The 71,630-nt window shown below is 46.7% G+C and overlaps 1 protein-coding gene across 2 annotated transcripts; it reads right to left on the bottom strand.

The window, feature by feature from the left end:
* Positions 1–46,504: 46,504 nt before the first annotated feature.
* CHAF1B (chromatin assembly factor 1 subunit B) lies at positions 46,505–71,228 on the bottom strand. Of its 2 annotated transcripts, XM_047796234.1 has the most exons (15): positions 71,150–71,228; positions 70,265–70,459; positions 69,427–69,559; positions 67,034–67,151; positions 66,565–66,668; positions 63,727–63,823; positions 61,434–61,518; positions 58,826–58,919; positions 54,556–54,625; positions 54,369–54,460; positions 51,193–51,340; positions 49,729–50,154; positions 49,211–49,333; positions 47,724–47,818; positions 46,505–47,213 (listed from the first exon to the last, which is right to left on the bottom strand). In XM_047796234.1, the coding sequence occupies exons 2-15, from the start codon at positions 70,388–70,390 to the stop codon at positions 47,122–47,124; spliced, it is 1,803 nt and encodes a 600-aa protein (XP_047652190.1). In that variant the 5' UTR covers positions 70,391–70,459; positions 71,150–71,228; the 3' UTR covers positions 46,505–47,121. The 2 variants fall into 2 exon arrangements, with proteins under 2 accessions (XP_047652190.1, XP_047652198.1); XM_047796242.1 differs by lacking the exons at positions 49,211–49,333; positions 71,150–71,228.
* Between the last annotated feature and the right edge of the window lie 402 nt (positions 71,229–71,630).

Genomic DNA, 71,630 nt, shown 5'->3' with positions numbered 1-71,630 from the left:
CGGGGGCAGGACAGTGAAGAGGTTGTGGGAAGGGGGAGACCCTGTGCTGCACTTGGGAGCCCTTGAGCCAGGACAGGACCCCATTCCCAGCCCTCTCCCAGACACCCTTTTAGCAGGAGGAGCAGCCTCTTTTCTAGCCATAGCTCTGATAGGGATGGAGTAGGCACAGGTCATTGAGAGGTCCCCATAAAGGACCATAGATAAAGGGGTAAACGCAGGGGACCTTGGGAGATCACTGTAAATTAACAACTGCTCAAAAAAGCCATCAGCACAAGGCAGGCTTGCTTGAGGGTGGAGGTGCGAGAATTGCCTCAGGTCATTGGCTGGGGGATGGGATGAGGCCCGCATTCAGATTCAGAACCAGGGCAGGAGTTTGAGGACCACCCTTCAGCTGATTTGAATACACACCTTACCCAATACCAAGGAGGAGCTGCTACTCCCAGAAAGGAAGAGGCGGGCCTTTCCAGCCCCTACTCCCCTTGGATGATACAACTGTAGCCCACACAGGATCCTCTGGCAGAGCTTCCATGTCTCACGAGCATCCTATCCTAATGAGCCTGTTTCTTGCCTATCACTTTGTCTCTCACTGAATTCCTTCTTCGAGGAGGCATGAAGAACCTGACCCTCAGTGAGTCCAGACACTGGGTGAGTGATTCTCATTTAAAACCATGGGTTTAAATCCCAATCTGGATTTAGTCTGGGTTTGAGTCCCAATCTGGGTTTAGGTTGCGTTCAAGTCCCAGAGTGTGTTCTGGCTAGGTTCAACCATTACTATTATCAGTTTCAGCTCCATATTTTTGCTAGCAAACTCATCCTTCATCTTTGTAGGCAATATAAATTGCTCCATCATATGCCCGAGCCTAAGGATGTCACCTGCCATGGTTTTGCTAAAATCAAATCTGGTTCTGATGATAACCACGATGAGACGTGAACACAGCATTGTAAATCCACTACCATAAAATAAAAATTTTGAAAAACCACAAGGAGATACCACAATACGCCCACGCGAAGGGCTAAAATTTGGATCGACAGCATTAAATGTTGGCAAGGATATGAAGGAGCTGTGACTGACATTCTTGGGAGGTGGAATGTAAGTGGATATCAGTACTTTGGTAATTGGGAAGGGGCCCTTGGAGGGCTGCTGGGTGCTGGTAACTTTTGCCCTCAACCTGGGTGGTAGTTACACAGCTGAACTCATTCTGTGACCATTTATCCTGATGGACACTTACAATTGAGGTATTTTGTTTCTCTTTCTGTTCTTTACACTTCATTCTCTGCTTGTCTCTACGTCCTGTTCTAGTCACCTTTTTATTCCTATGATTGTTTACATTGTATTTCCTCAACAAGTGATTTGTGATTAAATGCATGGCTTTGGGCTTTACAAAAGAACGCCACTATTAGAATTCCTGTTGTGGCTCAGTGGTAACGAACCCAGACTAGTATCCATGAGGACAAGGGTTTGATCCCTGGCCTAGCTCAGCGGGCTAAGGATCTGGCGTTGCCATGAACCGTGATGGAGGTTGCAGACACAGCTTGGATCTCCAATTCAACTCCAGTTCAACCCCTAGCCCGGAAACTTCCATATGCCATGCGTATGGCCCAGAAAAAAATAAATAAATAAAAGACAAAAAATTAAAAAAGAATGCCACCATTGAATCCCTTTAGACATGCAACTCCTCTTATGTATTTTACCTATGACTTGTTTATTTTAAAAATCCATTAGCACAGGGAGTTCCCGTCATGGAGCAGCAGAAACAAATCCAACTAGGAACCATGAGGTTGCAGGTTCAATCCCTGGCCTTGCTCAGTGGGTTAAGGATCCGGTGTTGCCGTGAGCTGTGGGATAGGTTGCAGATGTGCCTCGGATCTGGCGTTGCTGTGGCAAAGGCCAGCTGCTATAGCTCCAATTTGACCCCTAACCTGGAACCTCCATATGCCAAAAGTGCAATCCTGAAAAGACAAAAGACAAGAAAATTAAAAAAATAAAAATCCGTTTGCACAGAACTTCCCCATGTTTTGGGGAAAACAAGGCTTCCTGGCACCATGGGCTACTCCACTATTGGAAACTCTACATCAGGGCAAGGCACATGACTAAAACTGAAAAGCAGCAGAAAAAGCAGGGTGATACACTTGTGCGGTGCCCAAGAACCCAGCCCTCTGCCCAAGTTGAGGTTGAACCTCATCTCACCAGGAGAGTCAAGAGTGGAAAGCAGAGACAGACATATTCTCCTACCACACCAAATGTGATCAGGGTTAGATCAGAGTCTTTGGGGAGAAGCTCCGAAGCATGATTCTAAAGCATCTGTGCTTGGAGTTCCCACTGTGGTGTAGCAGGAAGCTGACGAGCATCCATGAGGATGGGGGGTTCCATCTCTGGCCTCGCTCGGTGGGTCAGGGATCTGGCATTGCCGTGAGCTGTGGTGTAGTTCTCAGATGCGGCTCCGATCCTGCATTGCTGTGGCTGTGGTGTGGGCCAGCAGCTGCAGCTCTGATTCGACCCCCAGCCTGGAAACGTCCGTATGCCATGGCTGTGGCCCTGAAAAGCAAAAAATAAAAAATATAAAATAAGACATCCACACATCTGTCCTCTGTGCACAAAGTTATTCTCATGAAAGTAAAGCCTTTCCATTCATATTTAAAGAAGAGGTTTTCAGCTCTCCCCGTTTATCATCTCCAGTCTTAAGACTTACTTATGCCTATGTCCATTTCCTGCTTCCGTTCTGCTCCCCTCCTTCTCAAAAGCCTTCTTTACACAAACTGAGGTCCCCAGCCCTCCAGACTTCTCCAGACTGCCTCCTTCACTATTTCTCTCTGTCCAGGGCTGTTCAAATGTTTCAAATCCTTCCTGATTTTCTATTTGTTCTATCAGTTATTGAGACAGGAGTATGACTACATACTCCTGAGGATCTGTCTATTTTTCCTTGCGCTTCTATTAAGTTTTTGCTTCATGGATTTTAAGCTCTGTTATTAGGTGCATAAACTACGAATCGTGTCCCCTTGATGTAAACTCTACCATATCAATAATCACATTAAATGTAAACAGTCTACCTCAATCAAAAAATAGAAATTGTCAAATAGGATAAAAAAGCAAGACTCACCTCTGCGATGCCTACATAGAAATTTACCCTGTTTTTTAATTTAATTTTTATTTTATAGTATAGTTGATTTACAATGTCGTATTAGTTTCAGGTATACAGCAGAGTGATTCAGTATACACACACACACACACACACACATTTTTTTTTCATATTCTTTTCCTGTATAGGTTATTACAGAATGTTAAGTAGAGTTCCCTGTGCTATATAATAGGTCCTTGTTGATTATCTATTTTATGTATAGTACTGTGCACATTTTTATCCCAAACTCCTAATTTATCCCTCTCCCCTACCTTTCTCCTTTGGTAACCCTAAGTTTGACTTCAACATCTTTAGGTCTGTTTCTGCTCTGCAAATAAATAAGTTCATTTGTATCACTTTTTTAGATTCCATGTATGTGATATTAGGCACTGTTTGTCTTTCTCTGCCTGACTTGTTTCACTTAGCATGAAAATCTCTAGGTCCATCCATGTTGCTACAAATGGCATTATTTCATGCTTTTTTATGGCTAAGTAATATTCCGTTGTTTATATGTACCACATCTTGTTTATCCATTCCTCTGTAGCTGGACACTTAGGTTGCTTCCATGCTCAGCTATTATAAATAGTGCTTCTATGAACATTGGAGTGCATGTATCTTTTCAAATTATCTTTGGATATATGCCCAGGTATGGAATTGTTGGATTGTATGGTAGTTCTGTTTTTAGTTTTTTAAGGAATGTGCACACTGTTCTCCATAGTGGTTGTACCAATTTACATCCCCCCCAACAGTGTAGGAGGGTTCCCTTTTCTCCACACCCTCTCCAGCATTTACTGTTTGTACATTTTCTTGATGATGGCCATTCTGACTGGTGTGCGGTGATACTTCATCATAGTTTTGATGTGCATTTCTTTAACAATTAGTGATGTTGAGCACCTTTTCATGTGCGTTTGGCCATCTGTATGTCTTCTTTGGAAAAACATCTATTTAGACATTCTGCCCATGTTTTTGGTTGGGTTGTGTGTTTTTTGATACGGAGCTGCATGTACTGTTTGTATATTTTGGAGGTTACTCCCTTGACAGTCACTTCCTCTGCAAATGTTTTCTCCCATTCTGTGGGCTGTCTTTTCCTTTGCTGTGCAAAACTTTGAAGTTTAATTAGGTCACATTTATTTTTGCTTTTATTTTTATTATGCTAGAGAAATCCGCTTTTAAAATAAAGGCAAATAATTTAAATGTAAAAAGATGGGGAAAATATACATTGTTAACACTAATATAAAAAATATGTAGTGACCATATTAATATCAGACAAAGTAGATTTTAGAGCAGAGAATTAAGAGAGATTTTTTTTTTTTAAGTTCACTTTATAATGATGAAGAGGTTGTAACAATTCTGGATACTATCTACTCTTTTAATTACTTCTTATAAAACAGTGAAAATAATCTCTTTTTTTTTTTTTTTTTTTCGGTCATGCCCATGGCATGTGGAAGTTCCCTGGGCCAGGGATTGAGCCTTCACCACAGCAGTAACTACTTCAGGTCCTCAAACCACTGAGCCACCAGGGAACTTCCAAGTAATCTTTTACAGTTGGAAGCTACAATTCAAAATAGCAGACTAAGTTCATATCTCTCCCTTGACCCCGTGAAAATAATAATAATAAGAGAACAAAACATAATAGCAAAGAGAATGGGAGAAGGGCCATCTCCCCCCCCCTTTTTTTTTCCTAATTCTTGAAGATAGGAAGCTGATGTGAAAAATATAAGTATTGAATCAGGGTGGCAGGAGACACAGCTGAGGGTATAAGTGGAGCCTCTGCCATTCAGAGGGCAGACCTGACCTAGGGCAGACCCTAGGGATGTTCAAAATGAAGACTGAGAAAGAGCAAAAGAGGAGGGGGTGAGTGGAGCTGAAAATGCAAAATGCCAAGGGGCTACTTGTTCATTGCACCCCCCACCTCCATTCCCACCACACGCATACAGACATTTTCCCTTAAGTGAGTGAACAAACTGGGGAGAGACTCGCTTTCTGGGAAGAGGCAGGTAGTGCAGGCACCCCACCAGGAAGCCCTCTACTTCAGGCATTTGACAAGCCCTTGGTGTAAAACCAGCTTCCTGCTCCCTCTGGCTAAGGAGAAGCCTTCCTTTTGACCAGTCCCGCTTATATAAATAACACTCTGCCAGCTTCTGTATCACTTCATGTTTCAGAGACACTTCAGACTTTTGAAGAGAGCCTGGAGTATGAATGAGAGAGAAAGAATAAACAAAGAGAAAAACTGACATCAGAGGAAATAAATAGTTCAGGGGAGAGAAGAGAAGGTTTTTAAATCTCTAGTCTATGCAATCAGAGGAATTCAAGATCTTATTTCATCCATAACAATAGAATGCCCTGGAAAAGATTTTTAAAAAATGGCAAAGATTCTTTTTTTTTTGTCCTTTTGTCCTTCTACAGCCCCAAACGCAGCACATGGAGGTTACCAGGCTAGGAGTCGAATCGGAGCTATAGCCTCCGGCCTATACTACAGCCACAGCAATCTGGGATCCGAGCCGCATCTGCGACCTGCACTACAGCTCACAGCAACGCCAGATCCTTAACCCACTGAACAAGGCCAGGGATCAAATCCACAATCTCATGGTTCCTAGTCAGATTCGTTTCCACTGCACCATGACGGGAACTCCTGGAAACGGTTCTTAAGTTTAAAAAAAAATTTTTTTCTTTTCCTTTTTTGGCCATTCCTTGGCATATGGAGTTCCCAGGCCAGGGATCAGGTCTAAGCCACAGCTGCAACCTACATCACAGCTGCAGCAGTGCTGGATTCTTAACCCGCTGTGCACGGCTGGGGATCAAACCTCCATCCCAGGGTTCCAGAGACACTGCCAATCCTGTTGCACCACAATGGGAACTCCTAAAATTTTTAATAGAATACATTTTAAAAAATTAAGTAGAGGAGTTCCTGTCGTGGCGCAGTGGTTAAACGAATCCGACTAGGAACCATGAGGTTGCGGGTTCTGTCCCTGCCCTTGCTTAGTGGGTTAACGATCTGGCATTGCCGTGAGCTGTGGTGTAGGTTGCAGATGCGGCTCGGATCCCGCGTTGCTGTGGCTCTGGCGTAGGCTGGTGGCTACAGCTCCGATTCGACCCCTAGCCTGGGAACCTCCATATGCTGCGGGAGCAGCCCGAGAAATGGCAAAAAGACAAAAAAATAAAATAAAATAAAATAAAATAAAAATAAAAAATTAAGTAGAAGGATTAGAACATAAAGTTGGGAAATTATTCTAGAGCATAACAAAGATTAAAATACAAACAAATGGGAACTATGAACCAGAAAACATCATATGAAACAAATGACAGACAGAGTATCATGGTAGGAAGTCAAATATGTGACAAATAGGAGTTCCTGAAAGCAGTAAAGAAAATGGCTCAGTGGAAACGAGTCTGACTAGCATCTGTGAGGACACAGGTTCGATCCCTGGACTCACTCAGTGGGTAAAGGAGTCAGTGTTTCCATGAGCTGTGGTGTAGGTCGCAGACACAGCTTGGATCTGGCATTGCTGTGGTTAAATCTCTGATTTGACCCCTAGCCTGGGAACCTCCATATGCTGCAGGTGCAGCCCTAAAAATAAAAGAAAATGGATGAGTGGAAATTACCTTTAAAAATGATGAAAAGAATTTCCTGGAACTGAAGGGAGACAAAAATTTCCAAATGTGAAAGGGCTTAACTAGTGTCAAATAGAATGAATAAACAAAAATGTACACTAATAAATAAGATACAGCTCCATAAATTTTCAACATCAGAGAAAAAGAAGAAGAGATCTTTTAAAAACTCCCAGAGAGGAAAAAAAAAAAAAAATCCAGGTTTTACAGAAAGAATAACTGGCTCCTTCTCATCCAAAGCAGCCCCCTCATCCCTGTTAGTTTCCTTATTCCCACACTGGCTGCTCCCTTCACAGGCCTTCTGAGAATGTATGTTGTTTTATTAATTTGCACAGACACCTTTTTTTCTGACTCCCACATTAAACTCCAGGTTCTTCTGGGCAGATTTTGTCCATGTCCTTCACTGTTGCATGTGTGAGACCTAGCACAACCTTAAGCTGCAAATAGGTCTGTGTTTTAATTGGAGGGGAATAGGGAAGGCAGAGGCATGAATCCCTCCTTGGAAAGTTAGCAAACCAGCGCTGACTCACACTATGGTGTAAATGATTGCTACCTCAGCAAATATAAGTGCCTCAGGCTGGAGGGGAGAGGGCACCAAGATTTACTTGGGTCCTACACCACTTGGCAGCCAACCCAACTAAAGAAGATTCTTGGGAGAGGCCTCAGCCCAGAAGCTGCCTTTGGAGCTTAAGTTAAATTCATTCAGTCTCTGGCCTGCCCTTCCACGTTGCCCAAGCCACACTGGCAGAGCAATCTTCCTCCTTTATGTACTTTTTCCATTCCGGCCACCTGAAATACCAAACTACAAAGCCAAAGCAGTGTTTGAGGGCCCAGGTATTATAGGATTAAGAAACCCTACCAGCACATACACTTAGAGTCCATGACTAGTTTTCTATCAGCACATTTTAAATAGGTGAGACTAGAGAAAGTGTGAACTGATGAATGGGAATCCCAAGGAAAGCCACAGGAAATTGTCACCAATCCATTCAGAAGAGAAGAGAATCCTTTTAATTAAAATGTAATAATGACCCAGCAATTCCACTCCTATGTATGCACACAAAATAATTGAAAACTGATACTCAAACAGATCCTTGTATATAAATGTTCATAGCAACATTATTCACAGTGTCCAAAAGGTGGAAATAATCTAAATGTCCCTTAACAGATGAGTGGATTAACAAAAAAATGGTATGTTCATTCAATGAAGTATCACTCAGCCCCAAAAAGGAATAAGGTACAAATACATGCTTAAATGTGGATGAACCTCAAAGAAATCATGCTAAGTAAAAGAATCCAGACACAGAAGAACACATATTGCGTAACTGCATTTATATGAAATTGCATAATATCTTCAAGACTCATCCATGTTGGGCATGTATCCGAACTTCTTCCCTTTTTATGGCTGAGTAATATTTCATCTCATAGATAGACCACATGTGCTATGTGTGTTCTCTGCTGGACCAGCCCATTCAGACTGGAGATTGCCAGGGATTGTGAGAGAGAAGAATGGGAGTGACTATTTAGGGGTGGGGGTTTTCTTTTGGGGTGATTAAAATATTTTGTGAACTCTATTTAGTCACTTGGGATGGAACATGATGGAGGATAATGTGAGGGAAAAAATGTATGTATATATATATATATATATTTATGCTATGTATTTATATATATGACTAAGTCACTTTGCTGTACAGCAGAAATTGACAGAACAATGTAAGTCAACTATAACAGAAAATATAACAACCTAAAAAAAGATACTTTGGAACTAGATAGAAGTAGTGGGTGCACAACATTCTCAATGTACTAAAGAAATTCCTGCTGTGGAGCAACAGGATCAGCGGTGTCTCTGAAGTACCAGGACACAGGTTCAATCCCAAGCCCAGGAGAGTGGGTTAAAGAATCCAGTGCTGGAGTTCCCGTCATGGCTCAGCCATTACCGAATCTGACTAGCATTCATGAGGATGCAGCTTCCATCCCTGGCTTCACTCAGTGGGTTAAGGATGCAGCGTTGCCTCCAGCTATGGTGTAGGTTGCAGGCGTGGCTCAAATCCTGCGTTGCTGTGGCTGTGGTGTTGGCCGGCAGCTATAGCTACAATGCAAACCGTAGCCTGGGAATCTCCATATGCTGAGAGTGCGGCTCTAAAAAAAAAAAGAGAGAGAGAGAGAATCTGGCACTGCGTAGGTTGGATCTGATCCCTGGCCTGGAAACTCCATATGCTGTGGGGTGGCCAAAAATGCAAAAAAAAAAAAAAATTTTTTTTTAATTTTTAAAAATGTACTAAAGAATACTGAATTACGATGGGAACTAATCAAACTAACAAGCTTTTGCACAGCAAAGGAAACCAAAAAGACAACTTACAGAATGGGAGAAAATACTTTCAAATGATGCAACTGACAAGGTCTTAAATCTCTACGATATACAAACAACTTGTACAACTCAACAGGAAAAGAGCCAACAACCCAATGCAAAAATGGTCACAAGACCTGAATAGACCTTTCTCCAAGGAAGACATACATGTGTCCAACAAGCACTTGACACAATGCTCAACATCCTTGATTATTAGAGAAATGCACATCAACACTACTATGAGATACCACCTCACATCAGTCAGAATGGCCACCATTAATAAGTCCACAAATAACAAATGCTGGAGGGGGTGTGGGAAAAAGGGAACCCTCCTGCACTTTTGGTGGGAATGTAAGCTGCTACAACCACTATGGAGAACAGTATGGAGGTACCTTAGAAAGCTATACACAGAACAACCGTATGACCCAGCAATCCCACTCTTGGGCATATATCCAGACAAAACTCCCCTTTAAAAACATACATGCACCCACACATTCATTGCAGCACTATTCACAATAGCTGAGACATGGAATCAACCCAAATGTCCACTGACAGATGATTGGATTAGTAAGATGTGGTATATATGCACAATGGAATACTACTCAGCCATCAGAAAGAACAAAATAATGCCAATTGCAGCAACACGGATGGAACTAGAGACTCTCATCCTGAGTGAAGTAAGTCAGAAAAAGAACGACAAATACCATATGATATCACTTATATCTGGAATCTAATATAAGGCACAAAGGAACCTTTCCACAGAATAGAAAACCATGGACTTGGAGAACAGACTTGTGGTTGCCAGGCGGGGAGGGGATAGAGTGGGAGGGACTGGGAGCTTGGGGTAAATAGATGCAGGATGTTGCCTTCGGGATGGATTAGCAATGGAATCCTGCTGTGTAGCACTGGGAACTCTATCTAGTCACTTATGATGGAACATGTAATATGAGAAAAAAGAATGTATACATGTAAGTATAACCGAGTCACCATTCGGTACAGTAGAAAAAAATATACACATAAATAAAAGACAAAAAAAAAAACTGAATTATATGCTTTAAAATGGTTGATTTTATTTTACCATAACTTTTAAATGGTTACTTTCATGTTATAAAATTTTCACCTCAATTTTTTAAAAATGTAATAGGAGATGATTCTTCATGTTTGTAACCGGCGGGAAAAGGGTGTTCACAGCCTAAGGCTGCAGCTGGACAAGGCGGCAATGACATTGGCAACCCCACCGCTCCACTCTTTTTTTTTGCCATTTTCTTGGGCCGCTCCCGCCGGCATATGGAGGTTCCCAGGCTGGGGGTCTAGTAGGAGCTGTAGCTGCTGGCCTACGCCACAGCCATAGCAACTCAGGGTCTGAGCCGCGTCTGTGACCTACACCACAGCAAATGGCAACGCCGGATCCTTAACCCACTGAGTGAGCCCAGGGATCGAACCTGCAACCTCATGGTTCTTAGTTGGGTTCGTTTCCACTGCACCTTTACTATCACACTTTAAGGACCATTGGCCAGATGTGAGTGAGAAAGGACATATCAGGATTGTACTCACAAATGCCCAGCTCACAGGCAGGGTGAATGTTATCAAATCAGCGAAGACTCTGAAAGCATCTCCCCCTCCCTCAAACACTCCCTGTTTCTTGAAAGAGCTGAAGGCATGGGTGGGCTGGGGAAGGACAGGAAAGCCCTTACTTAGAACTGTTCAGCTGCAGATCAGCAGCGAGACTTGAAGAAAAGGACCTCAACTAAAGCAGCATGGAGCTTTTTCCCAGCTCTGGGCTTCTTTAGCCGCTGTTCCTCTTACCTGGAATACTCTCTGCCTAAGTCTTCAAATGGCTTCTTCCTCGCCTTCATTCACGCTCCTGCTCAAATGTCAACTCCTCAGGCCCTCCTTTCCTAACTGGGAAGATCTGGATGCTACAGACAAGGGGCAACTGTCAGAAACAGACTCACAGACATGGAGAACAGACTTGTGGCTGAGAAGGGGGCGGAGGAGGGAGTGGGATGGACTGGGAGTTTGGGGTTAGTAGATGCAAATTACTCCATTTAGAATGGAGAAGCAATGAGGTCCTACTGTGCAGCACAGGGAACTATATCAAGTCTCTTGGGATGGGACATGATAGAAGAAAATATGAGAAAAAGAATGTGTATGTGTGTATGACTGGGTCACTTTGCTGTACAGCAGAAATTGATACAACATTGTAAGTCAACTACTCTAATTTATTTTATTTTATTTTATTTTTGTCTTTTCTAGGGCCACTCCTGTGGCATATGGAGGTTCCCAGGCTAGGGGTCTAATTGGAGCTGTAGCTGCCAGCCTATGCCACAGGCACAGCAACACCAGATCCGAGCCGGGTCTGCAACCTACACCACAGCTCACGGCAATGCTGGATCATCAGCCCGCTGAGCAAGGCCAGGGATCGAACCCACAACCTCATGATTCGTTAACTACTCAGATTCGTTAACCACTGTGCCACGTTGGGAACTCCCAACTACTCTAATTTAAAATAAGTTTTAGGAGTTCCCATCGTGGCGCAGCAGAAACCAATCTGACTAGGAACCATGAGGTTGCAGGTTCAATCCCTGGCCTCACTTAGTGGGTTAAGGATCCGGTGTTGCCATGAGCTGTGGTGTAGGTCACAGACTCGGCTCGGATCTGGCATTGCTGTGATTGTGGTGTAGGCTGGCAGCTACAGCTCTGATTCGACCCCTAGCCTGGAAACCTCCATATGCCTCTGGTGCAGCCCTAAAAAGACAAAAAAAAAGTTTTAAAGAGATGGTTCAAGGAGTTCCCTTTGGCTCAGCAGGTTAAGAAACTGACAGTGTTTGTGAGGATGTGGGTTCAATCCCTGGCCTCCCTCAGTGGATCAAGGATCTGGCATTACCATAAGCTGCAGCATGGGTTGCACATGCAGCTCAGATCTGGCATTGCTGTGGCTGTGGTGTGGGCCTCAGCTAGAGCCCCAATTTGACCACTGGCCCAGGAACTTCCATATGCTGCAGGTGTGGCCACAAAAAGAGAAGAAAGAGAGAGAGAGATGGTTCAAGAATCTAGATACAGAAATTGAAATCCTGGGTCCTGAATTCCAATACATCTGTCACCACTGATGGGAGTAGAATAGTAAGGAAAGAGGTCAGAAACAGGAGGGACTACAAAATATTGGGAGGGCACGTAAACTTTGTCAATTTGCTCTCAAAAAGGTATGGTAGCTTCACCTCTCAATAAAAGCTCTAAATAGTAATGATGGTTATCATTGCAAGTGAAACTTGGCATTGTAACTCCTTTGAGTTATTTCATGTTGTTCAGTAGATATGCAGTTAAACAGCATTTTTTAAATGTTAGCTTGGATTTAAATCTTAGCTTGGATGGTACTATCATATCAAAGCTTGGACCAAAGAAGCACCAATATATTTTATTAGGAAGAAAATGCCTCATGAATAAACAGAAGACACCAAACTTAAAAAAAAATAAAATAAAACATGCTAATAGAAGAAAAATTTACAAACCAGATCCAAGACATCACCCCAACTCAAAGTCTCACACCAATACAGAGGGATATGCTGAAATCCAAGGGAAACACTGCAGGCACTGATAGGATAAGACATCAATCTAATTTCCAGTGGAGTCAACACATTCAGAGTGAAACCACAAGGCCAGAGTTTCCAGAACTTCCAAACCCTCAAGCAACTGAAGATCACCCAGGGAATAGGAATGATTAGCATCCCACCTTCTAGAATAAATGCTAAGGGGAGGGTTAAAACAATGCTGAGGAAGGCAGGAAAGGGAAATCCCACCTATACTGTTTTTTAGCAACCAAGATAATTGTTCCATCATCATCCCCAAAAGTTTAGTCACGCCCCTTTGCAAGCTATCCCTCTTTTTATACTCATCCCCAGGTAACTACTGTATGGTTCCATTTCCAGAAAACTCTAACCAGATCTTAATGTTCTCACCACACACTCACACAAAAATAATTATGTGGCATGATAGAGTATTAGCTAAAGCTAAGGTGATAATCATATTGCAATATATAAAGGTATCAAATCAACACAGTGTACATATTATACAATATGTAAATTATATCTCAGTTTTTTTAAAAAGCCTCTAGAAAATATAAACAAGGATAATTATACACTGTCACTTCTTATCGTTATGCCTTTTATGCTCTTTTCTTGCCTTATTGCAAAGTCTGTAACCTCCAGAAAAATGTTGAATAGACGTGTCAAAAGGGAGTATCCTTGTCTTATTCCCAGTCTCAGGGAAGGCAACTGTCTTTCACCATTTGATATGCTGTTAGCTTCAGTCAAGTATATTTCAGAGAAGACTGTATGAATGATATAATTCACAGATTCTTGACCATTTATAACACCATTCTGTTGCCTTGTCATATGAATGGTAGCTTGACTGGGTATGGAAAATTGGGTCATACACAACCTCTCAAACTCTCCCTGCATCAGACATTGTCCGATTTTCCTCTCTCGTTGAAAATTGCTAAGGAGAAATTGGAAGTTAGACTAATTTTCTCTTAGGATAGCTTTATTCCTGCCATATTCCCTTTAACCTTGCCTTCCAATAATTTCACTCAGACTTTGTAGTTCTTTATTATTTTTGTTCTAAATAATGAAAGAGTCTTTTGATGTACATATGTATGTCTTCTTTCATTTCCGGAAATTCTGCTTTTTATTATACCTTAGTTGTTTATCTACTCAATTTGTTGTATTATATTTCTTAGGTCTACAAAGTTAACTGTATCTTGGATATTGGGGTTGTTGGTCCTCCATATTGAACATTGCTTTTTCTCAGATGGAAATGCTTATTATCTTGATCAAGCGATCATTTCATAGATGTGAGCATGTGCATAGATCAATCAAACCATATACTTTAGATATGGGCACTTCAATTGGTGTACTTCAATTACACCTCAATAACATTAAACATTTTTACTTAAACATGTTATCTGAGAATTAAAATTTAAAAAGTGCATAAGTCATAGAATGAAATATCAGCTTGGAGTCTTGAATCTATCAAATGTAAATTACATCTTTGAGTCTTGAATCCATTACATAAATTATAATAAGGCAGAAATTCTTATTATAAGAATATGATTGTTTTAATTCCTGGAATAGAGGAAACTATTTAATTTTTTTTTAAATGTCTTTTCTAAGGCTGCACCCTCAGCATATGGAGGTTCCCAGGCTAAGGGTAGAATCACAGCCGCAGCCGCCGCCCTACACCACAGCCACTGCAACGCAGGATCCAAGCCACATCTGCGACCTACACCACAGCTCACGGGCAATGCTGAATCCTTAAGCCACTGAGCGAGGCCAGGGATCAAACTCACAACTCGTGGTTCCTAGTCGGATTCGTTGACCACTGAGCCAGGACGGGAACTCCTATTTAATTATTTTTAATTGATAATGACATAAAGTAGAACAAAATCTCCAGAACAAGGAAATAAAATTGGGAAAGAAGAAAATAGGTGGTCCAAGCGTACTATTTTCTAATCTTTTATATGAGAAAATGAAGAAGGATGACTGTTATTGAAATTGATATATTGTGAAAAAATAGGCTTGAGTCTAGTATTTAAAGTTATAAAGGTAAATACTAGAACCCAAACAGAATACATGCCTTTAGATTCAAAGGAGAAAAAAAATGTCCATGTAGCAAATAGTGAGAAACAGAAAACATAGAGAGGAAATATTAAAAATACACATGCACATATATATTTTCAGTTAAATATAATCATTTATAATACACTTAGACAAATTTACTAAAGGTAAAAATTCTCATACTGAACTTAAAAAAAACCAAGTATATGCCCATTTATTAAAACAAAATGACTTAGAGAAGCAGAAAGTAATATTACAAGCAAAATAACTAGATGATGAGTAAAATGATGGCAAAAAAAGAAAGTAGGAGAAGGTGTATGCTACTACTACCAGAGAAATGTGAATTCAAGGAAAACTCACTAAGTTATACATAAAGCTCACTTCATCATGATGAATTTTATAATCCACAATGAAAAGATCTCTCTCATGACCTGGAAAAAACTGGCAGAAACACATTAATAACAAGATATTTTGGAGTTCCTGTCCCGACTCAGTGGTGATGCACCCCGACTAGTATCCATGAGGACGCAGGTTCGATCCCTGGCCTCACTCAGTGGGTTAAGGATCTGGCGTTGCTGTGAGCTGTGGTGTAGGTTGCAGAGGTGGCTTGGATCCCACGTTGCTGTGACGACTGTGGTGTAGGCCGGCCACTGTAGCTCTGATTCGACTCCTAGCCTGGGAACGTCCATATACCACAAGTGCGGTCCTAAAAAGACAAAAAACAAAAAAACAAGCCCTCACTGTCATCAGACTAAACAAAACAAAACAACTCCCCCCAGACATAGACAGTCTGAATAATAGGATGAACAGGGTTTTTTTTATTATTATTATTTTTTTTTTGTCTTTTGTCTTGTCTTTTTAGGCCTCACCTGTGGCACATGGAGGTTCCCAGGCTAGGGGTCGAATCAGAGCTACTGCTGCCAGCCCGCACTACAGCTGCAGCAACACCAGAGCCAAGCCTCGTCTGTGACCTACACCACAGCTCCAGGCAAGGCCAGATCCTGAACCCACTGATCGAGGCCAGGGATCAAACCCGAAATCTCATGGTTCCTAGTCGGATTCATTTCTGCTGCACCACAAAGGGAACTCCAAAGTTAATCTTATATGTGCAGTTCTCATTCTGCATCCTGAAAAGAAAGAAAATACAGCACACTATCTTTTTAAAAATAATAGCGGACTTACATGATTTTACAATATACTAGACCACAAAACCTCAACAATTTCCAAGAAGTGAAATGGAAACCACGTTCTAAAGCTATAATAAAACTAAAAATAATAAAGTTGAAGCAAAAAAATATTAATACCCAGGCTGTCGGAAATGTAAAAAAAAAAAAAAATCTGTTTTTCCTTATTTCAAAGAGGAAATCAAACTAGAACTGCAGCCTATCTAGGAAATTACAATAATGAGGATATTATATATCAAACCCCAGGGGAGCAGGTCAAAACTGAAGGCAAAGTAATAACCATATCCCTAAACACTTCATGCAAAAAATGAATCAAGCATTTGAGTCGGGGCGGGACTAGAAAAATTAATACAAAACTTAATGAAAACATAGAAGGGAAAAAAAACACAGAAGAATTGATAATGAATTCAAGATTTAGGGGTTTTGAAAAGCAAAGTAAAAAGACCCCAGCTAGCATGATCTCTTTTTAAAAAAAGACAAGGGTGGGAGAGCACAAATACATAAAATGGGGATTAAGTAAGGGAAATAATTCTAAAACAATACATTTGCCAACTCTTGCCAGTTAACAGTCTTCTGGGAAAGGACACCTTCTTAAAACCGGATGGAAGAAAAAGTGGAAAGGCTAACTCCGTAATTTGGGTAAAAATTGGAAAAGCTGTCCATGAACTATTCCCCCACAAAAGCCTCATGCTCAGATGGTTTGACGGTAATTCTTTCACATTTAAATGCTTCAAGGGCCTGAGTGGATGGTGGTACCTGCCACTAAAGCCAGTTGTGGAAGTGGAAGCTAAGTGGAGGCAGAGCTTCCACCGAAACTCATGAGCACGTTTGAATTTGGAAATGCCTTTTCAGCTACGCGTTCTGATCTCAGAGGAACCATAGGAGCCAGAGACACAGCTTTGGTGATGAGAGCCTACAAGCTGTGGAGATGCCTTAGGTGGGTGATCTACACCATTGAGAAACAGGGAAGAGACACACCAACACATAAGGGTTAGTGGAAGGAAAATAGCCCAAGAAAGGAATCGAGAAGGACGAACCAGAGATTTAGGTAGTTTGTGACTTGACCCATGTCAATGAAAGACAGACCCAGGGAAAGGGACCAACCCATCAAATGCTGTAAGGACATGAACTTGGTGCAGGCTGTTCGGTAGAGAGACTGGGGCAATGGTGAGAACACAACCAACAAGTCCCAAATGGAAAATATTCCTTTCACAAGTAATTACTGAACACCTACAGGAGAAAAGGCACAGAGGAAAAAGAAAAGGATGTAAATTTTATGTCCCTTAACATTAATGGAGAAAAAAGCAATCCACGGAGTTCCCTTGTGGTCTAGTGGTTAGAATTCGGTGCTTTTACCGCTGCCGCCTGGGTTCAGTCCCTGGTGTGGGAATTGAGATCCTACATCAAGCTGTGGCCAAGAAAATGAAAGAAAGAAAAACATTTCAATCTATTAATTAGGAGTTCCTGTTGTGACTCAGCAGGTTAAGAACCCATCTAGTACCCATGAGTATGTTGGGGCAATCCCTGGCCTCACTCAGTGGGTTAAGGATCCAGCATTGCCATGAGCTGCAGTGTAGGTCTCAGATGCAGTTTGGATCCTGAGTTGCTGTGGCGTAGGCCGGCAGCTGCAGCTCCAATTCGACCCCTAGCCCAGGAACTTCCATATGCTGCAGGTGCAGCCCTTAAAAGAAAAAATATATATAAATTAATTTTAAAAAACTATTCAAGGGCGTGGAGAAAAAGGGAAAGCCTCTGGGTTCCTTCAGGTGCTAACTATTTACCTACTATTCCTCAAATCTAAAACTATCCTTCAGGGCTTGGCTAAAAACAGAATCCTTTGCCCTTCAGATTCCAGCAGGAGGCGCTAGAGGGGGAATGTCAGTATCTGCCCTGGTTCTGAGTCCAAGTCCCTGGGCTCACCTCTAGGAGCCTCACTGCCCCTCTTCAGAGTGACAGGGCAGCCAAGTAGGGCCCCTCCTCAGAGGTCTAAGCTCTGGTTCCAAGAGGGCTCTCCACGCCCTACAGGGGCAAGCTGCCTCCTGAACTCTGGGTTAACCGTGGTAGCTCCTCTTTCTTTCAGCCCATCAATACCTGGATAACAACCCTCTGTGTTAAATCCCTCTGCTTGGCTCATCTAGTGTGGTTTCTGTTTTGATGGCGGGACCCTAACATATACAAACACTGATAGCAAAGCCAGAGAAAAATATCACACACACACACAAACACACCAGGCCAAGCTCAGTATCTCAATAATAAATATCGATACAGGTGCTTAATACAATATTAGCAAACAGGTTCCATAAAGATAAATATACACAAAAAATAAAGTGCATTTATTCTAAATAGATTTCAGAGGCCTCAATAGATCAAAGAAAAAAGACCACCACAAGTAGAGTCATTAAGACATTTGATAGACTTTCAGAGCCTTTTCTGTTCTTTTATTCAGTGTAGTTCCTCTTTTATTGATTTTAATAAGACATTGATTTACAGTGTTGTGTTAGTTTCAGGTATACAGCAAAATGATTTCATATATATAGTTATAGAGTTATACATATAGATATGTCCTTTTCCAGATTCTTTTCCACTACAGGTTATTATGAGATATAAAATATAGAATTTTCTGTTGTGGCACAGGGGAAATGAATCTGACTAGGAACCATGAGGTTTCGGGTTTGATCCCCGGCCTTGTTCAGTGGGTTAAGGATCCAGCCTTACCGTGAGCTGTGGTGTAGGTTGCAGACGCGGCTCAGATCCCGCGTTGCTGTGGCTGTGGTGTAGGCTGGCAGCAACGGCTCCGATTCCACCCCTAGCCTGGGAACCTCCATATGCTGCGGATGTGGCCCTAAAAGGACAAAAGACAAAAAAAAAAAGATATAAAATACAGTTCCCTGTGCTGTACAATGGGTCCTTCTTGTTTATTTTATATGTAGTAGTGTGACTCTGTTAATCCCAAATTCCTAATTTATCCCTCCCCTGCTTTCCACAGCCTCTTCTAATTTCAGGAGGAAGAAGAAAACAAAGTTAGAAAAAAAGTTCTTTATGTTTGTATTTGCATAAAATATCTCTGAAAGGACACTTGAGAAACTGATAACTTTAGTTCTTCTGGGGAAGGGGTGCAGAGGACGGGGGGGGGGGATTTTTTTTCTTATACCTTCTTATTATAGCTTTTCTTTTTTTATTTTTTTGTTTCTTTTTAGTGCCACACCCAAGGCATATGGAGGTTCCCAGGCTAGGGGCTGAATCAGAGCTACAGCTGCCAGCCTACACCACAGCCACAGCAATGTGGGATCCAAGCCCAGTCTGCAACCTACATACACCACAGCTCAAGGCAATGCTGGATCCCTGACCCACTGAACAAGGCTGGGGATTGAACCCAAATCCTCATGGATCCTAGTGGGGTTTATTATCCACTGAGCCATGAAGGGAACTCCTTATTATAGCTTTTTTTTAACTTTTTTTGGTTTGTTTGTTTTTTAGGGCTGCACCCAAAGCATATGGAAGTTCTCAGGCTAGGCATTGAATCAGAGCTACAGCTGCTGGCCTGCACCACAGCCACAGCAACCCGAGATCCAAGCCGCATCTTCAACCTACACCACAGCTCAAGGCAACGCTGGATCCCTGACCCACTGAACAAGGCCAGGGATCGAACCTGCATCCTCACAGATACTAGTTGGAATCATTTCTGCTGCGCCACAACAGGAATTCCCTGTGTCTTTTGAACTTTGAACCATGAGAATGTATTAAATGTTCAAAAATGAATAAACAGATTTAATGTTAAATAAAAAAAATTTAAACATGAAAAATAGCAAAATAGGATTACATTAGTATTTCTTTTATGCATGTGTGGGCACAGACATACATTATAGGTGTAAAACAAGGGGCCTTGACTGTTGTTGAACATTATTCTGAAAGCATTGAATGATACTATTGATCAAGAAGGGGCTCCATAAGAGAAATAAATGGTTGAAATTAGGAGGGAAAGTTATATGTGTTCGCTGAAAATATGGTTGAATGCCTAGAAAATCTAATTCAATAAGATGGCTGGTTAAAGAACCAACAGATTGGTGATAGGTGGGTAGGTAGATAGAAGATAGGTAGTTAGGTAGATAGGTGATAGATGGGGATTAAAAACTTTCCTAGAACAAGCAATAACCCTCGTATTAAGATCAGGCAGGATCCAGTTAAGAATACAGAAACTGAAATTCTTACGGTGGCTTAGCAGTAAGCCGACTAGTATCCATGAGGATGCGCGTTTGATCCCTCACTTTGCTCAATGGGTTAAGGATCTGGTGTTGCCCTGAGCTGTAGTGTAGGTCACAGCCAGCAGCTGGGATCCCACGCTGCTGTGGTGTAGGCGGGCAGCTGTAGCTCTGATTTGACCCCTCGCCTGGGAACTTCCATATGCCTTGGGTGTGGCTCTAAAAAGCAAAAGAAAAAAGAATGCAGAAACCGCACCAGTTGTTATGAGAGAGGGAAGTTAGTATAAGGAATTCGGGAGTTCCCGTCGTGGCTCTGGAGTTCCCCATCGTGGCTCAGTGGTTAACGAATCCGACTAGGAACCATGAGGTTGTGGGTTCGATCCCTGGCCTTGCTCAGTGGGTTAAGGATCTGGCGTTGCCGTGAGCTGTGGTGTAGGTTGCAGACGCGGCTGGGATCCCGCGTGGCTGTGGCTCTGGCGTAAGTCGGCGGCTACAGCTCCGATGGAACCCCTAGCCTGGGAACCTCCATATGCCGCAGGTGCGAGCCTCAAAAGACAAAAATTAAATAATTAAATTAGTCAAGCAGGTACTGGAGGATGGAAAAAGTGAAAAGGGGACTGCAGCAGGTGAAAGAAAGTCCCCCAAAGATGTCCTCATTGTAATACCCAGAACCTGTAGACACGGAAGGTTTCAAGGCAAGAGGAAATTGAAGTGGCAGGTGGAGTTGGGGTTGCTAATCAGCTGATGGGAAGTAGGGAGAGGGGCCCGGAGGACCCAGGTGGGCCCAGTGTAGTCACAGGGGCTTTATACCTGGAGGCGGGCGCGGGGCGGGGCAGAGGGGGCGTTACACGGATGTGGCAGCGAGGGAAGGACTTGGCACGGCATTGCTGCTGGCTTTGGAGTTGGACAAGGGGCCATGCGCCTGGGAATGCAGGCAGCCCCTAGACACTGGCAAAGGCAAGGAAATGGATTCTCCCGCAGAGCGTCCAGGAGGAACCAGCTCTGCCAACACCCGGATTTCAGCCCAGGGGGAGCAGCATTGGACCCCTAACCTCCAGAACCGTAAGATGAGAACCCCGTGTTGTTTTGAGCCACTAAGTTTGTGATCATTTGTTATAGCAGCCACAGGAAACCGACGCGGGGACCCTGAACTCATACAGAGCAAGGAATGGCAGGACGCAGCTGTCCCCTGTAGGGTGGGGAAGCGCGGGCAGAGCTGCGAGGTTTGGAAGCTCAGAGAACGGGTCTGCAGAGCTGGGGCCCAGAACTTTGGGGGCTGAGCTGTTACTCTGGGACCGCTGAGGGCCCCGAGGGGGCTGGCTCGCGGAATATGGGCTGACATCAACCACCCGGTGCAGGCGAGTGCCCTGCAAGGCTGCGCGACGGTAGAGCAAGCGGAGGAAGCTGCAATTTCGCCCCTCTACAGCCTCGAAGCTTCCCTCTGCACGCTGGTGGCAAGACCTACACACAGTCAGCTTTCAAAGGAAAAACGTAAGAGTGGGTATCCTGTCTCGTTCCTGATCTTAGAGGAAAAGCTTTCGATTTTTCTCCATCGAGAAATGTTCACCGTGGGTTTGTTGTACACAGCCTTTATTAGGTTTCTTCTATGCTCCATCTGCCAAGGGTTTTTATAATGAAAAGATGTTGTGTTTTGTGTCAGATGCTTTTCCTGCACCTATTGAGATGATCATGTGATTTTTATTTTTCATTTTATCACTGTGATGTGTTACGTTTATTGATCTGCCTATGTTGCGTCCCCCAGGTGAATCCCATCTGGTCATGGTGTATAATCCTTTCTCATGTTCTTGAGTTTGGTTTGCTAATATTGCGTGGAGAATTTTTACATCTCTATTCATCAGGGTTATGGGTCTATACTTTTTTTCTTGTGATGTCTTTATCTGGCTCTGGTATTGGGGTAATGCTGGCCTCACAGAAGGAGTTGAGAGGTATTCTCTCCTCAATTTTATGGAACAGTTTGAGAAGAATGGGTGTTAACTCGTTGATGTTCAGTTGAATTTGCCCGTGAAACAGTCTGGTCTTGGGGTTCTCTGGGAGGTTTTTGATTTCTGGTTTAATCTCTATGCTCACTTGATCTCATCACTCTTACTCCATACAGTGTTGGAAATCCTAGCTCGAGCCATTAGGCAAGACAAAGGGAAAAAAAGACATCCAAACTGGGAAGGTAGAAGTAAAACCATTGCTATTTGCAGATGATATGATTCTGTATAGAGAAAATCCCAAGACTTAACCCCCCCAAAAAAACCCACGTTAGAATTCATAATTTCAGTAAAGTTGCAGCATATCAAGCTATTACATTTAGAATGGATAAGCAATGAGGTTCTAGTATATTATATAATATGTACATGTATGTGTGTGTATATATGTATATAGATAGACAGATGGCACAAGGAACTGTATCCAATCTCTTAGGATAAAACATGATGGAAGATAATGTAAGAAAAGGGAAAAGGAGTGTGTGTGTGTGTGTGTGTGTGTGTGTGTGAGAATGACTGCGTCACTTTGCTATGCGGCAGAAATTGGCACAACATTGTAAATTATACTTTAATAATTTGCATCATGCAAAAATAAACATGAAGAAATCAGTTTAAGATGGATTTTTCCATCACTGGCAACAGAAACACACCCTAACAGATACATAAAAGTACAGTTATTAAAACACTATGGTACTGGCCCCACAGTAGACAAATTCATTGATAGATTTATGGGACCAAAGAGAATAGAGGAAGCGATTCATCAACATATAGAAATGTATCAAATAATGTGATTTTTTTTTTTTTTTTTTGCTTTTTAGGCTTGCACCCACTACATGTGGAAGTTCCCAGGCTAGGGGTTGAGCCAGAGCTACAGCTGCTGGCCTACACCACAGCCACAGCAACATCAAATCCAAGCCGCAACTGCGATCTACACCACAGCTCATGGCAATGCCAGATCCTTAACCCACGGAGTGAGGCCAGGGATCAAACTCGTGTCCTCATGCATACTAGTTCGTTAACTGCTGAATCACTAAGGGAACTCCAATAAATGTGACTTTAAGTTAATTAGAAAAAGATAAAGTACTCAAGAAAGGGTGTTGAAGCAGCTACCCAACTATTTGGAGAATAAAGCTTGGCCTTCAACTTCACTTCTGACACCAAAATAAAATAAATCTCACAGAGGTCAAAGATTCACTCTTAAAAAGAAATGATCAAACCTAGAAGAAAATGAGTAAATAATTTTATCTTCCTGGGGTGACAAAGGCCTTTCTAAGCAGAAAGGAAAAACAAGAAGAAATTTAACTATATATATGTAGAATTTAAAGTTAGCAAAAATAACACTTGAAAAAATCAAGACAGGAGTTCCCGTCGTGGCTCAGCAGAAACGAATCTGACTAGGATCCATGAGGACACAGGTTTAATCCCTGGCTTCACTCAGTGGGTTAAGGATCTGGCATTGTCATGAACTGTGGTGTAGGTTGTAGATGTGGCTGAGATCTGGTATTTCGTGACTGTGGTGTAGGCCAGCGGCTACAGCTCCGATTTGGCCCCTAGCCTGTGAACCTCCCTATGCCTCTGGTTCGGCCCTAAAAAGACCAAAAAAAAAAAAAAAATCAAGACATAAACAGGGAAAATTACAATAAGTATATAAAGAAGCTCTGATAAATTTTCAAGAAAAAGACTGAAAAGAAAAATGGGGAAAAGATAGGAATACAAATGGCCAATTAAAAAAAAAGAAATTAATGCAATTCCAAATGAAAACAGGGCATTTTTCAACTAACAGCTTACCAAAGATTTCGCTTTATGATAAACTGACACATAACACTCTTAGTGAAAGTATATGTCGGTATAACCACTTAGGAACATTTGACAATATGGATTACAATTTGACATATCTTTTGACTCAGTGTTTTCCTGGCCTTATCTAGAAGGAATACTTTCCATGGTAGCAAAAGTATATGCACAAGATATTTCTTTCATTAGCAAAAAAGAAAAAGAATAAAGAGAGGGAAAGTGATTCAGTGGTGTATAACTTGGGGAATGATTAAGGAAATCATGCTAAGTCCACTAGGCTACTATTACAAACCCTTCCCAGTGTCACCAATGGCCTCTACACTGCCAGCACCACTGGGCAGTTTTCTGTCCTCCTCTCACTGTCTCAGCAGCCACGTCACATGTGGACCACTCCCTCCTCCTGAAAGCCTCTTCCTTAGGCATAAGGACACTCCGGTCCCCTGGCCTTCCTCCCACTCACTGTTTGTTCTAGAGCAGTCTTTTTCCTCGTTTTCCCTTCCAGACCCAGATCTCTGCCCTTGACTTTTTTTCTGATCTTGCCTGATTTCACCCAATCCATGATTTTAGAATTTCATTCATGTGCTGTTCTTTCTCACATCAGTATTTCCCCAGAGCACCAGGTATGCATATTCCACAGCCTCCTTGATTTCTCTGCTCAGAAGTCTCCTAGCATCTCAAACAATGTGGTTGAAAGAGAAGTGTTGATTCCCAAACCCCAAGGTTCCCCCATCTCAGGCCATGGCATCATTGGCCTCTCAGTCCCTCAGTTCTAGAACATAGTGTCATTCTTACTTCTGTCTTCTTACAACAATTAGGCAGTAAGACACTGGGAAGATACTATTTGTTGTGGACCTGTTATCCTAGCTACCATTTTCTCTTATTAAGGGACAGAGCTCTAGTTTCGTTTGGGGGTAGAAATGTACCCAGATAAACACATTTATATTTCCTAACCTCCCTCACATCTAGATTTGGGACAATTAAATATCAGTGGAAGTTACTAAGGCTTCTGGGGAGTCCTTTTAGCAGCTTTGTATCGATTCCTGGAACACAGATGTGACACAGGAGCTGTGCAGCCACTTCGTGACTGCAAGGAAGCATACATACAATATAGTTGGTTTTTATGTTTAAATCCTTCAACCATCTGATAGTGAAATATATAAAGTGCCCTTTTTTTAAAACCACAATTTGAAGTTTTCTCAATTAGTCACCATTTGTCCAGAAGACCAGTATTAGTGATCCTCATGTTCCTGCCTTCCAGGTCTGGCTTCTGGCTCCTTCTAAATGGGAAATTAGCTGCAAACAGACTTAGCAATGTCTGCAAGGCTCAACGAACCATGGGATCCTCTCCTGTTCCCTTCATCTCCCCGAATCCTGGTCTGCCACAGAGTGATTTTTTTTTTTAAGGGAAAAAAAAGGAAATTCATAAATCTGAGAGCTCTCCAACCCGGCAACTGTTGACACCATCTCTGATCCCCAAGTTGGAAAATAGGGAGCCGATAACAGACATGTGCAGGAGGAACCCGGGCTGTAACTGGTTATGAAGCTCATAAATATGCATCTCCAGGCACTGGGTGAGGCGGCCGCAGGATTCCGTGTTTCAGAATGTCATTGCAAATGGGGCCCACTTGTAAAAACACTTTTTCCACTGAGCATTAGCACCACCGAGAGGGAGGTCAACCCCTTGGACTTGTTACAAGGGAACAAAAAAAGAACCTTTCAACTAGGAATTTTATTGACTTTTAACACGTGCCGGTCACCGCCTTTGGGTTTTTTGCATTTCCACAGCAATTTCCTCTCTTTGCCCCACTTTTTATCTCTAAAGGTAGCTTTTTTTTTTTTTTTTTTTGTAAATGGACTAAATAAATATGTCTGTGAAAGGTTGAATCCATAGCAGGATATGGGGGACATGCTGGCCGCGAGGCAGGAAATGTACTTGCCGGGGAATCGATAAAGCAGTCCCTCTCTGGAGGTGTGCTTTTGATTTGGGGAAACAGCCTGAGTTTGTCTGGCCAGAGGAATAACATTCAGCAGCCCCAGCCCCCTGCAGGATGCTGCGATGCATGTGCAGGTCTCAGCAGGATAGCCTAGAAGGTGTTAGTGATACGCTGAGAGGCTGCAGGCAGGAGAGCCCGCCTTATATATTACTCTGTTACTGGGACTTGTCTGGCCCTTCAACCATTTGGCTAATTCTTGGAAACCTCTCTCTCCTGAACCAGGGCTCTGGCTTCCGTTTGATTTGGACTCTTCCAGAAAGAGCTATCTAGGGATAAGATATGCCAGTGGTGAACTGGAGTTGGGCACTTAATTAGATTAGATTAGAACATGAGCTACTGCAGCTGCCAACCCACAGCACCCCCTGAGTGGAGCTCAGCGTGGAAACCAGGAGGGAGGCCCTCTGTGCTCTGGGGAAACTGGAAGAGCAGATCTTCAGATAGTTAGTTGTTTTTAGGAGATGATTTTATGAGCCCACTTCTTGTATCTTCTCCTCTCTAGAAAAACACAAAACCCTTCATGGTGAGATCTGTTCCTGGTGACTAGTAGTAAACTTTGTAAAAAGTTTGTGCATGGGAGCTCCTATTGTGGCGCAGCAGAAACAAATCCGACTAGGATCCATGAGGATGCCGGTTCAGTCCCTGGCCCCGCTCAGTAGGTCTGGGGATGCTGTGAACTGTAGTGTAGGTCACGGATGGGGCTCGGATCTGGCATTGCTGTGGCTGTGGTATAGGCTGGCAGCTGCAGCTCCAATTCAACCCCTAGCCTGGGAATGTCCATATGCTGTGGGTGTGGCCCTAAAAAGCAAAAAAAAAAAAAAAAATTGTGCATGGCTGCAGGCACCTCCCCCTTCACCTGTATCACATACATCCTGATATTCCCCCTTTCCTCTTTGGAGCGGTTTTCTCGGGGCTACCTGAGATGCTACCTCCCAGGCTTAAGTCCTAATTTTGCCCCAAATAAAACCTAACTCTCAACTTTCAGGCTGTGAAGTTGTCTTTTTTTTTTTTTAAGTCTACACAGTGCAAGTTTAAACCCTAGATGGCATCACTGTGACTAATTCAACAGACATTGTCCTCCTTGTGTTTCAGACAAAACTGTTTGCTTTCGCTCCCAGCTGCAGGGCATGTATGTAGGTGCTGGCTCTGGTGGGTGTGTGGTGTGAGGGGTGGGGAGGCCCTACAGGCAGCAGATTCATGTCTCCTCCGAGGCTGTGCTTCTGCCTGGCACCCCCCCCACACACACACCCAACAACCACTGCGTCTCAGGCCAAATACTAGTAATGGTAGCTCCTGGCTCAGGTAGACGTTAAAACGCTAGGGTTCAGGTTTCTCCTCTGTAAATGGGGCGCCAACCGAGCAGCTCTGAAGGCTTGGCCAACTCTCTACATTCTATGGCTGCGAACACATCCTATTTCATTCTCAGAGGGAGGGAGAAAAGTAAGAATGATGAGGGTGCAGAGAGCAGCTTCAGGGAACCCTTAAGATGCCTTGCATCTCGCTCTGTGGGTGGGAGATCATCAAGCCCAGAATCCCCAGGTCCAGACAGACAGATCCATGGGCTGACTTTTGGAATAACCATACCTGCAGCTGGGCCTGAGCCTTCCTACAGCCCCCAAATCGGCGAGGTCTGGAGGGAAGCTTCCGAAGTCTGCTCATTGTTTTGAATGCAAGCAACCTTCATCTTAGGGTGTCTGGAATGGGTAAATCACTGTTCCTGCTGGCAATGTTCAGAGCCAGTAGGGGGCGCATAAACAAGCCCAAGGCCCCGAGGACAGAGACCTGGGTAGGTTGGTCGTAAGGGAATGGCTCACAGAAGGTAAGAGGTAGATGAGTGGGGCGGTGGGGGGGGGTGGTTATATGGCAGATGACGCACAGATGGATGGATGTTGGATGGATAAATGGATATTGGTTGGAATGGTGGTTGCATCATGATGGGTGGATGTTGGATGGGTAAATGGATGTTGGTTGAAATGGTGGCTACATCATGGTAGGTGGAAGGGTGGGTGGGTAGGTGGATGAGGGAGCGGCTACAACAAAGGGACCATTCTCATAATAGCTTTTAGAGAGAAGTAGCCAGTGTTTACAATGATTCCAGTGAATCCTCTAGCTAGAGAGCAGCTTGAGAGCCAAATGTTCCTCATTGGTTTAATATTTTCCACCTTGTGGGTTTGCTCTTCACTGAACCTGGCTCTTCGGCCGAGTTTTTATTATTTCCCAGCTGTCATTTGTATAGTCACACAGCAGTGCCTTTCTTGCCTTAATGGATCATTCATTCATTCATTCATTCAACAGCTATTTATTCATTGTCAAGCTTTGGTCAGGCACCAAGCAACATGCTGGGTCTATTATTTTTCTCAATAAAAGGGAAACGCTGACAGTCTAGAGTAAGCAGACAAAAAGCATACAAGCAGGAAGTCCCACTGTGGTGACGTAGTTTAATGATCCAGCCTGTCTCTGACGTCGCTGGTTTGATTCCTCCACCGAGCACAGTAGGTTAAAGGATCCTGCGTTGCCACAGCTGCGACGCGGTTTCAGACACTGGCCCAGGAACTTCAGTATGCCACAAGTATGACCGTTTAAAAAAATAAGCATACAAGCAAATGAATGTATAATCATACCATGTTATTGATGCTGTGAGGAAAATGAGCATGAAGTAATGAAAGAGAATGACATGGGACTTCCCATTGTGGCTCAGCAGTAATGAAACTGAATAACATCCATAAGAATGAGGTTCGATCCCTGGCCCTGCTCAGTGGGTTAGGGATCCAGCATTGCTGTGAGCTGTGGTGTAGCTTGCAAACGAGCCTCCGATTGGGCGTGGCTGTGGCTGTGGTGTAGGCTGGCAGCTGCAGCTCCAATTTGACCCCTTGCCTGGGAACTTCCATATGCCCAGGTTCGGCCCTAAAAAGAAAAAAATAAAAGAGAATGATGGGTAGGTCTCAGCCAGAGAGAGGTCAACAGGGACTTTTGAAACTTGAACATGACCGAGGCCAAGGGAGAAATACATTTGGTTCATAAGCAGAAGTGTGAGCAGCTGTCAAAGTTATTACCATATAGACCTGGTCCAGCATCTTGGGTCAGCCGTCCTCTTCGGATGTCACCATCTTCTTGTCCCAGTCTGGCAGTGCTGGTCGTAGTCGAAGGTGTGTGTCAGAAATGGGAGCTGCCATACTCCTAATCAGGCCAGATATGGTCCCTTCCAACATGGCAGGAAAGTGTCCTTTATCTGATGTCTTTCCATTATGCTTAATTTCCTGGTTGCAGGTCATGGAACTTCTGATCTTCATCCAAAGATTGCTATAATAAGCTTCAGGGGAAAAAAAACTTATTAGCATGTCTTTCAAAAATTAAACGTTAACAATGATATAGCCACAAGGAGCTATCTGGGATGTGAGTTTCAGTAACAAAAGCAGAATTTAAAAAAATTTTTTTACAAATCTAACATGACAATCTTTATCAATAAATTTAAGCATTTTAATTTGAGTTCTATGATTCTTAAAGTGGAAGTGTAATTCACAATATTGTGTTTCAAGTGTATAGCAAACAGCATAGCAATTCTTTTTTTTTTTTTTTCAGATTATATTCCATTATAGGTTATGATAAGATCTTGGATATACTGGATATAATCCCCTGTGCAATACAGTAAATTCCTATTGCTTGTCTATTTTATGTGTAGTGGTTTGTGTCTATTAACCCCATACTCCTAATTAATTTGTCCCTCCCCCTCACTCTCCCTATTGGTAACCATAAGTTTTTTGATAGCTGTTACTCTGTTTCTGTTTTGTAAATACATTGTTTGTATTTTAGATTCCACATAAAAGTGATATTGTATTTCTTTCTCTGACTTAGTTCACAAAGCATATTCTCTAGGTCCGTCTATATTGCTACAAATGACATTCCATCCTTTTTTATGGCTGAGTAATATTCCTGTGTGTGTGTGCGCGCGTGTGTGTGCGCACGTGCACATCTTCTTAGGCCCCACCTGTTGATGGGGACTTGACTTGTTTCCGTGTCTATTATAAACAGTGCTGCTATGAACATAGGGTGTAAGTGTCTTTTTGAATTAGAGTCTTAGTTTTTTCAGGTAGTTTAACCAGGAGTGGAATTGCTGGATCATGTGGTAGCTCTAGTTTTTTAAGGAACCTCCATACTGTTTTCCATAATGGCTGCACCAATTTACATTCTCACCAGTAGCAGGAAAAGGCATGCCCCTTTCTCCACATTCTCTCCACCATGTATTATTTGTAGACTTTTTGATGACAGCCTTTCTGACCAAGGGGAGATGAGACCTCACTGTTGTTTTGATGTGCATTTCTCTAATAATTAGTGATGTTGAGAATCTTTTCATGTTCCTTATGGCCATCTGTATATCTTCTTTGGGAAAATGTCTATTTAGGTCTTCGGCCCATTTTTTGATTGGGTTGTTTTTTGATATTGAATTGTCTGAACTATTTTTGTATTTTGGAGATGAATCCCTTATTGGTCACATCCAAACTAGCATTCAATATCTACTGAAACAATTTTTTTCTCTCTCTCAAATCACCCTATTTTCTACCAAATATAGCCAAAATAAGACTAATTTGTTTGCAAGATAAGTCTGGTTAATTGATCACGTAGCTCTTTTAAATTGGCTATGTGGGAACTGTTCATAAGGAATCTCAGATGGAGTCTTTCAAAGGTCAGAAAAAGCAGGTCACAGATCTACCTGCAATATCTATAGATTTGGGTGGATTCCTCTCTCTTCAAGGTCCCCAAAATACCTTGAAATTGTGATGCCTGTTAGAAGGTGGCCTTCCTTATTTATAAATAAATAAGGAAGCTGATAAAGCTGCTGAGAATCTAAGTATTTCCAATTTCTGGAGGGATCAGTTAAAGAAAAGTGTTTCAATTCTCCTTACAAAGGTATAATTTATCAAAGTGCTGTAAATCATAATTAGCTTGAGGGGAAAGGTTTCCTTACCGCTAGAAAACACAGATTAAAAAACAGTCATAATGGAGTTCCTGTTGTGGCTCAGTGGGTTAAGAACCCTACATTGTCTCTGTGAGGACGCAGGTTGAATCCCTGGCCTCGCTCAGTGGTCTAAGGATCCAGCTTTGCCACAAGCTGTGGTGTAGGTCACAGATGCAGTTTGGATCCAGTGTGACTGTGGCATAGGCTGGCAGCTACAGCTTCCGTTCGACCCCGAGCCTGGGAACCTCCATATGCCGCAGGAGCGGCCCTAAAAAGCAAAAAGAAAAAAAAATTTTTTTTGAAAAATTTAAAAAATTAAACTTTTGAGGATCCTCCCTGGGGCTAAGAAACTATGGCCCTCAGTTCAGTTTTTGATCTGAAGAGGCTCACGTACAGCCTCTGGTGCTAAAGGTAGCACCTTAGAGTGTCTTCAGAGTGAAAAGGTGGTTCAGACAGAGGAGGGCTAGGAGTACTTGAATAAAGGAGAAGAGAAGGCAGCAATAGTTTTAGGTTCCTTTTTTTTATTTTTTTGACTTTTTAGGGCCACAGCATATGGAGGTTCCCAGGCTAGGGGTCCAATCAGAGCTACAGCTGCCGGCCCACACATAGCCACAGCAAAGCCAGATCCAAGCCGTGTCTGCGACCTACATCATAGCTCATGGCCATGCCGGATCCTTAACCCACTGAGTGAGGCCAGGAGTTGAACCTGCGTCCTCATGGATCCTAGTCAGATTCCTTTCTGCTGCGCCACGATGGGGACTCCAGGTATCTTTTATGTCATTAATCTTTCATTAGCTTTCTACAACAAATCTTTCAATGAGGCTGTTGAATTTTGGAGACTTTTGGGGCTTATGCATGACAATTAAATAGGTACAATATTGTTTTTGTTTTGTTTTGTCTTTTGAGAGCCACACCCTTGGCATATGGAGGTTCCCAGGCTAGGGGTTGAATTGAAGCTGCAGCTGCTGGCCTACGCAGAGCCACAGCAACGCCAGATCCAAGCCACGTCTGTGACCTACACCCCAGCTCATGGCAACACCGGATCCTTAACCTCCTGAGCGAGGCCAGGGATTGAACCCACAACCTCATTGTTCCTAGTCGGATTCGTTTCCGTTGCACCACAATGGGAACTCCTAAATAGGTACAATATTGTTAAAAACATTTGTTAATATTATAACAATTTAAAAGTCTTTGCAGGAGTTCCCTTGTGGCTCAGTGGGTTAACTCTCTGTCGTCATCACCACTGTGGCAAGGGTTTGCTCCCCGGCCTGGGAACGTCCACATGCCCCGAGATTTTTGCAATTGAAAGGATCCAAGGAGCTAGCCCTACAAATATTTTTTCCTGCTAATTTAATTTTAGAAAAGAGAAGAGTTCCCACTGTGGTGCCACGGGATTGGCAGTATCTCTGCAGCACCAGGACACAGGTTCAATCCCTGGCCCAGCACAGTAAGTTAAGGGATCCAGCATGGCCACAGCTATGGCTTAGGTCACAAATGTGGCTTGGATATGAGCCCTAGCCCAGGAATGCCATAGGCCATGGGGAAGCCAAAAAAAAAAAAAATTAAATAAATGAAAAGTAGAGAAAAACTCTTACCCCTCTAGTTTCTGGTCTACCTTGCAGGTGGGAATCCAGGAGATGGATATCCCCTTCTTGGCCATTTCAGGGCGGGACCTCCTTTCATTCCCCACTAGGTGTCTGCAGGCACAGCAGGACCTACAGGTGGCGGTCTGTCCAGAGGCTGTTTGGTCTTTGAGGCACAGTTTCCCATTAGCCATTTGCCCCATTAGCCTGATTCCAATGTGAGATATGATCTGGACCACCTTCTGGGACGGGCTGGTGGATCCAAAGTGTGTTGCTTCTCAGCGCAACTTCCCAAGGAGCTACCCGGGGGTTAGTTTGACTCTCTGCCATGTCTTGGTTCCTTCCTCCAATCACCAAAAACGGCTTCGGGTGCTCAGAAGCCACGATGAGCAGTCTCGAGATCGTGGCTCCCCAGCAGAGCAGTATTTAGGTGATGGCTGTGGTGGGGTTTGCCTGCAGGACTGCTGGGTGTCACAAGGTTGATCCTCAGCCACCTGGGCGCACCTCGTGCCCAGCAGGACCAGATGTCCCTTGTCCTTCAGAGCTGACATAATTCAGTTTTTCGTTTCACTAGGGAAAGTTTTGTTCAGACCATATGCCAATTTTTTTTTCAATTTAAGCCAAATTTAACAAAACCCCAGCCATCTCTGTTTTCCTGGGCCTCCTACCCATATCCCTCTAGGTCCCTGCCTAGGAAATGTACCAGTGCCCCTTAAGACTCTAAGTCTTCCTTTTTCCTTTTTTTTTTTTTTTTTTTGCTTTTATGGCCGACCCACAGCCTCTGGAGTTCTGGGCCGGGGATCAGATCCTAGCCGCAGTTGCCACCTATGCTACAGCTGCGGCGCAACACTGGATTCTTTTTTTTTTTTTTTTTTTGCCATTTCTCAGGCCGCTCTCATGGCATGTGGAGGTTCCCAGGCTAGGGGTCTAATCGGAGCTGTAGCCACAGGCCTACGCCAGAGCCACAGCAACGCAGGATCCCAGCCGCGTCTGCAACCTACACCACAGCTCACGGCAACGCCGGATCGTTAACCCACTGAGCAAGGGCAGGGACCAAACCTGCAACTTCATGGTTCCTAGTCGGATTCGTTAACCACTGCGCCACGACGGGAACTCCCAACACTGGATTCTTAACCCATGGTGCTGGGCCAGGGATCAAATCTGCGTCCCAGTGCTGCCGAGACACTGCCAATCCCATTGTCCCACAGCAGGAACTCCAAGACTACGTCTTAAGTAAAAACAGCTGGAATAAATGTGGAGGGCTTGGAGTTCCCATTGTGGCTCATCAGTAATGAACCCGACTGGTATCCAAGACGGATGTGGGTTTGACCCCTGGCCCCTCTCAGTGGGTTAAGGATCCAGTGTTGCTGCAAGCTGCAATGTAGGTTGCAGATGCGGCTCGGAGTCTGTGTTGCTGTGGCTGTGGGGCTGTGGTGTAGGCCAGCAGCTGCAGCTCCAATTCAACCTCTAGCCTGGGAACATCCATGTGCTGCAGGTGCGGGCCTTAAAAAATAAATTTCGAGCGCTCATCACTTAAAAGCAATGAGATCCAAATAGCAGGAGAACTCAGCAGAACCCCTGAGGAGTACTGAGAAGCCAGTGGGGCTCGATGGGCCGGTGCCGGTACCAAGCACCTACTGAAGGTAGACTCGAGGTGTCTGCCGGTGGGCAGCTCTAATCTCCTGCATATATTGATAAAAAAAATCAGTAGAAGATCTAAGAAATGGAACGTTTACCCTCTGCTACAATTATCTTTTCAGAAATAAGTTGTGGTTTGTTTTTGTCATTGTCTGAAAATATTCCATTTGATTCACCGGTTCTTTAGTTTATGGACATTTGGATTGTTTTCAGTTTTTTGTTCTTGGGAACATCCTTGCTACAGTCATTCTTGTATAGGTTTCCTGATAACATGTGTGCAAGTTATGTCGAGTCTGTTGGGAATATACCTTGAAGCGGCATGGCTCTGTCATAGAGGACCAGCTAGGCAATCTTGCAGCCTAAGATTAAATTCTCCTCCATGGGAGCTGAATTGTAGGAGCCGGCCCAGATATTTGCGCCTGCTAATTTAATTTTAGAAAAGAGAAAAGAGTTCCTGTTGTGGCTTAGCGGTGAAGAACCCAACACAGAGTGTCTGTGAGGACACAAGTTCCATCCCTGGCCTGGTGAGTTAAGGATGTGGCATTGCTGCGAGCTTCAGCATAGGTCATAGATGCAGCTCAGATCCCGTGTCGCTGTGGCTGTCGTATACGCCACAGCTACAGCTCTGATTCAACCCCTAGCCTAGGAACTTCCCATGCCGGAAGTTTTGCTGTAAAAAGAAGAAAGAAAAAAGATTCTGAGCCCTGAGTAATTGGTGCCTAGAGAAACTGACTTCCTTCCCAAAGGTGGCAGTGGGGCCGCCTCTACCACGACCCTAGTTTCGATTCTCTCATTTAGTTCACAACATGACCCCTCCACGTTGCATTGGAAAAGGGCTCTGGTTGCACAGTTGCCCATGCTGCTGAGCCGATCATCAGGAGAAACCAACCAGATGATGAAGGCAAAGGCTACGTGGCACTGGAGAGCACAGAGGCCATGTCCAGCTGCCCCGCTGAGCGTCGCCCCAGCCCCCAGCAGCTCTTGCATCTTGCAGAGGCCTCTGGGAGGCTAGATCACGCTGCTTCCCTCTGCTCTGTCAGCCAGGAAACAGGAGCCCCTGTGATTAAGCTGGAGTTCTGGCCTTAGAAGTAAAAATAGCCAGTGACTCATGGCCAGAGCCAAGACCAGACAGATCCAGTTTTATCACTCGGGGCTAAGGCGGCTCCATAAAGCTGTCACTTCTGCTGCTTGCTGCCACAGTTCCACCACCCAAGGTAGGGCGGTGGTTTGGCAATCTGCATGTTAGGAGGTTCTGCTCTTCCTGAGGTGTGTTTAGCCTGGAAAAGAAGGCCCCAAAAGAGAGGGTGGTATTCTGGGAACCACCGGAAAGAGGGTGTGGACATAACCAGAGCCGGGTTTGATCCCATAGGTGGGAGAACCATCTACCTAGGCTGAGTGGAATTGGAACAGGTGTCCCCACAAGGGGTGAACTCCCCGTCACTGGGAGGGTCCCAGCTGGGGCTGAGTGAGATGAAGCAGCAATGCACGGTAGCCCTAGTTGGTGGGGGGAAGGGGTGGGAAGGGTGTAAGTCACCTGAGCAGAACTGTCAGTGGTCAAGGGCCTGGCTCCATGGCTCTGCTATCCTGAAAACCAGTTCAGCATCTGCCCCTTGCACAACCCAATGTGGGCACTACCCCTCCGGGGCCTCGGTCCCTCCTCTCCCTGTAGGAAGGGTTAAAGGAAATGGGATGGACATGAAGGATGTCCTGCCAGACAGGTTACTTCCAGCTCTGTACTCAAATCCCGAAGGCCCTTCTGACAGTGCAGCCTTAGAATTTCACGCCATCAGTAAAGAGCTGTGGTAGGTATTCAGAGTCACTGCAGTTGTCCCCTTGATCCCCTAAGTGCTCAAATGCCCTCCCCATCCTGTGCCAACCTTCTGGCCCAGGCCGGCCCCCCTGCTTGAACTGTTGCAGTAGCCTCCTGACTGCAGCTGCCTGCACCTCTCCTCCTCCAGGCAGCCTCCAGAAGGCTCTTCCTAAAACCCAGAGGAGAGCAAGTCACTGCAAAGCATTCTGCTTTGCACTTTTAGTTTTGTTTTTTGGTTTTTTTGTTTTTTGCTTTTTTAGGGCTTCACCTGCAGCATATCGAAGTTCCCAGACTAGGGGTCGAATCAGAGCTGCAGCTGCCGGCCTACACCACAGCCATAGCAACATAGCATCCAAGCCACGTCCCTTCGAACTACACGCAGCTCATGGCAACACTGGATCTTAACCCACTGAGCAAGGCCAGGGATCCAACCCGCATCCTCATGGATACTAGTTGGGTTCATTACTGCTGAGCCACAACGGGAACTCCCTGCTTTGCACTTTGAACATATCCAGGCTTCTCTCCGTGGCCCTGCCGTGTCTCTCTTCTCATCACACACATATGCTAGCTGGTTCACAAAGCTCTAGCCACTCGGGAGTCTGTCTGTCTGTTCCTCAAATAGGCTAGGCCTTCCCACCTGGGGGCCTCTCTGGCTGTTTCCTCTGCCCATCCCTCCTCCTCTTTCCAGTTTTGGCTTAAATATCATCCCTCAAGTCAGCCTATGTGAACACACTTTGAAAACCGGAACTTCCTCCCCCTTCCCTGCTGCCCTCCCCAGTGCTGCCCTCAGGACCACCGGCTCCATGGGGTGAGGACCAGAGTCAAGCTGGGAAACTGTGTCCTCTTTTGCTTTATTTTTTGTCTTGTTAGGGCCACACCTGCAGTGTATGGAAGTTCCCAGGCTAGGGGTCGAATCAGAGCTGCAGCTGCCAGCCTACGCCACAGCCACAGCAACTCGAGATCTGAGCCATGTCTGCCACCTACACCACAGATCGCAGCAACGCCGGATCCTTAACCCACTGAGCGAGGGCAGGGGCCGAACCTGTGTCCTCATGGATATGCATTGCTTTCTTAACCTGCTGAACCACAACAGGAAGCCCCTGGCCACTTTCTCTGTGTGTAGATGGAATCCTGATGACACAGTCAGTGGGTAAGAGCGCCGATGTTGGAGCCAGGTGACTACTAGCCGATTAACTAACTGCAATTTTAAGACCTAAGGTTCCTAAGCCCCCTGTGCTGGTTTCCTCTTGCCCCAGGCTTGTTGTGAGCTCCGGTGAGCTAACAAAGTGCCTCTGGGTGCCACATGCCATGGCCACACTGCGGCACTACGCTGGTCCACACTGCCCAGGGCCAAGGAAATCGTAGGGGCCCTGCTGGCCAGTTGGGGACAGCTCAGAGGCCTTGTCGCATTTCAGCGGTTAAAGCGGCCTCTTCCTGGTCTGGGTTTGGCTGCATTATGGGGAGAAGCTGGTTTCCATTTTCCAGCTGACATCCCTCACCGGCCTGCCCCTCTCACGGCACAGGTGTAAAGAGTTGAATCTTGTCCCTCCAAATCCCACATCACCTGGAACCTCAGGATGTCACCTTATTTGGAAGTAGGGTCTTGATAGCGATGTAATCGGTCAAGGATCTCGAGATGATGATTCTGGATTGGGGTGGGCCCTAAATCCAGGGACAGGTGTCCTCAGAAGACAAGCGAGGGAAGAAGACACAGAGAAGCTGAGGGAAGGTGGAGGCAGAAGTCAGAGCAGTGGGGCCCTGAGCCAGGGAAAGCCAGCAGCCACCAGGAGCTGGCAGAGGCGGGGGCAGGGGTGCTCCCCGAGAGCCCCCAGGGGGAGCCCACTCCTTGACTTCAGACCCTGGCCTCCAGAGCCGTTGAATACATTTCTGTTGCTTTAAGTCACCCTTAAAATGTATGATGGCAGCCCTAGCAAACTAAACACGGAGGCTTCAGTATTATCTCATACCAGCTCTGTGTGATAGAATCCCACTCTTCAAAAAAAAAAAAAAAAAAGTTAGTTTCTAAGTACTGGCTATTCTTTTTTTTTTTTTTTTGGCCATGCCCACAGCATATGGAAGTTCCTGGGCCAGGGATCAAACCTGAACCACAACAGCAACTCAAGCTGCTACTGTGATGATCCTAGGTCCTTAACCTCTGAGCTACAAGGGAACTCCAGTACTGGTTGTTTTAAATGCTTGTTGGGGTGTGTGTTTGTGTATGCAGGCGCCTCACTCAGCAGCTTCTCATAGCTCTAGATGCAGTGTCACCATAGGAGCTTTGTCAGCCTGGAAGAAGTGAACAGCGTTGTCACTTGACATTTCTGCAGCTGTCACAGGCTTACTTGCTGTGACATGGTTCCCACCTCCTGTCCAGGGTCAGCTCCTCTGGGCATCAGACACTCTACAAGGACCCTGGCTGGGCCTTCTCTACGGGGATCCCATAAGCCAGGTTCCTTGGGGGTCAATGGCTGCAGCTCAAACCAAATCACTCCCCCTCCCCAGCAACACTCCAGGATCTAAGAACCTGCCATCCTAAAAAGAAGACCCTCTTCCCAATTTAATGAGTTCTGTTGCACATGCTTCTCATGGCAAGATGTCCAATCATCAAGAAAGGCTTTGGAGGGAGTTGCCATTGTGGTGCAGCAAAAATGAATCCAACTAGTAACTGTGCGGATGCAAGTTCAATCCCTGGCCTCGCTCAGTGGATTGAGGATCTGGCGTTGCCGTGAACTATGGCGTAGGTCGCAGTCTCGGCTCAGATCCCAAGTTGCTGTGCTTGTGGCGCAGGCCAGCAGTTGCAGCTCCGATTTGACCCCTAGCCTGGGAACTTCCACAGGCCTCACGTGCAGCCTAAAAAAAAAAAAAAAAAAAGGCTTTGAGATGTTAATTTTATAGCTGCTAGCATCTCAAATGTCACCTAGAATGAACCACAGGAACTGAGGCCTCAAAGCACTGGTTTTGGACCTAAATCTCTGTTAATATGGACCCACTGAGGAGGGGTCATGCTCGGGCGAAGGAGTTGAAGGTCTGGAAAGGAGCAGTGCTGGCTGATGTGTTTGGAGGTTCCCTGGCAGGAGGGGCGCCCTGGGCTCCCCCCGACAGCCTCTCACTTTCACCCGTGTCCCAAGCTCATGAGGCAGGGTTGCTCTGTTATCTCATTCCACAGTGAGAAAATAGAGAGGCAAGGTTCAAGCAAGGCCAAGCTTGAGTTCCTGTTGTGGCTCAGCAGAAACGAATCTGACTAGCATCCATGAGGATGCAGGTTCAATCCCTGGCCTTGCTCATTAGGTTAAGGATTCTGCATTGCTGCACCTGTGGTGTAGGCCATCTGCTACAGTTCCAATTTGACCCCTAGCCTGGGAACTCCATATGCCACAGGAGTGGCCATGAAAACATTAAAAAAAAAAAAAAAAGGCCAAGCAAAAAACTGTTGGCCACACAGCAAGTGGCAGGGCCAGGATTCAAGTCCAGGCAGGCGAGCAGCCCCAGTGCCTGCAACCTTCATACTCTGCAGTTGCCAAGAACCTGTGTTCTGCTGGGCTCAGCTGCCACAAGTTAACTCACGGGCACTTTTGGTTGTACCTTCTCACAGGAAGCCAGCCACTCCCATGCTATTTCAGTAGTTCCTGAACTGCTCTTTTAGCAGTTCTTGTGTATTCTTCTTTTGTAGATGAGGGTATTTGGGTGGAGAGGGGATTCGACACTGCATGTCTGAAGGACCAAATTAGCCATGAATTAGGGGGGTCCAGACCCCCTGCATTCTCAGTTCCCAGGGTTAGCTCGAACTGGTGGTTGTGATGGTTATTTTTTTATGTGAATTAATTTTTTATTGACATTTAGTTGACTTACAGTGTTGTGGTAGTTTTAGGTGTACAGCAAGGTGACTGAGACATATATATGTATATATATTCAGATTTTTTTTTTTTCAGATTCTCTTCCGTTATAGGTATTACAAGGTACAGAATATAGTTCCCTGTGCTGGATAGTAGGTCCTTGTTGTTTATGTGACAATTTTAAGTGTCCATTTAGGGAATGTTTTTGCATGAGATTAACATTTAAATCCATGAATTTTTGCATAGGCAGACGGCTCTTACTAACCTGGTGGGCAGCATCTGATCAGTTGAAGCCCTGACTAGAACAAAAAGTCCAGCCTGACCAGGCAAGATGGAACTCTCCTGGGCATCCTCTTGGCAGCTTTTGCACTGGAGCTACAGCATCAGGTCTCCAGGCCACTGGCCTCCATAATCATGTGAGCCAATATCTCATAATCTCTCTCGCTCTCTCTCATTTGTGTATTTACACACACACGTGTGTGTAGTTACATATGTATGTAAGTACGTATGCATATTTACATATACACACACATGGTTGGTTCTGTTTCTCTGGAGAACCCTAATATCATGGTTAAATATCTCCCCAGGAATCACTAGATTTCTCCCCTGAGAAGATGGAGCCCTTAGCTAAGGAGGAAGGTGCACATCTTGCTCAATCCTTTCAACCACCAGATGAGGTAAGCGCTGGCTCCCTATTTTAGAGATGGGAAAGTTGAGGCCTAGGGAGGTGACAGAAAACGTGCCGAGTCACACAGCCATTTAGCGGGTGAGACAGAATTATAGCCCCACCCTGCCTAGCTCCCAAGTCCACGCCCTTTCCCTGATGGTGCCCCCGCCTCCTACACCCCCTCCACCCCATCCGCCACACTCCGGCAGCCACATTTGAGGGGAAAACCCTGCAATCACCAATGTGTGGAATAAAGGCTAAAGTTGTTAAGTGCTGGCTTGAAATCTAAAGCTGAAAGGGCCCTGAATGTCCTCAGCAAAAGCCCCCCTCCCACTCTGCCCCGGAGGGTGGGGCCTGAAGCCAAAGACGGCTCCCATCCCCGAGCGGGACCTGCTTATCCGTGATGCTCATGGGTCAGTCCCCTTTCTGCTCGCAGAGAACGTGACAAATCAGAGGTCACCTTGGTTTTACACTTACCATCTTTCCAGAGCAGTACACGAGGCCCCACTAACAGCTCTGGTATATGCCAGCGTATAGGTATATCCTGACTTAATCAATCTCCTTTTGATACACACTTAGGTGACTTCCAGTCTTTTCAAAATAGTGCAACAAATCTTTGTGCACGTACCTCTGTGTAGCCGTGAAGCATGGCGGATATTGCATTTGTTGCTAATGTAGAAAATGTCCCTATGTCTTAAGACTGTATTCTTTTTGGCTTAAAATTTTAAACACCTTTTTGAGGATAGTTTCTTCAAACTTTTTATACCTTTGGCTACATTTACGCAAAACATCTTTTAAATCTAGCTTCTATGTATGTGAAATTCTCCTGGAGTGCTAAGTCAGCATATGACATGGATTTATAGAACTCTTTGGAACAACAAAATAGCATTTAATTACCTACAAAGTAATAAACACGAAGAATGTAATAGATAATATACTACTTTCATAACCACGGGATTAAAATCCTTTCACTGAAAATCTGTGAAAGTAGTTAATACATTTGATAGTGGAGCTAAAACCTAGCAACATCGCCCCCCAGTGGCTTGTTGGAGGATTCCGTCCACTAGGAACCCAAGTTCATCCCTTTCCTGACCGCTGTTCAGGAGGCTGGTGGCCGCCGTGTGGCGCTAGCTTGGGAGGCCAGCTCCGATAAGGGCATCTATTCATTCCTGTGACTTTTGGGTCAGAAGCAGAGCGACACTGGAGCTGGGTGGCACAGCTTTCTTCTTGAGTAGCTGAATATGGAGGTTCTTCATGAAATCAATGAGCTCAAAGGATTTTAACTGCCTTTCACTGGTGTATCTTCCAGACCTCACAAACCTCCAACTAGTTCAGTGCTGACGGCCCATCGAACCTCTTCAGTTTATTAAAACGCACGTACGTGCCTGGCTGGCATCTCCCTCACCTCTAGAAGCTGATTCTGGGGTCACAGGCCTAGACTTGAGTGGGTTTTGTTTCGTTGTAAAGCCCCACTGGTGATGGGGAGCATGGGGGCTGCCAGCTCCCTGTACGTGTTGGGAGGAGATGGGGAGAGAAGAGGGCTCTGTGGGGAAAGAGCCCTCACCTCCCCCAAGCAGGTGCTTCTTAGACCTGCCAAGGGTGCTGACCAAGGGCAGAGAGACTGGGGGTCATTACACAGACTTGTCTTTACACTTGAAATGCCCTCCCAGGCAGCGTTCTATGACAGGAGACATTAAGTTATTTGGGATACTAAGAAAAGAGGCCATGGAGTTCCCTGGTGGTGAACTCCATGGCTCTGCCTTGGATCTGGGATGAGAGTTGGACCAGAGATTCACAACCCAGAAAGATTTCACTCCCGCTGGAATCTGACAGGATGCCTCCCCAGCCCCAGTGAGGCCTGGGGGAATGGTCGACCTTGGCCTGGTCTGGGCCACTCAGCCCGCATCCCCAGAGACACACAGGCTCCCCGAGGTGACCGTGAGGAGACAAGGGAGGCTGAGTAGCTGGTGCGGCACCTCCAGTCACGATGAGGCTCCACCCCAGCAGGGGGCTGCCGGCTGTCCTCACCCCCATCACCGATCTTGCTCCTGGGAAAACCTAGAACCCCTGATCTGATTACATTTTTTTTTTTTTTTGGTCTTTTTGCCTTTTCTCGGGCCACTCCTGCGGCATATGGAGGTTCCCAGGCTAGGGGTCCAATTGGAGCTGTAGCCGCCAGCCTATGCCAGAGCCACAGCAACGCCAGATCCAAGCCATGTCTGTGACCTACACCACAGCTCACAGCAACGCTGGATCCTTAACCCACTGAGCAAGGCCTGGGATTGAACCTGCAACTGATGGTTCCTAGTCAGATTCGTTAACCACTGAGCCACAACGGGAACTCCTGATCTGATTATGGACCCTCTCTTGTCCTTTCAGCCCTGCAGAGAAGCCTTCCCTGCTCTAGGGTACAACCTATTAGCCACCCAGCTCTCCTAACGCCCCTCACCTTTCTCTATTTTTTCCATAGTCATCGTCTAATATATATTTACTAGCTCTATTGTTGCCCCCCTCCCCCCGCCCCGACTGCCCCAGTCAGAATGTAAGCTCCAGGAAGGTGGATTCTTTCCTTTTTTCCTTTTTAGGGCCACACCCATGGCATATGAAAGTTCCCAGGCTAGGGGTCTCATCGGAGCTGTAGCCACCGGCCCATGCCACAGCCATAGCAATGCAGGATCCGAGCCACGTCCGCGCGATGTACACCACAGCTCAGGGCAACACCAGATCCTTAACCCACTGAGCAAGGCCAGGGATCGAACCTGCGTCCTCATGGATATTAGTCAGGTTTGTAACCCACTGAGCCACAATGGGAACTCAAGGCAGATTCTTATTTTTTTGTTTACTGATGGATCTTTCGGTATCTAGAAGGCATCTGATAAATATTTCCTGAATGAATAAACGAACAAACAAGTGAACAGATGAGGATGTGGAGATTACTTCCATAATCCTCAAAAAAAAAAAAAAAGTTCCTGTCGTGGCAGAAACAAATCCGACTGGGAACCATGAGATTGCAGATTCAATCCCTGGCCTCACTCAGTGGGTTAAGGATCCGGCGTTGCCGTGAGCTGTGGTATTGGTCGCAGATGCAGCTTGGATCTGGCGTTGCTGTGGCTCTGGAATAGGCTGGCGGCTACAGCTCCAATTAGACCTGTAGCCTGGGAACCTCCATATGCTGTGGGTGTGGCCCTAGAAAAGACAAAAAATAATAATAATCCTCTCCCACCCTGACTTGTTCTAGGTCTGGCCACCAGGGAAGGGCCAGTGTCCATCTACCCTGGCCAAGCCAGACAGGGACACGGCCCATCGGTAGGACATGGGGCTGAGTGAGCAGCAGAGACTTCAGTGCCAGTGGGGACAGTGACCTCCAGTGGCCATGAGAGGAGGTGGTGAGCGAGTCCCTCTCACCTCTGTATGCAGAAGTGTGATCTGCCTTCCCTCTGGGCCTTTGTTTCCACGCCTCGCTTCTGCCCCCTTCTTGTCTCTCACCCTCTCCTTTGCCAAAGCAGGGAAGGCCCAAGTCTTCAGAGCTGTGAAGAAACTTCTTCAGATGAATTTGTCCAAAGCCCTGTCTCTCCGAGACACACCCACACCAGGTGAGGGAGCAGAGACTGAAATACAGCCATTAACCCAGAGGGAAGGTGCACGAGGATAGGTGAGTCCAGCTGGGACGGGGAGATGGGCCAGTCATCCCCAGGGACTCGGGACCCACGTTATTTATTTATTTTGCTTTTTAGGGCTGCACCCGCAGCATATGGAGGTTCCCAGGCTATAGGGGTCGAATCATAGCCATGGCAATGACAGATCCAAGCTGCTTCTGCCACCTACACCACAGGTCACGGAACCCACTGCACAAGGCCAGGAATCGAGCCTACGTCCTCATGGATACCAGTCTGGTTTGTTTCCGCTGAGCCACGACGGGAACTCCAGGACTTATGTTACTTAAATGGACACTGACAGTTATTTTGGTAAGAAGCATCAGGTGAAGAAGCGAGTGCTCTCAGCAAAGACAGCAGGGGTGGCTGCAGGGGGACAAAGATCAGCCGAAGGACAGGCTGTGACTTACCCTCCTGCTCACTCTTGTTTCCCCAGGAGGCCCTTGCCCTGGACACCCTACTTGAGGAGGCCCCTTTCCCAAGGGCTCGAGCATGGTCACTGACAGCAGCCCTGAGCCACCACGTCCTGGCCAAGTGCCCGGCTTGTGATGGAGCCCTCGCTTCTGCTGCCAGGCAATCCCGAATCTTCCCCCCGCCGCAGGCCGGGGCGGAACAGCCCTGCCTCCTCACCCCAGGCACCGGAAGCCCCATCCAACTGCAGATTCAGGTGCTGGGCAGGTTCCTACATGTGAACGCTAAGCAGGAATACTGCCCAAGGGTCAGGCTGGCCCCCGCTGCGGGATGCTTCCCCAGCCACCACGCAGATAGAAGCAGGGGGCTTTAGATCAGGACACTGAGCTGACACCACCTGGACTTTATTGCCGCTTCTGTAATGGACAGTCAAGGTGACAGGTGACAGGCAACTATGCCTGTAAACACGCACTTCAGCCGAAGTACATCTGCCCCCTCCCCGCCCATCACCCCTCCACTGAGTGTGGCCAGGGAGCCGCCACTCACGGAGACACGGGGTCCGTGATCACTCCTGCCTGCCCAGGGATCAACCACTGCAAAACACATCTTGCTACAGCCGCAGGAAGCTTAAAAAAAGACCTTTTCCCTCTGAAGAGCTGACGGCATCGCCCACACATGATCCTCTCAGTTGGCAGCCCTGGTAAAGCAGCTTTACTGCCAGTGATGAACCAGAGAAGAGCTTTCAGTGCAAATGCACTTAACCAGTAGAAACCGTCTCTGGGGAAAGCTTTTCCTCTCCTGACTTCCCAGCCTCAGCCGTGCATCAAATCACCGGAGGCGCCTAAAGAATCCTGATGTGTAGACCGTGCTCCAGACCGAGGGTACTGGGCCTCCGGAGGCGGCACCCAGGCATCCAGGCCTGGCAGCTCTTTGGGTGACTTCAAGGTTGAGAACCACCAGACCAGACGGCTGCTATTTAAAATGTCTTCATGTTGAATGTGACCTGCGTTGTGACAATTCTGCGTGTATCCACCTGCCAGCTCTCTACACCGTAAATCGTCCCATCTGCCACCTTCCCTTGTAAAGGGAGCAGACATGTCTGGTTAACTAGGTTGTGGATTAAACAAGGTGGACCTTCTTTCCAACTCTCTTCCTGCTGCTGACCCGACATGAAGAAAGCCGGTTCTTCCATCCTCAGCAGCTTCCTGCCAGAACCTGGATCTGCGGGTCCTGAACTCACTCTCTGACCCCATTCAGACGGGGAAGGGGCCCTGGGGGTACCCTTACCTGTGTGACTCATCGTGTTCATTGTGTCACAGTGACGGCATCAAGCATCACAAAGTCATCCATAAACTAGGAGTTCCCATTGTGGCACAGCGGAAACAAATCTGACTAGTAACCGTGAGGTTGCAGGTTCAATCCCTGGCCTCGCTCAGTGGGTTAAGGATCCAGAATTGCCATGAGTTGTGTAGGTCACAGACGTGGCTCAGATCTATTGTTGCTGCGGTGTAGCATAGGCCGGCAGCTGTAGCTCCTAGCCTGGGGGGCTCCATATGCTGTGGGTACGGCCCTAAAAAACAGAAAAAAAATAAATAAAAATAAATTACTAAATGTGATTAAAAAAAAAAAAGTCATCTGTAAACTAGGCTTGAGGTGAAGCATCCACATTAGCTTCTTGGGCTCCACCCGCTGCCACCTCTCATCCATGTCACCAGTGCCTCTGACGCTTCTGTGGCGACAGCACTTCATCCGTCTCAGCCCACCAGTCGTCTTTACCACCGAGAGGGACAGGAACACGCCAGCAGCCCAGGGGCCAGAAAGCAGAGGCACAAACCACTAAGGAAAGGTATTTTTTGGCTTTGAAAAATCAACCTAGGAGTTCCCTTGGGGTGCAGCGGGTTAAGGACCTGGTGTTGTCACTGCAGCAGCCCAGGTCACTGGTGTGGCATGGGTTGGATCCCTGGTCCAGGAACTTCCACATGCCACAGGTGCAGCCAAAAAAAAAAAAAATTGTTAACCTGTGTGGATACCAAATTGTATATAAAGTAAAATCTCAACTTTCCCCACAACACAGTAAATAACACAACAACAAAATAAAATAATACAACAAAATAAATAAAATAAAAACTTTAAGAAGGAAATACACCAAAACATGACCAAGGGTTCCTTCTGGTGGTGAGACGATGGGTGACTCCACGTCCAATTGCTTTTTCCTACTTCCCTCTAGTTTACTAACTTTCCAGAACGAGCACTGTTACCTTTAAAATCTGAATGCAATTCACAATCTTCCAAATGATCAACTACGTAGAAGCTAAGTTGATCTAATAACCAAACCCACTAAAACTCAACAGAATAAACCTTCCCTAATTCCATGTCCTCTAATTGCAGCTGTAGGAGCCGCCCGCGGCGTCTGTGCTTTCATCTACGCAGTCCACGGGGGGCTACTGACTTTTACACCAGGTAACGCTGAACTGCTCCAGTCTCTGAAACTCGTCAAAGAGAGACAGTCTATTAAAATGTCCACATGTCTGAGGTAAAAATGTAAATACAAGAGCAAACACCTTTCTGGAGATTGGTCCTGAATCTTCTGCTAAAGAAATGAATTTGCGAGTGTCCGTCTGGCTCCGTCTGAGGCCGCTGGTCCCAGGTGTCGTCCGCCTCGCCCCACCACCCCGCTGGGCTCACGGGGTCCCCAGACCTGGCAGCCTTCAGGCACCAGCCAGGGCTCATCAAGGGTCCAGGCCTTGGGGGCCTTCCTTGGGCTCACTGAGTCTGGGCCGCTTCAGCTCCAGAGGGCTGCCCTGCGGGTCCCCAGGCACCTCTGAAACGGGATCAGACGCATGGTTGGCAGGTGAGGGAAGACTTCAGGTTAAGAGCAGACATTTACAAGATCAATTTCACGTCCAGACCAGGAAGTGAACTGCCTGGCCAGGGCCTTTCTGGATCGAAGGGGAAGAGCTATACCAGAGGTTCTCAACCAGAGACGACTGTGCTTCCGAGGGACAGTGGGCAGTGTCACTGCAGAATGCCATGAGTTGGAGAGGGGAGAGGTACCGGCATCCGGGGGTGCTGCTCATCACCCTGCATCCACAGGACAGCCCACAGGGCCCCAGCACCAGGGTCGCAAACCCAGCTCTACACCACCCCTGCAGCCCCCGCAGGCCTGGCAGTGAGCACTTCCGGGGAGGGGGTCTCCCTGATGAGAACACATGGGCAGCCAGAGAGGTTAGACAACAGGTAAACTTGAACTGACCTAAAGTTAGGTGGTGCTGATTTCCAAAGGAGAAGACAGTCTCTCTAGTTAAAGTAAACAAGTAACAGTATCACTTACCTGATTGGATTTCCTCTGTGGAAGGGCTGGATGTTAGAGGGGTTGGTATAGAATTCGGCGGGCTGTCTGTCTTTAAGGGTATTAAGTTTATTCTCCTTGATTAAAAAGAGAAGTAGAAGGTCATTAGTACATTGGGGAATTTTTTTTTTTGCAGCGTGTCGCAGCTTGATGTGGGATCAAAGTTCCCAGACCAGGGATTGAACCTGGGCCACAGTGGTGAAAGCACTGAATCCTAACCACTATGCCACCAGGGAACTTCCTCATCATATCAAAATAGAAGGTCATCAGTATCATTAGTATCACTGTGTAAGATACCAAATTTCAACACCACTCAAAGCAAATATTTAAAATTTCCAGCTGACCATATCATGCCAGGCATTGAATATAATGTTGATGTGCCCCTTACTAAGGATCTTGTACTAAGTTAAACCATCACATACATTAAGTCAACTTAAAACTTAACCAATCATCTAAAAGTTTCAAAACCTGTGTTTTGTTAATCACCCCGTGACATGCTAAACGCTCTGCTCGATGCTTCATATATAAGCCTGTCAGTTTCCACGATGGAAAAAGCTCCAAAATATAGACGGTTCTTTTTAAAAATCTAGGGTCTTGGTTCTCGACAACTATTTTTTAAAATTGTAAGTGCAAGAAATTAAGGGAAAAACTTTAATACCAAAAATATTTCAAAGAACCCTTTCCCGCTACCTCCCCTCACCTAAAAAATAGAATTAAAAAAAAAAAAAAACTGCTCATCAAAGAGTCAAGGGAGTTCCCGTTGTGGCTCAACAGGTTACAAACTTGACTAGTATCCATGAGGATGCAGGTTCAATCCCTGGCCTCTATTAGTAGGTTAAGGATCCAGTGTTGCTGCGGCTGTGGTGTAGGCTGGCAGCTGCAGCTCCGATTTGACCCCTAGCCTGGGAACTTCCATATGCTGCAGGTGTGGCCCTAAAAAGCAAAAGAGAGAGCCAAGCCCGGCACCTAACCCACATCATGGATCTGCCAGTGGAGTCACGTGAACACGGCAGAGCATGAGAGGCACGCGACACTTTCTTCATCTGTCACCCCCCCCTCTTCCTGCTGCAGCCCCTCCCAGCCGCCTCTCAGTGGGGTGCATGTGGAAGGCTAGGCGGTGGGGGGACGGGGAGAAGGCAGTATACCGTCAGAGGTTTGCGGTAAGGAAACCTGGAGGCTAACCGCTGCCTGATGACGGGACCGTGCCGAGCAGGTCTGTCTGCAGTGGCCTCAGGGACGTTTACCAGCCAGATGGATGTGGACAGGGAAGAAAACAACTAACTGTGCATCACCTGGAGACCATCAGACCAGACGTACCGTTGCCAGAGCCATCTGCCAGATGCCCATCTGTTTCTGAGCTTTCTGCCGTGGAAACCACGTCTGACAGGCTTATGTGTGAAGCATCGAGCAGTGTTTAACATGTCACGGTGATTAACATGACCCGGGAAGCTGCTCCTTTGACTTCCTACCTGTGCTCGGTGCCCGCTGCTGTTCTGGGCAGGAGAACGTGGGTAAAGAGTGGGACCCACGTCCTGGCTCTCGGGGGCCTGTACTCTACCAGGGCGACAGCAGTGTAGATCACACACCTGCTACTGAAAGTGATGTGACAGAGAAAAGGGCTGAAGGGACATCCAAATGGGTTCTCCAGGAGGACCCTAGTGTCACCCAGGGGCACAGGTGTCCAGGGCATCCCTGGAGGACAAGGGCACAGAGGCCTCCAAGGACAGCGGTGCTCTGGGAACCCAGCTGGAGAGTAAGGCCCATGGGACGGAGGAGAGCGAGGGGCGACCGTGCGGGACCCAGGACGAGCACAGGAGCCTGGACCTCATCTGACAGGGAGGAGACGAGACCCAACAGAGGTCTGCCGGCAAGGAGGTGGCCCTCTCAGACCTGCCTCTCTGCACTCTCACCTACTGAAGGGTGGGGCTTTCAGTGGGTACTGTATTTCAACTGCAGGGACAATGTCTTTTTCCGCCGCAGTCCTCACCGGGGTGTTGACTTGCTCCAGGCCTGCAGTGTGTTCAGAGTGACCCTCCGGGGCGGGTGGCCTTTCACGTTCTGACTGCTGGCCTGCAGGGTCTTCTCCTCTGAGGGTGCTGCCCAGAAGCCTCTGGCGGCAGGGGTGGCCGCAGGGGTGTCCTTGGCTGCTGCGGGGGCCAGAGACTGCTTCCCTGGAGGGGGGGTTGCAGAGGGGCTGCTGGGGTCCTGGGCCCTGCTGGTGGGTGTCCCTTCTACCAGCCTGGGGCCTGGCGAAGACTGGGTCTGACTCTTGGTTTTCTTTGCTGTATCAGGTGTTCTCACGCTCAGAACCGGCTTCTCTTTCAAAGGTATTCCAAGCTCATCCTTCTCAAACGTCACGAAGGAACAGTAACCATCCGTGGAGGAAATGGCCAGGAAAGCCCCGTCGCTGGACCTTTGTTCCCAAAACAGGAGCGAAAGTGAGCAGTTTTACCAAATCTCTGGGCTGTTCTTAGCGCTCTCACTACAGTGAGGAAGGGAAGTTCAAGCAAGATCACGAGCCTTGTTTGAAAGTAAAGTCAACGGAAAAATGACTGGAAACGTTCGGCGTGAGCTCCTTCCTCACACCCTGTCCCTGCCCAGCCCTCCTCAGGGACCCAGCATCTCTGCAGCAGCATCAAATTCACCAAATGCAGGTGAAATGGCCTTTTTTTCTTTTTTTCCCATGATAAAAAGAAAATCAGAGTTCCCAAGAGCCAGAAATAGGTGATGGGGTCCAAGCAGGCACTGGAGGCTGAACCAGGGAGCCCGAGGGTGCTGAGGACCCAGGCAGAAAGGCAGAGTCAAAGAGACCCCTCAGGACAAGCACAGTTCTGGTCTGTGCAGCAGGGGCCCCGCAGGTGGGGGTTTCCTCCCAGAGGGCCTGGCCAAGTCCCCAAACGACCAGCGAGCCCAAAGAGCCTCCTCTTACATATATATATTTTTTTGTTGTTTTTTAGGGCCTCACCGGCGGCACATGGAGGTTCCTAGGCTAGGAGTCGAATTGGAGCTGTAGCTGCCAGCCTACACCACAGCCTCAGCAAGTCAGGATCTGAGCCACATCTTCAACCTACACCACAGCTCACAGCAACGCCAGATCCTTAACCCACTGAGCGAGACCAGGGACTGAACCTGCGTCCTCATGGATGCTAGTCGGATTCGTTAACCCCTGAGCCAGGATGGGAACTCCGCCTCCTCTTGTTTTATGAGACCTGGATGAATCCCACAGGGCCATCCGCCTGGCATCAACATCCACTGTGGTTACAACGGGTAGCAGTACTGTATCAAGTCAGCAATGGATTTCCTTTTAATGCCGATTCCTTTTAAAGGAAAGACTAGTAAATATGGACCAAAAGAGCCAGCTGTAGGATAAAATGCTCCCTGACCTGGGGGGCTACTCCAGGGGAACAGACACTGTACCCTGCCATCCACCTTCACTCTCCCAGCCACTCACCAGGAAATGTCGCTCAGGGTGTGGTAATGTATGTTAGACACATAGCCAAACGGGAACAGCTGCTGGGTGTCATACAGAAGCACAGAGTCTTCGGAAGCCACAGCAAACACCAAGCGGTACGGCAGGCTCACCAGCTCCACGCTGGGCTCTGCCGAGGGGCCAAAACGGGGACAGAGGGTCAAACAAGCAAAGGCCAAGTTCCCAAAGAAAACAACAAATTTCCCGCCCAAAGCCCTCTCCCTGGGGACAGAAGTGACACGATTTTACTCAAGACTAGTTTGCTAGATGCCTTACAGAAGAATTCAGCTCTATTATTTTATATATGAGTGTATGAATCCAGAATAATTGGAATCCCACCATGGCTCAGCAGTAACAAACCCGTCTAGTATCCTTGACGATGTGGGTTCAATCCCTGGCCTCGCTCAGTGGGTTAAGGATCCGGCGTTGCCGTGAGCTGTGGTGTAGGTCGCAGACCTGGCTTGGATTATGTGTTGCTGTGACTGTGGTGTAGGCTGCCAGCTACAGCTCTGATTCAACCCCTAGCCTGGGAACTTCCATATGCCACGGGTGCAGCCCTAAAAAGACAAAAAAAAATAATAATAAAATAAGAAGAATCACACATGAACCAATGAGGACAGTGTGTTATGACTCCAAGACTCAAAAGGAAGAGAAGAAAAAGATGTGTAACCCTTCAGGGTCACTGCCTGATAAGGAAAAATCAAGGTCACATAGAAACATTTTATCAAGTGATTTTTTGTTTTTCTTTTTACCCCTTTTTAGGTCTGCACTTGCGGCATATGAAGTTCCCAGGCTAGGGGTCAAATTGAAGCTACCGTTGCCAGCCTATGCCACAGCCATAGCAACACTGGATCCTTAACCCACAGAGCGAGGCCAGGGATCAGACCCTCATCCTCATGGACACTAGTCGGGTTCGTAATTCACGGAGCCACGATGGGAACTCCAAGTGATGCTTTAATGTTGTCAGGTTAATTACAAACATTCACAAGGGATAGAAACTTCAAAGCAGCTTTTGTGTTTTCTGATTTACCCTTTGGCTAAATACCAGGCAAAATGTATGAAACCAGGGTTTTTAAGCCACTGTCCCCCAGACAATCAACAGCGGCAATCCCTGAGAGATGGGAAGCAAGAGTGGTGAGCCTACATCACCTCCGCTTACTGCCTAGAGTTCCCAGGCCCAGCAAAGGTGGAGGGAAAGCAGGGGGAGAGAGGCAGACGCCCTGAGCCAGGAGGCCAGGAGGCCAAGGCAGCCGGAGCCAGGGAGGAGGAGGAGGGACGGAGCTGCAGGGGCCCTGAGTCTTCAGCTGAGCTGACCATTGCTCCCGTGTGAGGAGAGGACCTGGGGCCAAGCTGACCAGCGCACAGGCATAAGGAAAGGAGCTGGGGTAGGGCTGATCAGTGCACACGCACAAGGCTGGAGAACTACAGCAAAGAAAGAACAACCTTGGAGTTCTCGTCGTGGCGCAGTGGTTAACGAATCCGACTAGGAACCATGAGGTTGCAGGTTCGGTCCCTGCCCTTGCTCAGTGGGTTAACGATCCGGTGTTGCCGTGAGCTGTGGTGTAGGTTGCAGACGCGGCTCGGATCCCGCGTTGCTGTGGCTCTGGTGTAGGCCGGTGGCTACAGCTCTGATTCGACCCCTAGCCTGGGAACCTCCATATGCCGTGGGAGCGGCCCAAAGAAATAGCAAAAAGACAAAAAAAAAAAAAAGAAAAGAAAAAAAGAGAAAAAAAGAAAGAACCATCTCTGGAGCTCACCCAAGGCCAGAAACGGCACCTATGCCCACCAGCCCAAGCGGAAAGGCTTCCACCTCACAGGCATCACCTCGGGCCCTCCTGGGGCTCTGCCTCAGTAGTGGAGCGGTCAGCCCTAGACCAAATGCGCCTGAGATCCTGCAAGATAAAGCCTAATGGCAGGACCCCTAGGGGGCAAAACGTTTCCCAGCCACTTCACTGCATCCCAGAATAAAGCTCTAGAATATTTATAAGAGTGAAAATATCGTCAGCATCCACTGAGATAAAATCCACAGCATTTAGCATCTAATAAAAAACTACTAGGTATGCAAAGAAGCAGAAAAATATGACCCACGAGGAGAAAAAAAATCGAACCCAAACCGTTACACAAAGCCATTAAAGGGATCATAAAAACTGCATTCTGTGTGTTTAACAAGCAAAAGGAAAGATGGAAGATGTTAAGGAGAGATGAGCACTACACGGTCACAGCTAGAAAACTTGCAGGATGGCACCACCAGCAGATGGCACAGAAGATTAGTGAATTCAAAATACAGCTGTAGAGTTCCCTTGTGGCACAGTGGGTTAAGGATCATGGCTCAGGTCACTGTGGTGGTGCGGGTTCGATGCCTGGCCTGGGAACGTCCATGTCCCATTTCTTTTTGGGTGCAGACAACAAAATTCAGCTGTAGCGACTCCCCAAAATAAGATACCGAGAGGAAAAAAACAAATGAACAGAGCATCAGAAAAGCTGTGGGTAACTTCAAACAGCCTAATACCTGTGTAGCTGGAGGCCCTGAAGAAGATGAGAGAGAGGATGACAGAAAAATATTTGAAGAAATAACTGCCAATTGGCACAACATTGTAAACCAACTACATTTTATTTATTTATTTATTTTTGTCTTTCCTAGAGCCGCACCCGCAGCAGGTGGAGGTTCCCAGGCTAGGGGTCCAATTGAAGCCGTAGCCACTGGCCTACGCCAGAGCCACAGCAAAGTGGGATCCGAGCCACGTCTGTGACCTACACCACAGCTCACGGCAACGCCGGATCCTTAACCCACTGTGCGAGGCCACAGATCAAACCCACAACCTCATGGTACCTAGTTGGATTCGTTAACCACTGAGCCATGATGGGAACTCCCTCAACAACATTTTAATTAAAAAATTTTAAAAAAGAAATAACTGCTGAAGTTCTCCCCAATTTGATGAAAACTATAAACTCGTAGATCTAAGAAGTTCAATGAACCTCAAGCGCAAAAGCAACATGAGGAAAACTGCAGCAAGGCACATGGTAATCAGACTGCTTAAAGCCACCGATAAAAAGTTCAAAGCAGGGAGTTCCCATGAACCACATACAGGATCACCTCTCCCCACCCCACTGGTGACCTGACTCTGAGAACAGGACACCACCCTGCGGCTCCAGCATACCTGCTTCCACCGCCGGCCTCAACGCAAAGTAGACGGGGCAGCAGCGGACAGCGAGGGTCGCCTTCCCGGGACATGGGAGGTGGGCGATGGGCCTAGAAGAGGAATCGTGCTTTTGGTAAAAGGCACCGTCGATCAACAGAAGCAAAAAGAAAGGATAAACACTGCAAATGTGGCTTCGGTTGCGTACCTTTTCAGATTTTTCCTGGAGAAAACATAAGTTGTATTCGTTACATTTTCACCAGATTCCACACATCCAGCTGGGGAAGCAGGAAGAGGAAGGCAAGGCCATGTGTTATTAAACTGTCGACCAGCAGAGACTCAAAGCATCCAGTTCCGGTTTGTAAAATATTTTCCCCAAGAGATTATTCCCTGGACAATGTTTTTGTGACTGAGGACAAAGGCAAACGTTCCATCACCGTCTGGGCTCAGCCCTTTACTCTGGTTCTACCCCTTGAAACCTCCCCTGAGGGCTCAGCCACCCAGCAGCCACTTCCAGGCCTGGGCAGGAAGAACATGCAGCAGGGAGCCTGAGCCCCAGAAGCCCTCTGCCTGGGAATCCAACTCCTGCTGCTGAAGGCTGGGATCAGACCCCCGGACGCCTCCTGGATTCTGACCTCGGTTGCGCCCCAAGTCTGAGACTCGGGCCTTTTCCCACCCGCCTGATGGAGCCCGCAGGCTGCCAGGAGACCAGCCCTCTGCTGACGTCTCCAGGAGGGGTGGGGGTGGGGCGCCCGCATCTGAGGGCTCTTGTACATTCACCGCAGGCTGTACTCAAAACCCGGTCAGGCCTGATCGGAGAATGACCGTCACACACAGTTGCTCTTGGGAAAGTCTCCCTGTTTTATGTTAACGCTTCCTGATACACAGACACACACACACAATCTTTCACGGGACCATTTCATGCCTCCTGGGTGGGCAGGAGATAGTGCCAGTAGTCTTGCCCCCCTCTCCCCATCTCACCCCATCCTTCCACCCACATATAATCCACTTTAACAAACCATTGGGTCATTTCTGTATTTCCTACCTGCTCACATAACCGTTACCACCGGTTACAACTGAACTGCATATATAATCATAGGGTGGGGTTTTTAAATCTGTCTTACAAAATGGGGTATCATTTACACTTTGGCTCATTTCGCTTTTTCCAGTCAACTACCCACGAAGGTTAACCTACGTGGACAGATGCAATCTTTCTTTAGTGGCTGCCTTATTCACTGGCATGAAAATACTGCAATTCAGTCACTCATGCTGTTAATGAGTTTTGTGTTTTGGTTTTTATAACTAGGAACTATGCTCGAAAGAAACATCCTTGGGCATATATACTGTTATGTACCATGTTTTCATTTCTTAAGGGAAAGGGGCAGACTGGCTGAAGAGTACATGCCCGTAGCAGTTGCCAGAGTACTTTCCAAAAAGGCTGTAACAATCCACGATCCTTCCAGCAATACCCATGCTCTGCAGACCTGTCAGATACAGTTTTCACTTTTTTCAGTCTGAAATGAATCAAGTAATTGTCATCACTGTAACTTGTATCTCCTTGATGATTACTGGGTCTCCAAACATTTTCCTGTGTGTGCTGATTTGCATGTAGACTGATTCTTCTACAAACTGCCTTTTTATTTTGATTTTGTCTTTTCAGCGCCACACCTACGGCATATAGAGGTTCCCAGGCTAGGGGTCGAGTCGTAGCAGCAGCTGCCGGCCCACACCACAGCCACAGCCAGAGCAACTTGGACTCCGAGCTGCGTCTGCGACCTACACCACAGCTCACTGGCAACACCGGATCCTTAACCCACTGAGCGAGGCCAGGGATCGAACCCACAACCTCATGGATGCTACTGAGGTTCGTTTCCACTGAGCCACGAAGGGAACTCCCAAAGTGCCTTTTTGTAATTTTCACTTTTTTCTTCAGTTTTCCCTTTTTCTGTTCTTCTGGCCAATTTGGAAGAGCCATTGTCTATGATATCTATTCGAGTCCTCTTTCCAGTTCCATCACATGGGTACCAATTTTGCTCACTCTTATCTTCTGCCCTACAAAAGCTCTACATTCAAATATAGCAAACAGGTCTATCAGTTAAGAGCCTCTGGGTTTCCAGTCTTGGTTTGGTATTACCCATTCCTAGACTGTCCTCCTCCATTTTCCTGCAAGAGTTTTACATTTATCCCTTTTATATGTAAGTCCCCAATTCGCCTGAGATTTACGTTTATATGTAAGCTAGGTGTCCAATTTAGTTTTCTTCCAGAGAGCTGGACATTTCAGTGCCGTTCACTCAATAATCTACTCTTCCCACCCAGGTCACTATGAAATTCCCTTTTATCCCAGGATCTATTTCTGGATTCTGTTCTGGTCCCCTACTCTATGAGTTCATCCTACCCCAATACCATATTGATTTGACAATAGTAGCACTATAGTATCTCTGACATCTAGATAAGCAAACGCATGCTCAAGGATTATCGCTTTTTTATTTTTTTTATTTTTTTGCTTTTTAGGGCCGTACTCTCGGCATATGGAGGTTCCCAGGCTAGGGGTCAAATTGGAGCTATGGCTGCTGGCCCACGCCACAGCCACAGCAACGCAGGATCTGAGCCGCGTCTGCAACCCACACCACAGTTCACGGCAATGCTGGATCCTTAACCCAGTGAGCGAGGCCAGGGATCAAACCCGCAATCTCATGGCTCCTTAGTCAGATTTGTTTCCACTGTGTCACAATGGGAACTCCTTATTTTTCATATTTTTTTTTTACTATTATTTACATTTACTCTCCTAAACAAATCCAAGATGTCATCCCTTTAAAAAACCAAAAACCTTGCATGGGATCCAATTAGAATGTTAATTTTTAGAACCTGAAATTTCTCTCCACTTGTTTAGAACTTGTTTTATAACCATTAATAAGGCCTTCTAGGCTTCTTCATAAAGGCTTTGTGCCTTTCTTTTTAAATTTTTTGCCTATTGATTCCCATGTTATTCTGGGTTTTACACTATTATGATGGAGTAACTGTCCCTTTTACATTTCTAAATACTTATTCTAGTGCAGATGACATAGATTTTATGTATTTTACAATATCTAGCCACCTTATTAATTTTTTTATTCTGATATTTTTTAATCTCTTGGATTTTCTAGAAATACAATCCTATCCCAAAGTTTTCTCTCTTCTTTTCCAATCTCTGCAATTTCATTTCCTGAATTTATTAGCACCACCAAGAATAATAATGGTAACAGCAGATACCTATCTCGTACCAGATTTTTTTTTTTTCTTTCGCTTTTTAGGGCTGAACCCGAGGCATATGGGAGTTCTCAGGCGAGGCATCAAATCAAAGCTTCAGCTGCCAGCCTACACCACAGCCATAGCAACACAGGATCCAAGCCGCATCTGTAACCTACACCCCAGCTCACAGCAATGCCAGATCCTTAACTCACTGAGCGAGGCCAGGGATTGAACCTGCGTCCTCATGGATGCTAGTCGGATTCATTTCTGCTGCACCACAATGGGAACTCCTGGTACCCGACTTTAACTGAAAATATCTTTAGACCTGCCATTTAGGAAAGGTTTATCACCGAGTTTAGTAAATAACTTTTAATATACTTAAGCAACTACTTATTCTTGGTTCTGCCCCCCGCCGCCCCCTGCCAAGCCAAGGTCATTCCCACACGTTCTCCAATCTCCTTTAAAAACTTAACCCACACATACACATGTATGATTCACACACTCTTGGGGGCCTCCCCTGCCCACCTGGCTGGGACACTTGGTGACAAACTGACCTGGGCCCTCCCGTTTGGCCAAGCCTTGGATCATGCATGGATTTGCACACAGGATGTAGCCCAGTCATGGCGAGCAGCGGACTTTCTCTGAGACCACATGGGCAACAGCGCTGCCCTGGCTGATCCTGCTGGGCACAAGCTCTCGCCTTCTGCAGACAATGAGCCTGACTGTCCTCTGATTCCACTCGCCTGTCACACTCGACCATTGCACTCCCACAAGTTATTCCAACCAGCCTGCCTGTGTCTAGACCCTGTCACAACAGGCTGCTTCATTACTGAGGAGAATAAAAACAATAAGGCACTTTATCATTAGTTTTAGAACAATGATCTCCAAATGCATGTCTAGAGAAAAGATATTCATTACAATTTTGTTCAGGTTGAATTTATCTAAGAGAATTTATACATATCACTCTAGTCTAGTGGCTCCCAAATTTGTCTGCACATTAAAATCACTGGAAATCTTTTTAAAATTCCCCAACCCAGGCCATACTCCAAACCAATTAAAACACTAACTCTGGAAGTGGGACACAGGTGCCAGTATTTTCTCAAGCTGCCTGGAGGTTTCAATGTATGGATAAACTGGGGACCAATGCTTCAATCAGAATTTGCTGAGCTGAAAAGAACATCACAAACTCAGGAGCAGAGAAGTCGCCACTGATGCCATCGTGCCCTTAAATCAAACACTGTTAGACACACCTGGCGTGAGGAGCAAAGACCCATCCGGAGTGAAACTAAGTCTGCGGAAGAATGACTTCATGCTGTCATCATGGAACATCCGGTAACTTCTTGCCTGCAGCAGAGTCGAAACATTATTCCACATCTTCGCGTTCACAATAAAGGCTTACCAATTCCTATATTATCTTTACATGTGGTATTTATTACTGACAAAATAATAAGGGAAACGGAAATAGATTACAATCAAATAATCAGACAAGACTGAAAGATAATTACTCGTGAACGCGTGGCCCGTTCTTGGCAAGGACCGCCATGTGTGTTGGTGTCTATGCGTCTGTGTGGTTCTACAACTATTAAACAAACCTCTGTAGGAACACAGCCCACACTGGCAACAGTGGTTTGTCTGGAGAATGAGACCAGGGGAAATGCAGAAGATGAGAAGGAGCCCTTTGCTCGTTATCCGTGTGTATATATTTAGAAGAGCCTTGGAGTTCCTGTCGTGGGTCAGTGGTTAACGAATCCGACTAGGAACCATGAGGTTGCAATCCCTGGCCTTGCTCAGTGGGTTGAGGATCCAGTGTTGCCGTGAGCTGTGGTGTGGGTTGCAGACATGGCTCGGATTCCGCGTTGCTGTGGCTCTGGCGCAGGCTGGTGGCTACAGCTCCGATTCGACCCCTAGCCTGGGAACCTCCATAATGTGCAGGAGCAGCCCAAGAAATGGCAAAAAGACAAAAAAAAAGACAAAAAAAAAGAGCCAACTGAATGAACTCTTTTTTTTTTTTTTTGTCCTTTTTAGGGTCACACCTACGGCATACAGAGGTTCCCAGGCTAGAGGTTTCATCGGAGCTGTAGTCACCGGCCCTGCGCCAGAGCCACAGCAACACGGGATCCAAGCCGCGTCTGTGACCTACACCACAGCTCACGGCAACACCAGATCCTCAACCCACTGAGCAAGGCCAGGGATCGAACCCACAACCTCATGGTTGGCTCTCTTAGTCGGATTCGTTAACCACTGCGCCACAACGGGAACTCCTGAATGAACTCTTTTTAAAAAGAAAATAGTAACCTGATCATCTTTTCAAATAACATTTCTCCACCACCTACGTGGAACAGCTTTTGCTGCCACACACTGACAGTTTATAAACATTAAGCATTTATCAATCCTCAAGACCACAAGGAACCAGGCATGAGCCTCCTAACCACACGTGTCACCTCTCAGGTCAGCTAACTCACCCGCTCCCCCAGGACTGGATTTGCATCTCATCCCTGCTTTGTTCCAGGGAGCACCTTGCTCCCGTTCGCCTGCGTGCCTGCCTCAGTCTCAGGTTCCTTTAGGACTAGGCTGTTTGCGTCACTTGCCAGGCCTCCCTTTTTTTCCCCGTGTGTTCATTAGCATGTTTTCACTAAGCTTGTTGTGATCCGTATAGCAAAGCATAATGTTGTGAATATGAAAAATATTTAGTGACTTTTTAAAAAAAGAGGCTGAGAGAGGTTAAATTTGCCCAAGGTCACGTGGCTAAGGAATGTTGAAGGCAGCATGATACCCGAGCCTGCGCCTGCATCCTTTTGAAGAGCCACAGTGAAGAAGCATATTAGTTCAGAAGCATACTGAAAATTAAAGGCTCATGGGAGTTCCCATCATGGCTCAGTGGTAAAAAACCCAACTAGTACCCATGAGGATGTGGGTTCAATCCCTGGCCTCCCTCAGTGGGTTAAGGATCCGGCGTTGCCATGAGCTGCTGCGTAGGTCGCAGATGTGGCTCGGATCCCATGTTGCTGTGGCTATGGCTGGCAGCTGTAGCTCCTGGCTGGGAACCTCCATATGCTGCAAGGGCGGCCCTAAAGACAAAAAAAAAAGGAAAGAAAGAAAATTAAAGGCTCTGAGAGTTCAAGTCAGAGGTAAAGATTCCTGTTTAACTGTATTTAATAGCGGTCCCTACAAAGGTCTTTGACTCTAGAATGGAAATGTCAAGACAGCCTAGAAACGGTGGGTGGCGGCGGGGGGCAAGTTGCTCCAGGGGCTCGTGGTTGGGGGGCAGGGAGAGACAAAGAAAAAGTGATGGTGAATCAGTGTTTCGCTTGCCAGTTTTTTCAAAATCCTTGCTGCTCCGGGGTACCAGCCCCAGGGCTGGGTCTCTGCTGTCCGCAGCCAGAGTTCCCCAGCTACCTGGAAGAAGGTGTACTGCTGCTGCCTGACGAGCCGATGCTCGCCCCACCTGCCTTGCTGGTGTCTAGGGCTGGGATCCCCCAGTCAGCAGTTCTTGACCCTCAATGCACCTCCAAACCCCAGAGGCCCTGCCTACTCACGCCAAGTGAATCCCACCTCTGGGGGTGGGGCCCAAGCACCCACACTTTTAAGTGCCACCCGGGTGACTCCTCAGTACAGCCGGGGGCTGGAAACCCCCATCCTCCACCATCGACTCCTCCCCTGGCCCCCAGATGTCCCCACTTCCATACAGGCCAGCCCGGCCCAGCACACTACCTGGGACTTGGCGGTCTGAAAGTCATGTTATAGTTTAGGCGCTGGGCCCTTGAGACCAGCGATTCAGTGGCGAGATACAGAGAAGCTCAGGACTTCCTAAATCCCAACTAAAGCACCACTAAAATGGAATCTCAAAGCATTTCATACCTCTCCTTCGGCCCCTACTCCAGACAGCATCTTTGACACATTAAAAGCCACACGTTTCTTCTGTGTGCTGTATACCCTCAGGATCCTAAATAAAGAGGAAAAGTCTGATTTATCTCTTTTTTTTTTTTCTGTCTTTTTAGGGCCGAACCTGCGGCATATGGAGGTTCCCAGGCTAGGAGTTGAATCGGAGCTGTAGCCACCAGTCTACACCCCAGCCACACCAGATCCGAGCCACGTCTGCAACCCACACCACAGCTCAGGGCAACGCTGGATCCTTAACCCACTGAGCGAGGCCAGGAATCAAACCCACAACCTCACAGTTCCTAGTCGGATTCGTTTCTGCTGGGCCACAATGGGAACTCCTGATTTATCTTTTGTAGTAAATAAACTATGTTCTGCATAGAGACAACCTATTACCAAAAGTGAAGATTCCTTCAACAATTTTTGGCCTGCAGAACCATTTAACAGTGACTTTCACATTTAACCAAATGACAGAAGCAAATATTAACAACCAAAAAGATATCACTAATGAAGTGGGGAAATAGGTCATAATTTCTTTCTCTTTTTAGGGCCATACCCACAACATATGGAAGTTCCCAGGCTAGGGGTCGAATTGGAGCTGTGGCCACCAGCCCACGCCACAGGGATGCCAGATCCAAGCTGTATCTGGGACCTACACCACAGCTCACAGCCTACCTATCCCTGCCCTTGCTCCTTAACCCACTGAGCAAGGCCAGGGATAGAACCTGTATCCTAATGGATACTAGTCAGATTCATTTCTGCTGCGGCTTGACGGGAACTCTATGGTTTCATTTTTCATTGAATGCCTCAATTCATCACAGGAGGTGAACTTGAGGCCTGGCCTTACATTTCAGGTCTTGGACATTTGGCCCAGTGGCAATCTATCTGGCTGCTGTGAAGTTTATTTTGCACGGACTAGTCTTGCCCTCAAGGATTTCCAAGAGTAAAGAAAACACCAGCAGATAAATTGATTATTGGTAATTCCTATCATTCCTCTAGCTAATCAGACTGTTTCACTCCTGACTGCCTGAATAAAACACATACATCAGAAAATAAATGACATTGGGAATGTCACAGGAGATTCCACGAAACTAAACACTAACTCTTCCTTTGTGCTTTCAGTTCAGGGCCATCAGAGGTTAAGTTTGTTATAGTTAAAAGTAATTGTGGAAATATTTACAAGGACTATTATGACTAGTGAGCGACATGCTCAGCACCTCCGATTTTTTAATTCCTAGTTCCGAGAACACAAATTATTAGTAATCACAGCAATAAGACCTCCTTTCAGAAGAGACAAAATAGGAGTTCCCTTCCTGGCTCAGCGGTTAACGAACCAGACTAGGAACCATGAGGTTGCGGGTTTGATCCCTGCCTCACTCAGTGGGTTAAGGATCTGGTGTTGCCGTGAGCTGTGATGTAGGTAATAGACAGAGCTCAGATCCCAAGTTGCCATGGCTGTGGCACAGGCCACAGCTGGAGCTCCAATTCGACCCCTAGCCTGGGAACTTCCATATGCCGAGGGTATGGCCCTAAAAAGCAAAAAAAGGAGAGAGACAAAATAGCTTATGCTCATACTAATTTGAGTTGTCAAAAATTACTGTAGAAATAAACTCCAACCAAAGAAATGAAATGTCCAACCCAACTGCTAGGTACCTCTTCTTGCCTAAGTCATATTTATGAGATTTTTCTTTAAAAGTTGCCCACGAGGAGTTCCCGTCATGGCTCAGTGGTTAACAAATCCGACTAGGATCCACGAGGTTGTGGGTTCGATCCCTGGCCTTGCTCAGTGGATTAAGGATCCAGCATTGCCGTGAGCTGTGGTGTAGGCTGCAGATGTGGCTCGGATCCCGCATTGCTGTGGCTGTGGCATAGGCTGGTGGCTACAGCTCCGATTCAACCGACCCCTAGCCTGGGAACCTCCATATGCCATGGAAGCACCCCTAGAAAAGGCAAAAATACAAAAAATAAAATGAAATAAAAAATTTTTTTAAAGTTGTCGATGAAATTCAAATTTAATTCAAAGCTCTTTCTGCATTCATTCGCCCATTCAATAAAGATTGATTAAGTACTAACTTCACGTAAGGCTCTTGTCTAATTCTGATTTCTTACTATGTTGTAAGAATAACAGTAAAATGAAATGCTTTGTATGAAACCAAGAACAAAAGCATTAAAGCCAGGCTCTGGTTTATACTGGATAAACTATAATAAAAATGCCTCTGAAGGAAATTTCAAGCAAACAGAGATGAAAACAACTTGCCAAACACGAACTTACCTGTCACAGCTCAGGGTGGCCACATACTGACCCAAAGGATCCCAGGTTACTCCTTGTACGTAACTTTTATGTTCATTAAAAATGGAGATCTTTTGTCCTACGAAGAAAGCACACAACATCATTAACAAGAGCTACTCAAGCACAAATGACATAAACAGTACAACTGCAGTATTATTCCTTGATGCCGTTCCATCGTTCAGCAGCTGGTAACAGACTGACAAACTCCACATCAGCGTCTGGGGACCAAGGATGACTTCACACAGCCCGTCCCCCAGGGAGCTGACAGCTCATGGGAGGGACAGACTCTCCAGCAGGCACTCGCCCTTCGACACGACTCGGAGGACGAGGGTCACAAAGGAGTGAGCTGAGTGCAGTCCTCCAGGTCAGGCAGGATGCAGGGGGCAGAGGAAGGCATTCTGAGCAACCCGCCGGGGGGGGTGGAAAGTCAGCTTAGGCCTCTGGAGCAAGGACAAGCAGCTGAGACTGCTCGTGGGTGTGAGACCCTTGGGTGTGAGGAAAAGGTTCTGGGTGTTCAAGGTGATGCTCAGAGGAACGCTGATGAGCTGGAACGCAACCTGCATCATAAAGATAGACTGGACTTCCTGCAGTGGCGCACTGGGTTACTAGCTGGAGCTCTAGGCGTAGGGTGCAGCTGTGCTCGGATACGTTCCTTAGCCCTGGAACTTCCCTGTGCCACAAATATGGCCATAAAAAAATTTTAAAAATAAAGATGAAACAGAGGTTTTGAAGAGTCCAGAATGGCTTACCAGTTAGGAGGTGACAGACCAGGTGAGAGATGAGGGCCTGAACTAGAGCAATGGGTACAGGGGTAGGAAAGGGGCTCTGGGGGAATTATTTAGAAGATAAAACCAGAAGCACACAAAGACTACCTTAAAAGGAGGCAGTTAGAAGCCTTAGCCAGTCTTGGATTCCTGTCGTGGCTCAGTGGTTAATGAATCCGACTAGGAACCATGAGGTTGCAGGTTCGATCCCTGGCCTTCAGTGGGTGAAGGATCCAGCGTTGCCGTGAGCTGTGGTGTAGGTTGCAGACGCGGCTCGGATCCCGCGTTGCTGTGGCTCTGGCATAGGCTGGTGGCTACAGCTCCGATTAGACCCCTAGCCTGGGAACCTCCTTATGCTGCGGGAGCAGGCCCAGAAAAGGCAAAAAGACAAAAAAAAAAAAAGAAGCAGCAGCCTTAGCCAGTCTCTAAAAAACCAAAAACCAAATCCCTCTTCTCTGGGGCGGGGCCTGCACCACCTCACTCACTCTCCTAAGCTTCTCGCCTTCCGTTCACTCAACTCTGTACCCTGGGCTTCAGCTCCTCGACCTCCCCACCACCTGCTAAAACCGCTGGCCCCCAGGTCAGTTGCCAGGGTCCCGCTAGGGACCTTTGTGTGTAAAACACACTGCACAAATTTCTGCTAACTTTCCTCCCTGCTCCCCTTCTTGAAGATCTTTTCAGGGAGTCTGCTGAGATTAAGGTGCTGAGAGGGAGGGTGAAGAAGAGGGGTTAAGGAACACTGCGGAGGTTCGGGGGAGCTACTGCAAGAACAGGAGGGGGATCAAACCTCACAGGTGAAAGGACCCCCCACCCCCCACCCCGAGGCTGGTGAGGATGAATCTGCAGTGGCCTAATCTGCAGGGTGGCAGCTTTGTGAGCAGCTGTGCTCATCCTTGGACTAGGAAACTGACCCTACTACACACAGATCCTGGGCTGGGGTCTGTCTTGGTGGGTCAGGTGGAAGTTAAGGGTCTCTGTTCACACAGGATCCCCCCGGGGAGCAAGTGGGAGAGAGAAAGTAAGAGAGGCCAGAAGGGCTGACAGACCAGGAAACAGAGGGCTCTGGGGACCTGAAGGAGAAGGTTCTGGCAGGAGAGCCAGACACCTGGCTTAAGACGTCACTGTCAGAGCAGGTAGATGACAGGCCTTCCAAGAGGCCCAGCTGAAGAACTGCGACTGACTGACAGGACAACTGGAGATCAAGTGAAGTTCTTTTTAAAGGGCCACCTTTCTAGCAGTTAAGGATCTGCCATTGTCAGTGACATGGCTCAGGTCAATGCTGTGGGGTTGGTTTGATCCCTGGGCCAGGAACTTCCTCATGCTATGAGCGCTGCCAAAAAATAAAAGAGGAGAGGAAGAGGTTTAGGTGAACATGTCAAGCTCGAGTGCAGGACTACAGGGGGTAAAGAGCAGTTTACTGGCTTCTGGCATTTCACTGCTACTTTCCTGCTACAGTAAGCTCTCACACGTCTAAGTGTCCCTCTAACTTGAGGACAGGTTCTTTCAAAGCAGTGAGGTGCCCCTGGCTTTCCCGGATGTCCTAAAAATGGACCCCATCTACCCCAACATCAAGCATCCAATGCCCCCCTAATTATGATGACTTGATAATCTTCCAGAGACTCCAGGTTCCATGAAGGCAAGGATCAGCCTTGTCCCTGTCCTGTCTGCACCCCCAAGCCTTGCAGCAGCACCAATAATTTACCAGTAACACCACTGCTGAGCCTCATGCATTCCGACTGAGCCCTTAAAGACGAGGTGGATCTGTGGCATATGGGGCTAATTCTAACTTGCTGAGCCAAACACCTGTTTCAGTTCGCTAAAGAAATTCTTCTGGGAGTTCCCTGGTGGCTCAATGGGTTAAGGATCTGGCACTGTCACTGCTGTGGCTCAGGTTCCAACCCTGGTCTGAGAATTTCTCTATGCCATAGGCTCAGCCAAACAACAACAACAAAAAGCCATGCCATTTAAAAATAATAATAAAATAAAATAAAGGTTAGGTTTTTTTAGACACTTAGAATATTCCTCCCCCTGATAATAACAAAAACATATCAGCTACCTTTACTGACATCCCATATGATGGCCGTGTTATCCACAGAGGCAGAAGCCATCACATTTCCATCAGCTGCCCAGCAAATATCATACACATCTTCTAAGTGGCCCCTAGAATCCAAGGAGGAAAAAGAAATTTTTGTCTCAAGGAGAGAAAAAAAATGTCGAAAATTTAAAAGCAAATTCAGGGAGCACACGTTCGACTGGAATCTTAAGACATTTCCACTGGGCTATATTAGCTCTTGCTATAATCTACTACCTTCAAGGACGCATGTATCTTTAAAACCGATTCGAGGTTACTAAGGAAAATGTTGCAACAGAAACTAGGAAAATCCATTTTTTATCTTTTAAACGATTCTTGTATCACTGTCTTACATAAGTAAAAGTTTTAAGTGCAATATGAAGTAAAAATGTGAATCAGCTTCATGTGCTCAGATTGTGGAGATAAATCACCCCCAGGCCCCTCTCGAGGCTACCTCAGGGTTTTCACCACCGTCCAGTTCTCCTTGTTCAGCTGAGCCTCATCCTCGTCCTGAAAAGCAATCTGTTCTGGCTCCTTGTTATCATTCACCTTCCACAACAGAATGACAGCATCTGTGGAGAAAGTCAAGGAAGGATTTCTACCCTTCACGCCTGGATTTCTAGGGTATTGAACAGTATCTACGCTGTTCAGCAGACACCAGGGTTTACTTCTGAGACTGGGCAGAAAAAGCAGGTTTGCCTTCCAAACAAAAACTCCAAAATCACGAGTTCCCATCGTGGCGCAACGGAAACAAATCTGACTAGTTACTATGAAGTTTCAGGTTCGATCCCTGGCCTCACTCAGTGGGTTAAGGACCCGGCGTTGCCGTGAGCTGTGGTGATGGTTGCAGACGCGGCTCAGACCAGGCATTGCTGTGGCTCTGGCAGAGGTCGGCAGCTACAGCTCCGATTCGACCTCTAGCCTGGGAACCTCCATATGCCGTGGGGGCAGCCCTAAAAAGAACAAGACAAAAAAAACAAAACAAAAAAAACAAAGAACAACTCCAAAATCAAACTCTTACCAGATCAGAGCTGTACAAGGTCACCTTAGAGGAGGGTCCCCAGGCCAGCAAAACACTACTGCCAAGCGACTACATTAACAAACCTACAGACACAACCTATCTATAAGTGGCTAAATGTGGAAGAACAGAGCCACCAATTCAGGGGCTGGCGAATCCCTCCCAGCTGTGTAACCTACAGCTCGCTCATTACCATCTCGAGGCCTCAGGCTCCTTACCTGTAAAAGGAGGCTACTAGCCGTGTGCACACATCACAGGCCTAGTGTGAGGATTAAATGAGGTAATACGCAAGGCGCTTAGGACAGAACTCCCAGCACATGGCAAGCCTGTCCGTGTGTTAGCAATGAACACTGTGGCGCATCAGACACCTCGGCCTGACGTCATCAGTCATCCGAATCCCCTAATTCCCCACACATCACCTCCTGACCATGACGCAGCCTCTCCCTGAGCAATGCCCGAGGAGAATGAAGGAGCCGGTGGTATGGACACATGCGTTCTCTTTCTAAATTAACTGGAATCAGGGGAGCTCAGCTTCAATCGGCCTGACAGACAGACCCTCTCCCCATGCTGACTAAAAGCAGGCTTCTGGGCCTTCAAGGCCAAGGGACTTGTGCTGCCCTGGGCAACCCCACAGAAGACTCTGGCCAGCACCCTCCCACCCCCCATGGGGCTGCCACTCCCACCTCTCCCTCTACACACACACTGCGCATCAGGGCACCAAATGTAACCGGGTCTCTCTTCCTCCTCCTGCAAGTAGCATCTGAGATTTCTGCTTTATTTTTTAAATTTTTCTTTTCTTTAGGGCTTCACCTGCAGCATATGGAGGTTCCCAGGCTAGGGGTTTAATCGGAGCTGTAGCCGCCAGCCTACGCCACAGCCACAGCAATGCCGGATCCGAGCCACGTCTGAGACCTACACCACAGCTCACAGCAACGCGGGATCCTTAACCCACTGAGCGAGGCAAGGGATTGAACCCAACTAGTAACCTCATGGTTACTAGTCAGGTTCATTATCCACTGAGCCACAACGGGAACTCCTTTATTTTTATTATTATTATATTTTTTTAGTCTGCTTTATTTTTATTCTGACTTCTGGACTATTTTAGTTTTAGAGCATGATAAAAAGATTTATCAGACCTTCCCCTGTGGCTCAGCAGTAATGAATTCAAATAGTATCCCTTAGGACACGGGTTCAACCCCTGGCCTTGCTCAGTGGGTTAAGGATCCGCATTGCCTTGAGCTGTGGTGTAGGTCACAGACAGGGCTTGGGTCTGGCATTGCTATGGCTGTGGTGTAGGCCGGCAGCTACAGCTCAGATTTGAACCCTAGCCTGGAAACTTCCATATGCCATGGGTGCTGCCCTCAAAAGCAAAAAAAAAAAAAAAAGATTTACCTTTTCTGTATAGTTTTATGCCATTTTAAGCAGAAAATATGAATCAACTACTCCTACCAGACAAACATAATTTAGAGGGCCCTAGGCCAATTAATGATTCATTACACAGAGACAGAATGGACCGTGATCACTTAAGGACAGTAAGCCAACAGTCCAGCAAGGCCAGGACAGTTGCCTTGGGACTCTGACAGAATGGCAGGCCCCTTCCAGCCCGGTGGGAAGAAGTGGGAAAGGGGCTACTTTCAAACGGGCCTTCTCAGTTTAAGCTGGCAGTGTTTTGCCCCATCACACTCCCCACGTTATTTTGCTAAACCATCTAAATGACAGATTGAGAGGGTCAAGTGATCTCTAAAATCACAAAGTACACCTAGTGCAAATCTCGCTCTTGAATATGAGACACAGGGATATCTGAAAGAATTCTGACGCTGAATACTCACCATCCCCTCCTGATGCTAAGATTTCCCCATTTGGAGAAAAACGCACAACGTTGACAGCTTTGGTGTGGCGAGCAAGGTTGGACAAAAATTCCACAATGGCCTTTCCATCTGGTCCTTTTTCCACCTTCCAGATCTGTTGATGTGAAAACATTTGTTCCGGAGTTCCTGCCGTGGCTCAGCGGTAATGAACCCCAACTAACCTCCATAAGGATGCGGGTTCGATCCCTGGCCTCGCTCAGTGGGTTAAGGATCCAGCATTACCTTGAGCCGCGTTGTAGGTCACAGACCTGGCTCAGATCCCGTGTGACTGTGACGTAGGCTGGCAGCTGCAGCTCGGTTTCGATCCTTAGCCTGGGAACCTCCACATGCTGCAGATGTGGCCCTAAAAAGAATGAAAAAAAAAAAAAACCTGTTCAGAGAAACACAGTGAGCACTCACTATACTGTGTCTACTAGACCAACACTACATTTACACTCAGAACGAAAACTGAATGTTTCTTTTGAAATGTAAAATGAAGTAGCTGCTCTCTGAAACACAACCCTGCAGTCCCACTGCCAGCCCTCCTCCCTCCCACCTCTTTCTAGGGCAAGCTGTTCCCCAAGAGGAACCTGGCTCGGGATTCTAAAATAAAGGGCATCCAGTGACATCAATCTAGCGAAACGGGACCCCAGGAAGAAAGCTGCTCTCTTTTGCTCTCATGGTTGACTCCAGGCCCTGAGAATTTATCCCTCGCGACTAAATGATGTGTCTCTGTTTGTTGATATTAGTTATAAATAAAAGAGTGGAGAAGGCGGCTTCAGGGGTGCTTCCCTGCCCTTTCTAGCTCCGCCCCATTTACCCTGACAGTGGTGTCCACGCCCGCGGACGCCAGTCTGTGGATCCTCCCCGCGGTTCCATGCTGAAAGTCCAGGCTGTACACCGGCTCCTTGTTGTGCCAGGCGATTTCGCAAGTGATGACTTTCATCCTCCTGAGTCTTGCAGGGGCAAAATAAAATTCCTCGGGAACGGTTCTTTCTCCAAAGACGGAGGAAAGCTGAAAATCGTTGGTACAAGTTGAATATTAAAGCAGGAATGATGTACTGAAGGCTTATTATGAGCCAGGCACGCTGCCAACCATTTAAAATGCACGCTGTATTGGGAGAGGATGTTAATGTTAGCTCGCAAGTTCCACCTAAAATGGTTCGCCGAGTCTTGGCTGTTCTGCTTCTCCTCCTGCTACGGCCAGGAAAACAAAATGGGACACCCAGGCAGCGGAAATCAAGGGACCGGGCTGGCCAGGCTGCACACCCGCCGCTGCTTCGCGTAGACTGGGGTTGGGGAGGTGGGGTGAGCCGCCCAGAGCGCCGGGGCCGGGCCGCCAGCAGGAGGGATCTGCCGGGAGAGCCGGCGGCCGGGCCATCCCCGGGCAGGAGGCTGCCTAGGGTAGGGGTTGCCCAGGGGAGAGGGCCGCTCCGGGGAGGGGCTGTAAAAGGAGCGGACTGAGGCCCTGGGCGAGAGGGCAGCCCCCTTCCTGCCGCTCCGGACAGGGCTCTGGGCCCGGGAAACCGAGACCTGACGTAGGCAGGGAGGAGGCCGCACCGGGCCAGGGACCGCTCGCACGAACCCGGGCTTCTTGGGAGTTATCCCCGGTCCTCGCGGCGGGCCCTCGGTAAGAACTTCTCGCCCCGCCCGGCCAGGCCCGGGAACCGCGGGGACGCGGGAGCCAGCCACGGGGACGACTTACCTGCACGGACCGAGTGAGGACCCGGCGCCGCCAGCTCCCGCCGCCTCGCGCGCCGCTTTTCGCGCGCTGCAGGCCCCGCCTCCTCGTGGGCGGGATCTCAGAGGCGCTCCGCCTCTGCGTGGGCGGTACTCCTAGAGGCCCCGCCCCTGGCGCGAAGGCTGGTGCTGGCTCCCACTGGTTTTTTAATTCCCTGCGGACGGACGCACATTGGAGGATGGGGAACGGTCATCGATCGATTCATTGGTTCAGTCACTTCTTCCCTTGTTAATTTATTCTTTTAGCAAACATTTACTGAGCATCTGCTGGGCCCTATACCCAGACTCGTACACAGTGGAGAGCGAAGCAGACTCAAAACTTAAAACTCAGAATTTACAGACGGGTAAAAGGAAACAAAGAGCCGTCAACTCAGAATTTACAGACGGGTAAAAGGAAACAAAGAGCCGTCCTATAGGACGGGTGAGGAGGCTGTAACCCTGAGACC

The sequence above is a fragment of the Phacochoerus africanus genome, chromosome 1, assembly GCF_016906955.1.
Source record: "Phacochoerus africanus isolate WHEZ1 chromosome 1, ROS_Pafr_v1, whole genome shotgun sequence".
In the NCBI taxonomy this organism is placed as follows: Eukaryota; Metazoa; Chordata; class Mammalia; order Artiodactyla; family Suidae; genus Phacochoerus; species Phacochoerus africanus.
The sequence above is the reverse complement of the archived record's forward strand: the minus strand, read 5'-3'. Positions and strand labels throughout refer to the sequence as shown.

Coding starts and splice junctions, on each gene's coding strand:
- CHAF1B (XM_047796234.1), bottom strand. CDS start 70,390: ATGAAAGTCATCACTTGCGAAATCGCCTGGCACAACAAGGAGCCGGTG. Junction 61,519..63,726: donor GCCACCCTGAGCTGTGACAG/GTAAGTTCGTGT, acceptor CTCTTTATTTAG/GATCCTGAGGGTATACAGCA. Junction 54,626..58,825: donor GTCTTTGCTCCTCACGCCAG/GTGTGTCTAACA, acceptor CTGCTTCCCCAG/CTGGATGTGTGGAATCTGGT.